Here is a 67,614-nt window from a genome sequence, read left to right on the forward strand (position 1 = left end):
AACACATGCAGCAGCTTGCTTGCTCGCAACACAGCGAAGTGACGCAGCGCTTTGCTTCTTTGCGAGGTAGCGAAGAGACGCAGCGGTCTGCGTGTTCGCCGGGCAGCGAAGAGTGGCCGTGCTTTGCTTTTTTGCCAGGCGGCAAACACATAGAGCGGTGTGCTTGTTGGCGAGGCAGTGAAGAGACGCAGGCGTTGGTTAGTTTGCAAGGCAGCGAAGAGATGCACTGGTTTGCTCGTTTGCGAGGCGGCCAACAGCTATGGCGCTTTGCTTCTTCGGCAGGCAGGGAACAGCTGCCGTGGTTTGCTTTCTGCGAGGCAGCGAAGAGACGCAGCGGTCTGCTTTTTTGCGAGGAAGTGAACAGACGCAGCGTCTAGTTTGCGAGGCACTGAAGAGCTATCGCGGTTTGCTTCATGGCGAGGCAGCAAAGGGACAAGGCGGTTGCTTAGTCTGCGAGGCATCCAAGAGATGCAGCGCTGTGCTTGTTTGCGAGGCGTCGAAGAAAAGCAGCGCGTAGTTAGTTGGCCGTGTGGCGAAGAGACGCGAAGGTGTGCTTGTTCGCCAGGCAGTGAAGAGGCGCAGCGGTGTGCTTGTTCGCCAGGCAGCGAAGAGACGCAGCGGTTTGCTTCATGGCGAGGGAGCAAAGAGACAAGGCGTGAGTTATTTTGAGAGGCATCCAAGAGATGCAGCGGTGTGCTTGTTTGCGAGGCGTCGAAGAAAAGCAGCGCGTAGTTAGTTGGCCGTGTGGCGAAGAGACGTGACGATGTACTTTTTTCGCCAGGCAGTGAAGAGGCGCAGCGGTGTGCTTGTTCGCCAGGCAGCGAACAGATACAGCGGTTTGCTTGTTGGCGAGGCAGCGAAGAGGTGCAGCGGTTTTCTTGTTGGCGAGGCAGCAAAGAGATTCAGCAGCCTGCTTGTTTGTGAGACAGCGAACATCCTCCCTGGTTGCTCATTCTGTGAGGCAGCGAAGAGATGCAGCACTTTGCTTGTGCACCAGGTGGCGTAGTGGCATGGCGGATGGCTTTTCGCCTGGAAGAGAACCGAGGAGGCACTTTGCTAGCTGGCGAGGCAGTGAACAGACGCAGCAGTCTGCTTGTCTGTGAGACAGGGAACCTGCACAGAGGTTAGTTCTTCTGCGAGGCAGCGAAGAGACGCACCGCTTAGTTAGTTGGCGAGGCAGCGAACACATGCAGCAGCTTGCTTGCTCGCAACAGAGCGAAGTGACGCAGCGCTTTGCTTCTTTGCGAGGGAGCGAACAGACGAAGCGGTCTTCTTGTTTGCGAGGTAGCGAAGAGACGCAGCGGTCTGCGTGTTCGCCGGGCAGCGAAGAGTGGCCGTGCTTTGCTTTTTTGCCAGGCGGCAAACACATAGAGCGGTGTGCTTGTTGGCGAGGCAGTGAAGAGACGCAGGCGTTGGTTAGTTTGCAAGGCAGCGAAGAGATGCACTGGTTTGCTCGTTTGCGAGGCGGCCAACAGCTATGGCGCTTTGCTTCTTCGGCAGGCAGGGAACAGCTGCCGTGGTTTGCTTTCTGCGAGGCAGCGAAGAGACGCAGCGGTCTGCTTTTTTGCGAGGAAGTGAACAGACGCAGCGTCTAGTTTGCGAGGCACTGAAGAGCTATCGCGGTTTGCTTCATGGCGAGGCAGCAAAGGGACAAGGCGGTTGCTTAGTCTGCGAGGCATCCAAGAGATGCAGCGCTGTGCTTGTTTGCGAGGCGTCGAAGAAAAGCAGCGCGTAGTTAGTTGGCCGTGTGGCGAAGAGACGCGAAGGTGTGCTTGTTCGCCAGGCAGTGAAGAGGCGCAGCGGTTTGTATGTTGGCGAGGCGGCGAACAGATGCAGCGGCTTGCTTGTTCGTGAGGCAGCAAACAGACGCAGCGGTGTTCTTGTTCGCCAGGCAGTGAAGAGACGCAGCGGCTTGTATGTTGGCGAGGGAGCGAAGAGACGCTTTGGTTTGCTTGTTCACAAGGCAGCGAAGAGACACAGCGGTTTGCTTGTTTGCCAGGCGGCGAACACATAGAGCGGTGTGCTTGTTGGCGAGGCAGTGAAGAGACGCAGCGGTTTGCTTCATGGCGAGGGAGCAAAGAGACAAGGCGTGAGTTATTTTGCGAGGCATCCAAGAGATGCAGCGGTGTGCTTGTTTGCGAGGCGTCGAAGAAAAGCAGCGCGTAGTTAGTTGGCCGTGTGGCGAAGAGACGCGACGGTGTGCTTGTTCGCCAGGCAGTGAAGAGGCGCAGCGGTGTGCTTGTTCGCCAGGCAGCGAAGAGACGCAGCGGTTTGCTTCATGGCGAGGGAGCAAAGAGACAAGGCGTGAGTTATTTTGAGAGGCATCCAAGAGATGCAGCGCTGTGCTTGTTTGCGAGGCGTCGAAGAAAAGCAGCGCGTAGTTAGTTGGCCGTGTGGCGAAGAGACGCGACGATGTACTTTTTTCGCGATGCAGTGAAGAGGCGCAGCGGTGTGCTTGTTCGCCAGGCAGCGAAGAGACGCAGCGGTTTGTATGTTGGCGAGGCGGCGAACAGATACAGCGGTTTGCTTGTTGGCGAGGCAGCAAAGAGATTCAGCAGCCTGCTTGTTTGTGAGACAGCGAACATCCTCCCTGGTTGCTCATTCTGTGAGGCAGCGAAGAGATGCAGCACTTTGCTTGTGCACCAGGTGGCGTAGTGGCATCGCGGATGGCTTTTCGCCTGGAAGAGAACCGAGGAGGCACTTTGCTAGCTGGCGAGGCAGTGAACAGACGCAGCAGTCTGCTTGTCTGTGAGACAGGGAACCTGCACAGAGGTTAGTTCTTCTGCGAGGCAGCGAAGAGACGCACCGCTTAGTTAGTTGGCGAGGCAGCGAACACATGCAGCAGCTTGCTTGCTCGCAACACAGCGAAGTGACGCAGCGCTTTGCTTCTTTGCGAGGGAGCGAACAGACGAAGCGGTCTTCTTGTTTGCGAGGTAGCGAAGAGACGCAGCGGTCTGCGTGTTCGCCGGGCAGCGAAGAGTGGCCGTGCTTTGCTTTTTTGCCAGGCGGCAAACACATAGAGCGGTGTGCTTGTTGGCGAGGCAGTGAAGAGACGCAGGCGTTGGTTAGTTTGCAAGGCAGCGAAGAGATGCACTGGTTTGCTCGTTTGCGAGGCGGCCAACAGCTATGGCGCTTTGCTTCTTCGGCAGGCAGGGAACAGCTGCCGTGGTTTGCTTTCTGCGAGGCAGCGAAGAGACGCAGCGGTCTGCTTTTTTGCGAGGAAGTGAACAGACGCAGCGTCTAGTTTGCGAGGCACTGAAGAGCTATCGCGGTTTGCTTCATGGCGAGGCAGCAAAGGGACAAGGCGGTTGCTTAGTCTGCGAGGCATCCAAGAGATGCAGCGCTGTGCTTGTTTGCGAGGCGTCGAAGAAAAGCAGCGCGTAGTTAGTTGGCCGTGTGGCGAAGAGACGCGAAGGTGTGCTTGTTCGCCAGGCAGTGAAGAGGCGCAGCGGTTTGTATGTTGGCGAGGCGGCGAACAGATGCAGCGGCTTGCTTGTTCGTGAGGCAGCAAACAGACGCAGCGGTGTTCTTGTTCGCCAGGCAGTGAAGAGACGCAGCGGCTTGTATGTTGGCGAGGGAGCGAAGAGACGCTTTGGTTTGCTTGTTCACAAGGCAGCGAAGAGACACAGCGGTTTGCTTGTTTGCCAGGCGGCGAACACATAGAGCGGTGTGCTTGTTGGCGAGGCAGTGAAGAGACGCAGCGGTTTGCTTCATGGCGAGGGAGCAAAGAGACAAGGCGTGAGTTATTTTGCGAGGCATCCAAGAGATGCAGCGGTGTGCTTGTTTGCGAGGCGTCGAAGAAAAGCAGCGCGTAGTTAGTTGGCCGTGTGGCGAAGAGACGCGACGGTGTGCTTGTTCGCCAGGCAGTGAAGAGGCGCAGCGGTGTGCTTGTTCGCCAGGCAGCGAAGAGACGCAGCGGTTTGCTTCATGGCGAGGGAGCAAAGAGACAAGGCGTGAGTTATTTTGAGAGGCATCCAAGAGATGCAGCGGTGTGCTTGTTTGCGAGGCGTCGAAGAAAAGCAGCGCGTAGTTAGTTGGCCGTGTGGCGAAGAGACGCGACGATGTACTTTTTTCGCGATGCAGTGAAGAGGCGCAGCGGTGTGCTTGTTCGCCAGGCAGCGAAGAGACGCAGCGGTTTGTATGTTGGCGAGGCGGCGAACAGATACAGCGGTTTGCTTGTTGGCGAGGCAGCAAAGAGATTCAGCAGCCTGCTTGTTTGTGAGACAGCGAACATCCTCCCTGGTTGCTCATTCTGTGAGGCAGCGAAGAGATGCAGCACTTTGCTTGTGCACCAGGTGGCGTAGTGGCATCGCGGATGGCTTTTCGCCTGGAAGAGAACCGAGGAGGCACTTTGCTAGCTGGCGAGGCAGTGAACAGACGCAGCAGTCTGCTTGTCTGTGAGACAGGGAACCTGCACAGAGGTTAGTTCTTCTGCGAGGCAGCGAAGAGACGCACCGCTTAGTTAGTTGGCGAGGCAGCGAACACATGCAGCAGCTTGCTTGCTCGCAACACAGCGAAGTGACGCAGCGCTTTGCTTCTTTGCGAGGGAGCGAACAGACGAAGCGGTCTTCTTGTTTGCGAGGTAGCGAAGAGACGCAGCGGTCTGCGTGTTCGCCGGGCAGCGAAGAGTGGCCGTGCTTTGCTTTTTTGCCAGGCGGCAAACACATAGAGCGGTGTGCTTGTTGGCGAGGCAGTGAAGAGACGCAGGCGTTGGTTAGTTTGCAAGGCAGCGAAGAGATGCACTGGTTTGCTCGTTTGCGAGGCGGCCAACAGCTATGGCGCTTTGCTTCTTCGGCAGGCAGGGAACAGCTGCCGTGGTTTGCTTTCTGCGAGGCAGCGAAGAGACGCAGCGGTCTGCTTTTTTGCGAGGAAGTGAACAGACGCAGCGTCTAGTTTGCGAGGCACTGAAGAGCTATCGCGGTTTGCTTCATGGCGAGGCAGCAAAGGGACAAGGCGGTTGCTTAGTCTGCGAGGCATCCAAGAGATGCAGCGCTGTGCTTGTTTGCGAGGCGTCGAAGAAAAGCAGCGCGTAGTTAGTTGGCCGTGTGGCGAAGAGACGCGAAGGTGTGCTTGTTCGCCAGGCAGTGAAGAGGCGCAGCGGTGTGCTTGTTCGCCAGGCAGCGAAGAGACGCAGCGGTTTGTATGTTGGCGAGGCGGCGAACAGATGCAGCGGCTTGCTTGTTCGTGAGGCAGCAAACAGACGCAGCGGTGTTCTTGTTCGCCAGGCAGTGAAGAGACGCAGCGGCTTGTATGTTGGCGAGGGAGCGAAGAGACGCTTTGGTTTGCTTGTTCACAAGGCAGCGAAGAGACGCAGCGGTTTGCTTGTTTGCCAGGCGGCGAACACATAGAGCGGTGTGCTTGTTGGCGAGGCAGTGAAGAGACGCAGCGGTTTGCTTCATGGCGAGGGAGCAAAGAGACAAGGCGTGAGTTAGTTTGCGAGGCATCCAAGAGATGCAGCGGTGTGCTTGTTTGCGAGGCGTCGAAGAAAAGCAGCGCGTAGTTAGTTGGCCGTGTGGCGAAGAGACGCGACGGTGTGCTTGTTCGCGATGCAGTGAAGAGGCGCAGCGGTGTGCTTGTTCGCCAGGCAGCGAAGAGACGCAGCGGTTTGCTTCATGGCGAGGGAGCAAAGAGACAAGGCGTGAGTTATTTTGAGAGGCATCCAAGAGATGCAGCGGTGTGCTTGTTTGCGAGGCGTCGAAGAAAAGCAGCGCGTAGTTAGTTGGCCGTGTGGCGAACAGACGCGACGGTGTGCTTGTTCGCGATGCAGTGAAGAGGCGCAGCGGTGTGCTTGTTCGCCAGGCAGCGAACAGATACAGCGGTTTGCTTGTTCGTGAGGCAGCGAAGAGGTCCACCGGTTTGCTTGTTGGCGAGGCAGCAAAGAGATTCAGCAGCCTGCTTGTTTGTGAGACAGCGAACATCCTCCCTGGTTGCTCATTCTGTGAGGCAGCGAAGAGATGCAGCACTTTGCTTGTGCACCAGGTGGCGTAGTGGCATCGCGGATGGCTTTTCGCCTGGAAGAGAACCGAGGAGGCACTTTGCTAGCTGGCGAGGCAGTGAACAGACGCAGCAGTCTGCTTGTCTGTGAGACAGGGAACCTGCACAGAGGTTAGTTCTTCTGCGAGGCAGCGAAGAGACGCACCGCTTAGTTAGTTGGCGAGGCAGCGAACACATGCAGCAGCTTGCTTGCTCGCAACACAGCGAAGTGACGCAGCGCTTTGCTTCTTTGCGAGGTAGCGAAGAGACGCAGCGGTCTGCGTGTTCGCCGGGCAGCGAAGAGTGGCCGTGCTTTGCTTTTTTGCCAGGCGGCAAACACATAGAGCGGTGTGCTTGTTGGCGAGGCAGTGAAGAGACGCAGGCGTTGGTTAGTTTGCAAGGCAGCGAAGAGATGCACTGGTTTGCTCGTTTGCGAGGCGGCCAACAGCTATGGCGCTTTGCTTCTTCGGCAGGCAGGGAACAGCTGCCGTGGTTTGCTTTCTGCGAGGCAGCGAAGAGACGCAGCGGTCTGCTTTTTTGCGAGGAAGTGAACAGACGCAGCGTCTAGTTTGCGAGGCACTGAAGAGCTATCGCGGTTTGCTTCATGGCGAGGCAGCAAAGGGACAAGGCGGTTGCTTAGTCTGCGAGGCATCCAAGAGATGCAGCGCTGTGCTTGTTTGCGAGGCGTCGAAGAAAAGCAGCGCGTAGTTAGTTGGCCGTGTGGCGAAGAGACGCGAAGGTGTGCTTGTTCGCCAGGCAGTGAAGAGGCGCAGCGGTGTGCTTGTTCGCCAGGCAGCGAAGAGACGCAGCGGTTTGCTTCATGGCGAGGGAGCAAAGAGACAAGGCGTGAGTTATTTTGAGAGGCATCCAAGAGATGCAGCGGTGTGCTTGTTTGCGAGGCGTCGAAGAAAAGCAGCGCGTAGTTAGTTGGCCGTGTGGCGAAGAGACGTGACGATGTACTTTTTTCGCCAGGCAGTGAAGAGGCGCAGCGGTGTGCTTGTTCGCCAGGCAGCGAACAGATACAGCGGTTTGCTTGTTGGCGAGGCAGCGAAGAGGTGCAGCGGTTTTCTTGTTGGCGAGGCAGCAAAGAGATTCAGCAGCCTGCTTGTTTGTGAGACAGCGAACATCCTCCCTGGTTGCTCATTCTGTGAGGCAGCGAAGAGATGCAGCACTTTGCTTGTGCACCAGGTGGCGTAGTGGCATGGCGGATGGCTTTTCGCCTGGAAGAGAACCGAGGAGGCACTTTGCTAGCTGGCGAGGCAGTGAACAGACGCAGCAGTCTGCTTGTCTGTGAGACAGGGAACCTGCACAGAGGTTAGTTCTTCTGCGAGGCAGCGAAGAGACGCACCGCTTAGTTAGTTGGCGAGGCAGCGAACACATGCAGCAGCTTGCTTGCTCGCAACAGAGCGAAGTGACGCAGCGCTTTGCTTCTTTGCGAGGGAGCGAACAGACGAAGCGGTCTTCTTGTTTGCGAGGTAGCGAAGAGACGCAGCGGTCTGCGTGTTCGCCGGGCAGCGAAGAGTGGCCGTGCTTTGCTTTTTTGCCAGGCGGCAAACACATAGAGCGGTGTGCTTGTTGGCGAGGCAGTGAAGAGACGCAGGCGTTGGTTAGTTTGCAAGGCAGCGAAGAGATGCACTGGTTTGCTCGTTTGCGAGGCGGCCAACAGCTATGGCGCTTTGCTTCTTCGGCAGGCAGGGAACAGCTGCCGTGGTTTGCTTTCTGCGAGGCAGCGAAGAGACGCAGCGGTCTGCTTTTTTGCGAGGAAGTGAACAGACGCAGCGTCTAGTTTGCGAGGCACTGAAGAGCTATCGCGGTTTGCTTCATGGCGAGGCAGCAAAGGGACAAGGCGGTTGCTTAGTCTGCGAGGCATCCAAGAGATGCAGCGCTGTGCTTGTTTGCGAGGCGTCGAAGAAAAGCAGCGCGTAGTTAGTTGGCCGTGTGGCGAAGAGACGCGAAGGTGTGCTTGTTCGCCAGGCAGTGAAGAGGCGCAGCGGTTTGTATGTTGGCGAGGCGGCGAACAGATGCAGCGGCTTGCTTGTTCGTGAGGCAGCAAACAGACGCAGCGGTGTTCTTGTTCGCCAGGCAGTGAAGAGACGCAGCGGCTTGTATGTTGGCGAGGGAGCGAAGAGACGCTTTGGTTTGCTTGTTCACAAGGCAGCGAAGAGACACAGCGGTTTGCTTGTTTGCCAGGCGGCGAACACATAGAGCGGTGTGCTTGTTGGCGAGGCAGTGAAGAGACGCAGCGGTTTGCTTCATGGCGAGGGAGCAAAGAGACAAGGCGTGAGTTATTTTGCGGGGCATCCAAGAGATGCAGCGGTGTGCTTGTTTGCGAGGCGTCGAAGAAAAGCAGCGCGTAGTTAGTTGGCCGTGTGGCGAAGAGACGCGACGGTGTGCTTGTTCGCCAGGCAGTGAAGAGGCGCAGCGGTGTGCTTGTTCGCCAGGCAGCGAAGAGACGCAGCGGTTTGCTTCATGGCGAGGGAGCAAAGAGACAAGGCGTGAGTTATTTTGAGAGGCATCCAAGAGATGCAGCGGTGTGCTTGTTTGCGAGGCGTCGAAGAAAAGCAGCGCGTAGTTAGTTGGCCGTGTGGCGAAGAGACGCGACGATGTACTTTTTTCGCGATGCAGTGAAGAGGCGCAGCGGTGTGCTTGTTCGCCAGGCAGCGAAGAGACGCAGCGGTTTGTATGTTGGCGAGGCGGCGAACAGATACAGCGGTTTGCTTGTTGGCGAGGCAGCAAAGAGATTCAGCAGCCTGCTTGTTTGTGAGACAGCGAACATCCTCCCTGGTTGCTCATTCTGTGAGGCAGCGAAGAGATGCAGCACTTTGCTTGTGCACCAGGTGGCGTAGTGGCATCGCGGATGGCTTTTCGCCTGGAAGAGAACCGAGGAGGCACTTTGCTAGCTGGCGAGGCAGTGAACAGACGCAGCAGTCTGCTTGTCTGTGAGACAGGGAACCTGCACAGAGGTTAGTTCTTCTGCGAGGCAGCGAAGAGACGCACCGCTTAGTTAGTTGGCGAGGCAGCGAACACATGCAGCAGCTTGCTTGCTCGCAACAGAGCGAAGTGACGCAGCGCTTTGCTTCTTTGCGAGGGAGCGAACAGACGAAGCGGTCTTCTTGTTTGCGAGGTAGCGAAGAGACGCAGCGGTCTGCGTGTTCGCCGGGCAGCGAAGAGTGGCCGTGCTTTGCTTTTTTGCCAGGCGGCAAACACATAGAGCGGTGTGCTTGTTGGCGAGGCAGTGAAGAGACGCAGGCGTTGGTTAGTTTGCAAGGCAGCGAAGAGATGCACTGGTTTGCTCGTTTGCGAGGCGGCCAACAGCTATGGCGCTTTGCTTCTTCGGCAGGCAGGGAACAGCTGCCGTGGTTTGCTTTCTGCGAGGCAGCGAAGAGACGCAGCGGTCTGCTTTTTTGCGAGGAAGTGAACAGACGCAGCGTCTAGTTTGCGAGGCACTGAAGAGCTATCGCGGTTTGCTTCATGGCGAGGCAGCAAAGGGACAAGGCGGTTGCTTAGTCTGCGAGGCATCCAAGAGATGCAGCGGTGTGCTTGTTTGCGAGGCGTCGAAGAAAAGCAGCGCGTAGTTAGTTGGCCGTGTGGCGAAGAGACGCGAAGGTGTGCTTGTTCGCCAGGCAGTGAAGAGGCGCAGCGGTGTGCTTGTTCGCCAGGCAGCGAAGAGACGCAGCGGTTTGTATGTTGGCGAGGCGGCGAACAGATGCAGCGGCTTGCTTGTTCGTGAGGCAGCAAACAGACGCAGCGGTGTTCTTGTTCGCCAGGCAGTGAAGAGACGCAGCGGCTTGTATGTTGGCGAGGGAGCGAAGAGACGCTTTGGTTTGCTTGTTCACAAGGCAGCGAAGAGACGCAGCGGTTTGCTTGTTTGCCAGGCGGCGAACACATAGAGCGGTGTGCTTGTTGGCGAGGCAGTGAAGAGACGCAGCGGTTTGCTTCATGGCGAGGGAGCAAAGAGACAAGGCGTGAGTTAGTTTGCGAGGCATCCAAGAGATGCAGCGGTGTGCTTGTTTGCGAGGCGTCGAAGAAAAGCAGCGCGTAGTTAGTTGGCCGTGTGGCGAAGAGACGCGACGGTGTGCTTGTTCGCGATGCAGTGAAGAGGCGCAGCGGTGTGCTTGTTCGCCAGGCAGCGAAGAGACGCAGCGGTTTGCTTCATGGCGAGGGAGCAAAGAGACAAGGCGTGAGTTATTTTGAGAGGCATCCAAGAGATGCAGCGGTGTGCTTGTTTGCGAGGCGTCGAAGAAAAGCAGCGCGTAGTTAGTTGGCCGTGTGGCGAAGAGACGCGACGATGTACTTTTTTCGCGATGCAGTGAAGAGGCGCAGCGGTGTGCTTGTTCGCCAGGCAGCGAAGAGACGCAGCGGTTTGTATGTTGGCGAGGCGGCGAACAGATACAGCGGTTTGCTTGTTGGCGAGGCAGCAAAGAGATTCAGCAGCCTGCTTGTTTGTGAGACAGCGAACATCCTCCCTGGTTGCTCATTCTGTGAGGCAGCGAAGAGATGCAGCACTTTGCTTGTGCACCAGGTGGCGTAGTGGCATCGCGGATGGCTTTTCGCCTGGAAGAGAACCGAGGAGGCACTTTGCTAGCTGGCGAGGCAGTGAACAGACGCAGCAGTCTGCTTGTCTGTGAGACAGGGAACCTGCACAGAGGTTAGTTCTTCTGCGAGGCAGCGAAGAGACGCACCGCTTAGTTAGTTGGCGAGGCAGCGAACACATGCAGCAGCTTGCTTGCTCGCAACAGAGCGAAGTGACGCAGCGCTTTGCTTCTTTGCGAGGGAGCGAACAGACGAAGCGGTCTTCTTGTTTGCGAGGTAGCGAAGAGACGCAGCGGTCTGCGTGTTCGCCGGGCAGCGAAGAGTGGCCGTGCTTTGCTTTTTTGCCAGGCTGCAAACACATAGAGCGGTGTGCTTGTTGGCGAGGCAGTGAAGAGACGCAGGCGTTGGTTAGTTTGCAAGGCAGCGAAGAGATGCACTGGTTTGCTCGTTTGCGAGGCGGCCAACAGCTATGGCGCTTTGCTTCTTCGGCAGGCAGGGAACAGCTGCCGTGGTTTGCTTTCTGCGAGGCAGCGAAGAGACGCAGCGGTCTGCTTTTTTGCGAGGAAGTGAACAGACGCAGCGTCTAGTTTGCGAGGCACTGAAGAGCTATCGCGGTTTGCTTCATGGCGAGGCAGCAAAGGGACAAGGCGGCTGCTTAGTCTGCGAGGCATCCAAGAGATGCAGCGGTGTGCTTGTTTGCGAGGCGTCGAAGAAAAGCAGCGCGTAGTTGGCCGTGTGGCGAAGAGACGCGACGGTGTGCTTGTTCGCGATGCAGTGAAGAGGCGCAGCGGTGTGCTTGTTCGCCAGGCAGCGAAGAGGCGCAGCGGTTTGTATGTTGGCGAGGCGGCGAACAGATGCAGCGGCTTGCTTGTTCGTGAGGCAGCAAACAGACGCAGCGGTGTTCTTGTTCGCCAGGCAGTGAAGAGACGCAGCGGCTTGTATGTTGGCGAGGGAGCGAAGAGACGCTTTGGTTTGCTTGTTCACAAGGCAGCGAAGAGACGCAGCGGTTTGCTTGTTTGCCAGGCGGCGAACACATAGAGCGGTGTGCTTGTTGGCGAGGCAGTGAAGAGACGCAGCGGTTTGCTTCATGGCGAGGGAGCAAAGAGACAAGGCGTGAGTTAGTTTGCGAGGCATCCAAGAGATGCAGCGGTGTGCTTGTTTGCGAGGCGTCGAAGAAAAGCAGCGCGTAGTTAGTTGGCCGTGTGGCGAAGAGACGCGACGGTGTGCTTGTTCGCGATGCAGTGAAGAGGCGCAGCGGTGTGCTTGTTCGCCAGGCAGCGAAGAGACGCAGCGGTTTGCTTCATGGCGAGGGAGCAAAGAGACAAGGCGTGAGTTATTTTGAGAGGCATCCAAGAGATGCAGCGGTGTGCTTGTTTGCGAGGCGTCGAAGAAAAGCAGCGCGTAGTTAGTTGGCCGTGTGGCGAACAGACGCGACGGTGTGCTTGTTCGCGATGCAGTGAAGAGGCGCAGCGGTGTGCTTGTTCGCCAGGCAGCGAACAGATACAGCGGTTTGCTTGTTCGTGAGGCAGCGAAGAGGTCCACCGGTTTGCTTGTTGGCGAGGCAGCAAAGAGATTCAGCAGCCTGCTTGTTTGTGAGACAGCGAACATCCTCCCTGGTTGCTCATTCTGTGAGGCAGCGAAGAGATGCAGCACTTTGCTTGTGCACCAGGTGGCGTAGTGGCATCGCGGATGGCTTTTCGCCTGGAAGAGAACCGAGGAGGCACTTTGCTAGCTGGCGAGGCAGTGAACAGACGCAGCAGTCTGCTTGTCTGTGAGACAGGGAACCTGCACAGAGGTTAGTTCTTCTGCGAGGCAGCGAAGAGACGCACCGCTTAGTTAGTTGGCGAGGCAGCGAACACATGCAGCAGCTTGCTTGCTCGCAACAGAGCGAAGTGACGCAGCGCTTTGCTTCTTTGCGAGGGAGCGAACAGACGAAGCGGTCTTCTTGTTTGCGAGGTAGCGAAGAGACGCAGCGGTCTGCGTGTTCGCCGGGCAGCGAAGAGTGGCCGTGCTTTGCTTTTTTGCCAGGCGGCAAACACATAGAGCGGTGTGCTTGTTGGCGAGGCAGTGAAGAGACGCAGGCGTTGGTTAGTTTGCAAGGCAGCGAAGAGATGCACTGGTTTGCTCGTTTGCGAGGCGGCCAACAGCTATGGCGCTTTGCTTCTTCGGCAGGCAGGGAACAGCTGCCGTGGTTTGCTTTCTGCGAGGCAGCGAAGAGACGCAGCGGTCTGCTTTTTTGCGAGGAAGTGAACAGACGCAGCGTCTAGTTTGCGAGGCACTGAAGAGCTATCGCGGTTTGCTTCATGGCGAGGCAGCAAAGGGACAAGGCGGTTGCTTAGTCTGCGAGGCATCCAAGAGATGCAGCGCTGTGCTTGTTTGCGAGGCGTCGAAGAAAAGAAGCGCGTAGTTAGTTGGCCGTGTGGCGAAGAGACGCGAAGGTGTGCTTGTTCGCCAGGCAGTGAAGAGGCGCAGCGGTTTGTATGTTGGCGAGGCGGCGAACAGATGCAGCGGCTTGCTTGTTCGTGAGGCAGCAAACAGACGCAGCGGTGTTCTTGTTCGCCAGGCAGTGAAGAGACGCAGCGGCTTGTATGTTGGCGAGGGAGCGAAGAGACGCTTTGGTTTGCTTGTTCACAAGGCAGCAAAGAGACGCAGCGGTTTGCTTGTTTGCCAGGCGGCGAACACATAGAGCGGTGTGCTTGTTGGCGAGGCAGTGAAGAGACGCAGCGGTTTGCTTCATGGCGAGGGAGCAAAGAGACAAGGCGTGAGTTAGTTTGCGAGGCATCCAAGAGATGCAGCGGTGTGCTTGTTTGCGAGGCGTCGAAGAAAAGCAGCGCGTAGTTAGTTGGCCGTGTGGCGAAGAGACGCGACGGTGTGCTTGTTCGCGATGCAGTGAAGAGGCGCAGCGGTGTGCTTGTTCGCCAGGCAGCGAAGAGACGCAGCGGTTTGCTTCATGGCGAGGGAGCAAAGAGACAAGGCGTGAGTTATTTTGAGAGGCATCCAAGAGATGCAGCGCTGTGCTTGTTTGCGAGGCGTCGAAGAAAAGAAGCGCGTAGTTAGTTGGCCGTGTGGCGAAGAGACGCGAAGGTGTGCTTGTTCGCCAGGCAGTGAAGAGGCGCAGCGGTTTGTATGTTGGCGAGGCGGCGAACAGATGCAGCGGCTTGCTTGTTCGTGAGGCAGCAAACAGACGCAGCGGTGTTCTTGTTCGCCAGGCAGTGAAGAGACGCAGCGGCTTGTATGTTGGCGAGGGAGCGAAGAGACGCTTTGGTTTGCTTGTTCACAAGGCAGCGAAGAGACGCAGCGGTTTGCTTGTTTGCCAGGCGGCGAACACATAGAGCGGTGTGCTTGTTGGCGAGGCAGTGAAGAGACGCAGCGGTTTGCTTCATGGCGAGGGAGCAAAGAGACAAGGCGTGAGTTAGTTTGCGAGGCATCCAAGAGATGCAGCGGTGTGCTTGTTTGCGAGGCGTCGAAGAAAAGCAGCGCGTAGTTAGTTGGCCGTGTGGCGAAGAGACGCGACGGTGTGCTTGTTCGCGATGCAGTGAAGAGGCGCAGCGGTGTGCTTGTTCGCCAGGCAGCGAAGAGACGCAGCGGTTTGCTTCATGGCGAGGGAGCAAAGAGACAAGGCGTGAGTTATTTTGAGAGGCATCCAAGAGATGCAGCGGTGTGCTTGTTTGCGAGGCGTCGAAGAAAAGCAGCGCGTAGTTAGTTGGCCGTGTGGCGAAGAGACGCGACGATGTACTTTTTTCGCGATGCAGTGAAGAGGCGCAGCGGTGTGCTTGTTCGCCAGGCAGCGAAGAGACGCAGCGGTTTGTATGTTGGCGAGGCGGCGAACAGATACAGCGGTTTGCTTGTTGGCGAGGCAGCAAAGAGATTCAGCAGCCTGCTTGTTTGTGAGACAGCGAACATCCTCCCTGGTTGCTCATTCTGTGAGGCAGCGAAGAGATGCAGCACTTTGCTTGTGCACCAGGTGGCGTAGTGGCATCGCGGATGGCTTTTCGCCTGGAAGAGAACCGAGGAGGCACTTTGCTAGCTGGCGAGGCAGTGAACAGACGCAGCAGTCTGCTTGTCTGTGAGACAGGGAACCTGCACAGAGGTTAGTTCTTCTGCGAGGCAGCGAAGAGACGCACCGCTTAGTTAGTTGGCGAGGCAGCGAACACATGCAGCAGCTTGCTTGCTCGCAACACAGCGAAGTGACGCAGCGCTTTGCTTCTTTGCGAGGGAGCGAACAGACGAAGCGGTCTTCTTGTTTGCGAGGTAGCGAAGAGACGCAGCGGTCTGCGTGTTCGCCGGGCAGCGAAGAGTGGCCGTGCTTTGCTTTTTTGCCAGGCTGCAAACACATAGAGCGGTGTGCTTGTTGGCGAGGCAGTGAAGAGACGCAGGCGTTGGTTAGTTTGCAAGGCAGCGAAGAGATGCACTGGTTTGCTCGTTTGCGAGGCGGCCAACAGCTATGGCGCTTTGCTTCTTCGGCAGGCAGGGAACAGCTGCCGTGGTTTGCTTTCTGCGAGGCAGCGAAGAGACGCAGCGGTCTGCTTTTTTGCGAGGAAGTGAACAGACGCAGCGTCTAGTTTGCGAGGCACTGAAGAGCTATCGCGGTTTGCTTCATGGCGAGGCAGCAAAGGGACAAGGCGGCTGCTTAGTCTGCGAGGCATCCAAGAGATGCAGCGGTGTGCTTGTTTGCGAGGCGTCGAAGAAAAGCAGCGCGTAGTTGGCCGTGTGGCGAAGAGACGCGACGGTGTGCTTGTTCGCGATGCAGTGAAGAGGCGCAGCGGTGTGCTTGTTCGCCAGGCAGCGAAGAGACGCAGCGGTTTGTATGTTGGCGAGGCGGCGAACAGATGCAGCGGCTTGCTTGTTCGTGAGGCAGCAAACAGACGCAGCGGTGTTCTTGTTCGCCAGGCAGTGAAGAGACGCAGCGGCTTGTATGTTGGCGAGGGAGCGAAGAGACGCTTTGGTTTGCTTGTTCACAAGGCAGCGAAGAGACGCAGCGGTTTGCTTGTTTGCCAGGCGGCGAACACATAGAGCGGTGTGCTTGTTGGCGAGGCAGTGAAGAGACGCAGCGGTTTGCTTCATGGCGAGGGAGCAAAGAGACAAGGCGTGAGTTAGTTTGCGAGGCATCCAAGAGATGCAGCGGTGTGCTTGTTTGCGAGGCGTCGAAGAAAAGCAGCGCGTAGTTAGTTGGCCGTGTGGCGAAGAGACGCGACGGTGTGCTTGTTCGCGATGCAGTGAAGAGGCGCAGCGGTGTGCTTGTTCGCCAGGCAGCGAAGAGACGCAGCGGTTTGCTTCATGGCGAGGGAGCAAAGAGACAAGGCGTGAGTTATTTTGAGAGGCATCCAAGAGATGCAGCGGTGTGCTTGTTTGCGAGGCGTCGAAGAAAAGCAGCGCGTAGTTAGTTGGCCGTGTGGCGAACAGACGCGACGGTGTGCTTGTTCGCGATGCAGTGAAGAGGCGCAGCGGTGTGCTTGTTCGCCAGGCAGCGAACAGATACAGCGGTTTGCTTGTTCGTGAGGCAGCGAAGAGGTCCACCGGTTTGCTTGTTGGCGAGGCAGCAAAGAGATTCAGCAGCCTGCTTGTTTGTGAGACAGCGAACATCCTCCCTGGTTGCTCATTCTGTGAGGCAGCGAAGAGATGCAGCACTTTGCTTGTGCACCAGGTGGCGTAGTGGCATCGCGGATGGCTTTTCGCCTGGAAGAGAACCGAGGAGGCACTTTGCTAGCTGGCGAGGCAGTGAACAGACGCAGCAGTCTGCTTGTCTGTGAGACAGGGAACCTGCACAGAGGTTAGTTCTTCTGCGAGGCAGCGAAGAGACGCACCGCTTAGTTAGTTGGCGAGGCAGCGAACACATGCAGCAGCTTGCTTGCTCGCAACAGAGTGAAGTGACGCAGCGCTTTGCTTCTTTGCGAGGTAGCGAAGAGACGCAGCGGTCTGCGTGTTCGCCGGGCAGCGAAGAGTGGCCGTGCTTTGCTTTTTTGCCAGGCTGCAAACACATAGAGCGGTGTGCTTGTTGGCGAGGCAGTGAAGAGACGCAGGCGTTGGTTAGTTTGCAAGGCAGCGAAGAGATGCACTGGTTTGCTCGTTTGCGAGGCGGCCAACAGCTATGGCGCTTTGCTTCTTCGGCAGGCAGGGAACAGCTGCCGTGGTTTGCTTTCTGCGAGGCAGCGAAGAGACGCAGCGGTCTGCTTTTTTGCGAGGAAGTGAACAGACGCAGCGTCTAGTTTGCGAGGCACTGAAGAGCTATCGCGGTTTGCTTCATGGCGAGGCAGCAAAGGGACAAGGCGGTTGCTTAGTCTGCGAGGCATCCAAGAGATGCAGCGCTGTGCTTGTTTGCGAGGCGTCGAAGAAAAGAAGCGCGTAGTTAGTTGGCCGTGTGGCGAAGAGACGCGAAGGTGTGCTTGTTCGCCAGGCAGTGAAGAGGCGCAGCGGTTTGTATGTTGGCGAGGCGGCGAACAGATGCAGCGGCTTGCTTGTTCGTGAGGCAGCAAACAGACGCAGCGGTGTTCTTGTTCGCCAGGCAGTGAAGAGACGCAGCGGCTTGTATGTTGGCGAGGGAGCGAAGAGACGCTTTGGTTTGCTTGTTCACAAGGCAGCAAAGAGACGCAGCGGTTTGCTTGTTTGCCAGGCGGCGAACACATAGAGCGGTGTGCTTGTTGGCGAGGCAGTGAAGAGACGCAGCGGTTTGCTTCATGGCGAGGGAGCAAAGAGACAAGGCGTGAGTTAGTTTGCGAGGCATCCAAGAGATGCAGCGGTGTGCTTGTTTGCGAGGCGTCGAAGAAAAGCAGCGCGTAGTTAGTTGGCCGTGTGGCGAAGAGACGCGAAGGTGTGCTTGTTCGCCAGGCAGTGAAGAGGCGCAGCGGTGTGCTTGTTCGCCAGGCAGCGAAGAGACGCAGCGGTTTGCTTCATGGCGAGGGAGCAAAGAGACAAGGCGTGAGTTATTTTGAGAGGCATCCAAGAGATGCAGCGGTGTGCTTGTTTGCGAGGCGTCGAAGAAAAGCAGCGCGTAGTTAGTTGGCCGTGTGGCGAAGAGACGCGACGATGTACTTTTTTCGCCAGGCAGTGAAGAGGCGCAGCGGTGTGCTTGTTCGCCAGGCAGCGAACAGATACAGCGGTTTGCTTGTTCGTGAGGCAGCGAAGAGGTGCAGCGGTTTTCTTGTTGGCGAGGCAGCAAAGAGATTCAGCAGCCTGCTTGTTTGTGAGACAGCGAACATCCTCCCTGGTTGCTCATTCTGTGAGGCAGCGAAGAGATGCAGCACTTTGCTTGTGCACCAGGTGGCGTAGTGGCATCGCGGATGGCTTTTCGCCTGGAAGAGAACCGAGGAGGCACTTTGCTAGCTGGCGAGGCAGTGAACAGACGCAGCAGTCTGCTTGTCTGTGAGACAGGGAACCTGCACAGAGGTTAGTTCTTCTGCGAGGCAGCGAAGAGACGCACCGCTTAGTTAGTTGGCGAGGCAGCGAACACATGCAGCAGCTTGCTTGCTCGCAACAGAGCGAAGTGACGCAGCGCTTTGCTTCTTTGCGAGGGAGCGAACAGACGAAGCGGTCTTCTTGTTTGCGAGGTAGCGAAGAGACGCAGCGGTCTGCGTGTTCGCCGGGCAGCGAAGAGTGGCCGTGCTTTGCTTTTTTGCCAGGCGGCAAACACATAGAGCGGTGTGCTTGTTGGCGAGGCAGTGAAGAGACGCAGGCGTTGGTTAGTTTGCAAGGCAGCGAAGAGATGCACTGGTTTGCTCGTTTGCGAGGCGGCCAACAGCTATGGCGCTTTGCTTCTTCGGCAGGCAGGGAACAGCTGCCGTGGTTTGCTTTCTGCGAGGCAGCGAAGAGACGCAGCGGTCTGCTTTTTTGCGAGGAAGTGAACAGACGCAGCGTCTAGTTTGCGAGGCACTGAAGAGCTATCGCGGTTTGCTTCATGGCGAGGCAGCAAAGGGACAAGGCGGTTGCTTAGTCTGCGAGGCATCCAAGAGATGCAGCGCTGTGCTTGTTTGCGAGGCGTCGAAGAAAAGAAGCGCGTAGTTAGTTGGCCGTGTGGCGAAGAGACGCGAAGGTGTGCTTGTTCGCCAGGCAGTGAAGAGGCGCAGCGGTTTGTATGTTGGCGAGGCGGCGAACAGATGCAGCGGCTTGCTTGTTCGTGAGGCAGCAAACAGACGCAGCGGTGTTCTTGTTCGCCAGGCAGTGAAGAGACGCAGCGGCTTGTATGTTGGCGAGGGAGCGAAGAGACGCTTTGGTTTGCTTGTTCACAAGGCAGCAAAGAGACGCAGCGGTTTGCTTGTTTGCCAGGCGGCGAACACATAGAGCGGTGTGCTTGTTGGCGAGGCAGTGAAGAGACGCAGCGGTTTGCTTCATGGCGAGGGAGCAAAGAGACAAGGCGTGAGTTAGTTTGCGAGGCATCCAAGAGATGCAGCGGTGTGCTTGTTTGCGAGGCGTCGAAGAAAAGCAGCGCGTAGTTAGTTGGCCGTGTGGCGAAGAGACGCGACGGTGTGCTTGTTCGCGATGCAGTGAAGAGGCGCAGCGGTGTGCTTGTTCGCCAGGCAGCGAACAGATACAGCGGTTTGCTTGTTCGTGAGGCAGCGAAGAGGTCCACCGGTTTGCTTGTTGGCGAGGCAGCAAAGAGATTCAGCAGCCTGCTTGTTTGTGAGACAGCGAACATCCTCCCTGGTTCCTCATTCTGTGAGGCAGCGAAGAGATGCAGCACTTTGCTTGTGCACCAGGTGGCGTAGTGGCATGGCGGATGGCTTTTCGCCTGGAAGAGAACCGAGGAGGCACTTTGCTAGCTGGCGAGGCAGTGAACAGACGCAGCAGTCTGCTTGTCTGTGAGACAGGGAACCTGCACAGAGGTTAGTTCTTCTGCGAGGCAGCGAAGAGACGCACCGCTTAGTTAGTTGGCGAGGCAGCGAACACATGCAGCAGCTTGCTTGCTCGCAACAGAGCGAAGTGACGCAGCGCTTTGCTTCTTTGCGAGGGAGCGAACAGACGAAGCGGTCTTCTTGTTTGCGAGGTAGCGAAGAGACGCAGCGGTCTGCGTGTTCGCCGGGCAGCGAAGAGTGGCCGTGCTTTGCTTTTTTGCCAGGCGGCAAACACATAGAGCGGTGTGCTTGTTGGCGAGGCAGTGAAGAGACGCAGGCGTTGGTTAGTTTGCAAGGCAGCGAAGAGATGCACTGGTTTGCTCGTTTGCGAGGCGGCCAACAGCTATGGCGCTTTGCTTCTTCGGCAGGCAGGGAACAGCTGCCGTGGTTTGCTTTCTGCGAGGCAGCGAAGAGACGCAGCGGTCTGCTTTTTTGCGAGGAAGTGAACAGACGCAGCGTCTAGTTTGCGAGGCACTGAAGAGCTATCGCGGTTTGCTTCATGGCGAGGCAGCAAAGGGACAAGGCGGTTGCTTAGTCTGCGAGGCATCCAAGAGATGCAGCGCTGTGCTTGTTTGCGAGGCGTCGAAGAAAAGCAGCGCGTAGTTAGTTGGCCGTGTGGCGAAGAGACGCGAAGGTGTGCTTGTTCGCCAGGCAGTGAAGAGGCGCAGCGGTTTGTATGTTGGCGAGGCGGCGAACAGATGCAGCGGCTTGCTTGTTCGTGAGGCAGCAAACAGACGCAGCGGTGTTCTTGTTCGCCAGGCAGTGAAGAGACGCAGCGGCTTGTATGTTGGCGAGGGAGCGAAGAGACGCTTTGGTTTGCTTGTTCACAAGGCAGCAAAGAGACGCAGCGGTTTGCTTGTTTGCCAGGCGGCGAACACATAGAGCGGTGTGCTTGTTGGCGAGGCAGTGAAGAGACGCAGCGGTTTGCTTCATGGCGAGGGAGCAAAGAGACAAGGCGTGAGTTAGTTTGCGAGGCATCCAAGAGATGCAGCGGTGTGCTTGTTTGCGAGGCGTCGAAGAAAAGCAGCGCGTAGTTAGTTGGCCGTGTGGCGAAGAGACGCGAAGGTGTGCTTGTTCGCCAGGCAGTGAAGAGGCGCAGCGGTGTGCTTGTTCGCCAGGCAGCGAAGAGACGCAGCGGTTTGCTTCATGGCGAGGGAGCAAAGAGACAAGGCGTGAGTTATTTTGAGAGGCATCCAAGAGATGCAGCGGTGTGCTTGTTTGCGAGGCGTCGAAGAAAAGCAGCGCGTAGTTAGTTGGCCGTGTGGCGAAGAGACGCGACGATGTACTTTTTTCGCCAGGCAGTGAAGAGGCGCAGCGGTGTGCTTGTTCGCCAGGCAGCGAACAGATACAGCGGTTTGCTTGTTCGTGAGGCAGCGAAGAGGTGCAGCGGTTTGCTTGTTGGCGAGGCAGCAAAGAGATTCAGCAGCCTGCTTGTTTGTGAGACAGCGAACATCCTCCCTGGTTGCTCATTCTGTGAGGCAGCGAAGAGATGCAGCACTTTGCTTGTGCACCAGGTGGCGTAGTGGCATCGCGGATGGCTTTTCGCCTGGAAGAGAACCGAGGAGGCACTTTGCTAGCTGGCGAGGCAGTGAACAGACGCAGCAGTCTGCTTGTCTGTGAGACAGGGAACCTGCACAGAGGTTAGTTCTTCTGCGAGGCAGCGAAGAGACGCACCGCTTAGTTAGTTGGCGAGGCAGCGAACACATGCAGCAGCTTGCTTGCTCGCAACAGAGCGAAGTGACGCAGCGCTTTGCTTCTTTGCGAGGGAGCGAACAGACGAAGCGGTCTTCTTGTTTGCGAGGTAGCGAAGAGACGCAGCGGTCTGCGTGTTCGCCGGGCAGCGAAGAGTGGCCGTGCTTTGCTTTTTTGCCAGGCGGCAAACACATAGAGCGGTGTGCTTGTTGGCGAGGCAGTGAAGAGACGCAGGCGTTGGTTAGTTTGCAAGGCAGCGAAGAGATGCACTGGTTTGCTCGTTTGCGAGGCGGCCAACAGCTATGGCGCTTTGCTTCTTCGGCAGGCAGGGAACAGCTGCCGTGGTTTGCTTTCTGCGAGGCAGCGAAGAGACGCAGCGGTCTGCTTTTTTGCGAGGAAGTGAACAGACGCAGCGTCTAGTTTGCGAGGCACTGAAGAGCTATCGCGGTTTGCTTCATGGCGAGGCAGCAAAGGGACAAGGCGGTTGCTTAGTCTGCGAGGCATCCAAGAGATGCAGCGCTGTGCTTGTTTGCGAGGAGTCGAAGAAAAGAAGCGCGTAGTTAGTTGGCCGTGTGGCGAAGAGACGCGAAGGTGTGCTTGTTCGCCAGGCAGTGAAGAGGCGCAGCGGTTTGTATGTTGGCGAGGCGGCGAACAGATGCAGCGGCTTGCTTGTTCGTGAGGCAGCAAACAGACGCAGCGGTGTTCTTGTTCGCCAGGCAGTGAAGAGGCGCAGCGGCTTGTATGTTGGCGAGGGAGCGAAGAGACGCTTTGGTTTGCTTGTTCACAAGGCAGCGAAGAGACGCAGCGGTTTGCTTGTTTGCCAGGCTGCGAACACATAGAGCGGTGTGCTTGTTGGCGAGGCAGTGAAGAGACGCAGCGGTTTGCTTCATGGCGAGGGAGCAAAGAGACAAGGCGTGAGTTAGTTTGCGAGGCATCCAAGAGATGCAGCGGTGTGCTTGTTTGCGAGGCGTCGAAGAAAAGCAGCGCGTAGTTAGTTGGCCGTGTGGCGAAGAGACGCGACGGTGTGCTTGTTCGCGATGCAGTGAAGAGGCGCAGCGGTGTGCTTGTTCGCCAGGCAGCGAACAGATACAGCGGTTTGCTTGTTCGTGAGGCAGCGAAGAGGTGCAGCGGTTTGCTTGTTGGCGAGGCAGCAAAGAGATTCAGCAGCCTGCTTGTTTGTGAGACAGCGAACATCCTCCCTGGTTGCTCATTCTGTGAGGCAGCGAAGAGATGCAGCACTTTGCTTGTGCACTAGGTGGCGTAGTGGCATCGCGGATGGCTTTTCGCCTGGAAGAGAACCGAGGAGGCACTTTGCTAGCTGGCGAGGCAGTGAACAGACGCAGCAGTCTGCTTGTCTGTGAGACAGGGAAGCTGCACAGAGGTTAGTTCTTCTGCGAGGCAGCGAAGAGACGCACCGCTTAGTTAGTTGGCGAGGCAGCGAACACATGCAGCAGCTTGCTTGCTCGCAACAGAGCAAAGTGATGCAGCGCTTTGCTTCTTTGCAAGGTAGCGAAGAGACGCAGCGGTCTGCGTGTTCGCCGGGCAGCGAAGAGTGGCCGTGCTTTGCTTTTTTGCCAGGCGGCAAACACATAGAGCGGTGTGCTTGTTGGCGAGGCAGTGAAGAGACGCAGGCGTTGGTTAGTTTGCAAGGCAGCGAAGAGATGCACTGGTTTGCTCGTTTGCGAGGCGGCCAACAGCTATGGCGCTTTGCTTCTTCGGCAGGCAGGGAACAGCTGCCGTGGTTTGCTTTCTGTGAGGCAGCGAAGAGACGCAGCGGTCTGCTTTTTTGCGAGGAAGTGAACAGACGCAGCGTCTAGTTTGCGAGGCACTGAAGAGCTATCGCGATTTGCTTCATGGCGAGGCAGCAAAGGGACAAGGCGGTTGCTTAGTCTGCGAGGCATCCAAGAGATGCAGCGCTGTGCTTGTTTGCGAGGCGTCGAAGAAAAGCAGCGCGTAGTTAGTTGGCCGTGTGGCGAAGAGACGCGACGGTGTGCTTGTTCGCGATGCAGTGAAGAGGCGCAGCGGTGTGCTTGTTCGCCAGGCAGCGAAGAGACGCAGCGGTTTGCTTGTTCGTGAGGCAGCGAAGAGGTGCAGCGGTTTGCTTGTTGGCGAGGCAGCAAAGAGATTCAGCAGCCTGCTTGTTTGTGAGACAGCGAACATCCTCCCTGGTTGCTCATTCTGTGAGGCAGCGAAGAGATGCAGCACTTTGCTTGTGCACCAGGTGGCGTAGTGGCATCGCGGATGGCTTTTCGCCTGGAAGAGAACCGAGGAGGCACTTTGCTAGCTGGCGAGGCAGTGAACAGACGCAGCAGTCTGCTTGTCTGTGAGACAGGGAAGCTGCACAGAGGTTAGTTCTTCTGCGAGGCAGCGAAGAGACGCACCGCCTAGTTAGTTGGCGAGGCAGCGAACACATGCAGCAGCTTGCTTGCTCGCAACACAGCGAAGTGACGCAACGCTTTGCTTCTTTGCGAGGGAGCGAACAGACGAAGCGGTCTTCTTGTTTGCGAGGTAGCGAAGAGACGCAGCGGTCTGCGTGTTCGCCGGGCAGCGAAGAGTGGCCGTGCTTTGCTTTTTTGCCAGGCGGCAAACACATAGAGCGGTGTGCTTGTTGGCGAGGCAGTGAAGAGACGCAGGCGTTGGTTAGTTTGCAAGGCAGCGAAGAGATGCACTGGTTTGCTCGTTTGCGAGGCGGCCAACAGCTATGGCGCTTTGCTTCTTCGGCAGGCAGGGAACAGCTGCCGTGGTTTGCTTTCTGCGAGGCAGCGAAGAGACGCAGCGGTCTGCTTTTTTGCGAGGAAGTGAACAGACGCAGCGTCTAGTTTGCGAGGCACTGAAGAGCTATCGCGATTTGCTTCATGGCGAGGCAGCAAAGGGACAAGGCGGTTGCTTAGTCTGCGAGGCATCCAAGAGATGCAGCGCTGTGCTTGTTTGCGAGGCGTCGAAGAAAAGCAGCGCGTAGTTAGTTGGCCGTGTGGCGAAGAGACGCGAAGGTGTGCTTGTTCGCCAGGCAGTGAAGAGACGCAGCGGTTTGTATGTTGGCGAGGGAGCGAAGAGACGCTTTGGTTTGCTTGTTCACAAGGCAGCGAAGAGACGCAGCGGTTTGCTTCATGGCGAGGGAGCAAAGAGACAAGGCGTGAGTTAGTTTGCGAGGCATCCAAGAGATGCAGCGCTGTGCTTGTTTGCGAGGCGTCGAAGAAAAGCAGCGCGTAGTTAGTTGGCCGTGTGGCGAAGAGACGCGACGGTGTGCTTGTTCGCGATGCAGTGAAGAGGCGCAGCGGTGTGCTTGTTCGCCAGGCAGCTAAGAGACGCAGCGGTTTGCTTCATGGCGAGGGAGCAAAGAGACAAGGCGTGAGTTATTTTGAGAGGCATCCAAGAGATGCAGCGGTGTGCTTGTTTGCGAGGCGTCGAAGAAAAGCAGCGCGTAGTTAGTTGGCCGTGTGGCGAAGAGACGCGACGATGTACTTTTTTCGCCAGGCAGTGAAGAGGCGCAGCGGTGTGCTTGTTCGCCAGGCAGCGAACAGATACAGCGGTTTGCTTGTTCGTGAGGCAGCGAAGAGGTCCACCGGTTTGCTTGTTGGCGAGGCAGCAAAGAGATTCAGCAGCCTGCTTGTTTGTGAGACAGCGAACATCCTCCCTGGTTGCTCATTCTGTGAGGCAGCGAAGAGATGCAGCACTTTGCTTGTGCACCAGGTGGCGTAGTGGCATCGCGGATGGCTTTTCGCCTGGAAGAGAACCGAGGAGGCACTTTGCTAGCTGGCGAGGCAGTGAACAGACGCAGCAGTCTGCTTGTCTGTGAGACAGGGAACCTGCACAGAGGTTAGTTCTTCTGCGAGGCAGCGAAGAGACGCACCGCTTAGTTAGTTGGCGAGGCAGCGAACACATGCAGCAGCTTGCTTGCTCGCAACACAGCGAAGTGACGCAGCGCTTTGCTTCTTTGCGAGGGAGCGAACAGACGAAGCGGTCTTCTTGTTTGCGAGGTAGCGAAGAGACGCAGCGGTCTGCGTGTTCGCCGGGCAGCGAAGAGTGGCCGTGCTTTGCTTTTTTGCCAGGCGGCAAACACATAGAGCGGTGTGCTTGTTGGCGAGGCAGTGAAGAGACGCAGGCGTTGGTTAGTTTGCAAGGCAGCGAAGAGATGCACTGGTTTGCTCGTTTGCGAGGCGGCCAACAGCTATGGCGCTTTGCTTCTTCGGCAGGCAGGGAACAGCTGCCGTGGTTTGCTTTCTGCGAGGCAGCGAAGAGACGCAGCGGTCTGCTTTTTTGCGAGGAAGTGAACAGACGCAGCGTCTAGTTTGCGAGGCACTGAAGAGCTATCGCGGTTTGCTTCATGGCGAGGCAGCAAAGGGACAAGGTGGTTGCTTAGTCTGCGAGGCATCCAAGAGATGCAGCGCTGTGCTTGTTTGCGAGGCGTCGAAGAAAAGCAGCGCGTAGTTAGTTGGCCGTGTGGCGAAGAGACGCGACGGTGTGCTTGTTCGCGATGCAGTGAAGAGGCGCAGCGGTGTGCTTGTTCGCCAGGCAGCGAAGAGACGCAGCGGTTTGCTTCATGGCGAGGGAGCAAAGAGACAAGGCGTGAGTTATTTTGAGAGGCATCCAAGAGATGCAGCGGTGTGCTTGTTTGCGAGGCGTCGAAGAAAAGCAGCGCGTAGTTAGTTGGCCGTGTGGCGAAGAGACGCGACGATGTACTTTTTTCGCCAGGCAGTGAAGAGGCGCAGCGGTGTGCTTGTTCGCCAGGCAGCGAACAGATACAGCGGTTTGCTTGTTCGTGAGGCAGCGAAGAGGTCCACCGGTTTGCTTGTTGGCGAGGCAGCAAAGAGATTCAGCAGCCTGCTTGTTTGTGAGACAGCGAACATCCTCCCTGGTTGCTCATTCTGTGAGGCAGCGAAGAGATGCAGCACTTTGCTTGTGCACCAGGTGGCGTAGTGGCATCGCGGATGGCTTTTCGCCTGGAAGAGAACCGAGGAGGCACTTTGCTAGCTGGCGAGGCAGTGAACAGACGCAGCAGTCTGCTTGTCTGTGAGACAGGGAACCTGCACAGAGGTTAGTTCTTCTGCGAGGCAGCGAAGAGACGCACCGCTTAGTTAGTTGGCGAGGCAGCAAACACATGCAGCAGCTTGCTTGCTCGCAACAGAGCGAAGTGACGCAGCGCTTTGCTTCTTTGCGAGGGAGCGAACAGACGAAGCGGTCTTCTTGTTTGCGAGGTAGCGAAGAGACGCAGCGGTCTGCGTGTTCGCCGGGCAGCGAAGAGTGGCCGTGCTTTGCTTTTTTGCCAGGCGGCAAACACATAGAGCGGTGTGCTTGTTGGCGAGGCAGTGAAGAGACGCAGGCGTTGGTTAGTTTGCAAGGCAGCGAAGAGATGCACTGGTTTGCTCGTTTGCGAGGCGGCCAACAGCTATGGCGCTTTGCTTCTTCGGCAGGCAGGGAACAGCTGCCGTGGTTTGCTTTCTGCGAGGCAGCGAAGAGACGCAGCGGTCTGCTTTTTTGCGAGGAAGTGAACAGACGCAGCGTCTAGTTTGCGAGGCACTGAAGAGCTATCGCGGTTTGCTTCATGGCGAGGCAGCAAAGGGACAAGGCGGTTGCTTAGTCTGCGAGGCATCCAAGAGATGCAGCGCTGTGCTTGTTTGCGAGGCGTCGAAGAAAAGCAGCGCGTAGTTAGTTGGCCGTGTGGCGAAGAGACGCGAAGGTGTGCTTGTTCGCCAGGCAGTGAAGAGGCGCAGCGGTGTGCTTGTTCGCCAGGCAGCGAAGAGACGCAGCGGTTTGTATGTTGGCGAGGCGGCGAACAGATGCAGCGGCTTGCTTGTTCGTGAGGCAGCAAGCAGACGCAGCGGTGTTCTTGTTCGCCAGGCAGTGAAGAGACGCAGCGGCTTGTATGTTGGCGAGGGAGCGAAGAGACGCTTTGGTTTGCTTGTTCACAAGGCAGCGAAGAGACGCAGCGGTTTGCTTGTTTGCCAGGCGGCGAACACATAGAGCGGTGTGCTTGTTGGCGAGGCAGTGAAGAGACGCAGCGGTTTGCTTCATGGCGAGGGAGCAAAGAGACAAGGCGTGAGTTAGTTTGCGAGGCATCCAAGAGATGCAGCGGTGTGCTTGTTTGCGAGGCGTCGAAGAAAAGCAGCGCGTAGTTAGTTGGCCGTGTGGCGAAGAGACGCGACGGTGTGCTTGTTCGCGATGCAGTGAAGAGGCGCAGCGGTGTGCTTGTTCGCCAGGCAGCGAAGAGACGCAGCGGTTTGCTTCATGGCGAGGGAGCAAAGAGACAAGGCGTGAGTTATTTTGAGAGGCATCCAAGAGATGCAGCGGTGTGCTTGTTTGCGAGGCGTCGAAGAAAAGCAGCGCGTAGTTAGTTGGCCGTGTGGCGAAGAGACGCGACGATGTACTTTTTTCGCCAGGCAGTGAAGAGGCGCAGCGGTGTGCTTGTTCGCCAGGCAGCGAACAGATACAGCGGTTTGCTTGTTCGTGAGGCAGCGAAGAGGTCCACCGGTTTGCTTGTTGGCGAGGCAGCAAAGAGATTCAGCAGCCTGCTTGTTTGTGAGACAGCGAACATCCTCCCTGGTTGCTCATTCTGTGAGGCAGCGAAGAGATGCAGCACTTTGCTTGTGCACCAAGTGGCGTAGTGGCATCGCGGATGGCTTTTCGCCTGGAAGAGAACCGAGGAGGCACTTTGCTAGCTGGCGAGGCAGTGAACAGACGCAGCAGTCTGCTTGTCTGTGAGACAGGGAACCTGCACAGAGGTTAGTTCTTCTGCGAGGCAGCGAAGAGACGCACCGCTTAGTTAGTTGGCGAGGCAGCGAACACATGCAGCAGCTTGCTTGCTCGCAACAGAGCGAAGTGACGCAGCGCTTTGCTTCTTTGCGAGGGAGCGAACAGACGAAGCGGTCTTCTTGTTTGCGAGGTAGCGAAGAGACGCAGCGGTCTGCGTGTTCGCCGGGCAGCGAAGAGTGGCCGTGCTTTGCTTTTTTGCCAGGCGGCAAACACATAGAGCGGTGTGCTTGTTGGCGAGGCAGTGAAGAGACGCAGGCGTTGGTTAGTTTGCAAGGCAGCGAAGAGATGCACTGGTTTGCTCGTTTGCGAGGCGGCCAACAGCTATGGCGCTTTGCTTCTTCGGCAGGCAGGGAACAGCTGCCGTGGTTTGCTTTCTGCGAGGCAGCGAAGAGACGCAGCGGTCTGCTTTTTTGCGAGGAAGTGAACAGACGCAGCGTCTAGTTTGCGAGGCACTGAAGAGCTATCGCGGTTTGCTTCATGGCGAGGCAGCAAAGGGACAAGGCGGTTGCTTAGTCTGCGAGGCATCCAAGAGATGCAGCGCTGTGCTTGTTTGCGAGGCGTCGAAGAAAAGCAGCGCGTAGTTAGTTGGCCGTGTGGCGAAGAGACGCGAAGGTGTGCTTGTTCGCCAGGCAGTGAAGAGGCGCAGCGGTGTGCTTGTTCGCCAGGCAGCGAAGAGACGCAGCGGTTTGTATGTTGGCGAGGCGGCGAACAGATGCAGCGGCTTGCTTGTTCGTGAGGCAGCAAGCAGACGCAGCGGTGTTCTTGTTCGCCAGGCAGTGAAGAGGCGCAGCGGCTTGTATGTTGGCGAGGGAGCGAAGAGACGCTTTGGTTTGCTTGTTCACAAGGCAGCGAAGAGACGCAGCGGTTTGCTTGTTTGCCAGGCGGCGAACACATAGAGCGGTGTGCTTGTTGGCGAGGCAGTGAAGAGACGCAGCGGTTTGCTTCATGGCGAGGGAGCAAAGAGACAAGGCGTGAGTTAGTTTGCGAGGCATCCAAGAGATGCAGCGGTGTGCTTGTTTGCGAGGCGTCGAAGAAAAGCAGCGCGTAGTTAGTTGGCCGTGTGGCGAAGAGACGCGACGGTGTGCTTGTTCGCGATGCAGTGAAGAGGCGCAGCGGTGTGCTTGTTCGCCAGGCAGCGAAGAGACGCAGCGGTTTGCTTCATGGCGAGGGAGCAAAGAGACAAGGCGTGAGTTATTTTGAGAGGCATCCAAGAGATGCAGCGGTGTGCTTGTTTGCGAGGCGTCGAAGAAAAGCAGCGCGTAGTTAGTTGGCCGTGTGGCGAAGAGACGCGACGATGTACTTTTTTCGCCAGGCAGTGAAGAGGCGCAGCGGTGTGCTTGTTCGCCAGGCAGCGAACAGATACAGCGGTTTGCTTGTTCGTGAGGCAGCGAAGAGGTCCACCGGTTTGCTTGTTGGCGAGGCAGCAAAGAGATTCAGCAGCCTGCTTGTTTGTGAGACAGCGAACATCCTCCCTGGTTGCTCATTCTGTGAGGCAGCGAAGAGATGCAGCACTTTGCTTGTGCACCAGGTGGCGTAGTGGCATCGCGGATGGCTTTTCGCCTGGAAGAGAACCGAGGAGGCACTTTGCTAGCTGGCGAGGCAGTGAACAGACGCAGCAGTCTGCTTGTCTGTGAGACAGGGAACCTGCACAGAGGTTAGTTCTTCTGCGAGGCAGCGAAGAGACGCACCGCTTAGTTAGTTGGCGAGGCAGCGAACACATGCAGCAGCTTGCTTGCTCGCAACAGAGCGAAGTGACGCAGCGCTTTGCTTCTTTGCGAGGGAGCGAACAGACGAAGCGGTCTTCTTGTTTGCGAGGTAGCGAAGAGACGCAGCGGTCTGCGTGTTCGCCGGGCAGCGAAGAGTGGCCGTGCTTTGCTTTTTTGCCAGGCGGCAAACACATAGAGCGGTGTGCTTGTTGGCGAGGCAGTGAAGAGACGCAGGCGTTGGTTAGTTTGCAAGGCAGCGAAGAGATGCACTGGTTTGCTCGTTTGCGAGGCGGCCAACAGCTATGGCGCTTTGCTTCTTCGGCAGGCAGGGAACAGCTGCCGTGGTTTGCTTTCTGCGAGGCAGCGAAGAGACGCAGCGGTCTGCTTTTTTGCGAGGAAGTGAACAGACGCAGCGTCTAGTTTGCGAGGCACTGAAGAGCTATCGCGGTTTGCTTCATGGCGAGGCAGCAAAGGGACAAGGCGGTTGCTTAGTCTGCGAGGCATCCAAGAGATGCAGCGCTGTGCTTGTTTGCGAGGCGTCGAAGAAAAGCAGCGCGTAGTTAGTTGGCCGTGTGGCGAAGAGACGCGAAGGTGTGCTTGTTCGCCAGGCAGTGAAGAGGCGCAGCGGTGTGCTTGTTCGCCAGGCAGCGAAGAGACGCAGCGGTTTGTATGTTGGCGAGGCGGCGAACAGATGCAGCGGCTTGCTTGTTCGTGAGGCAGCAAACAGACGCAGCGGTGTTCTTGTTCGCCAGGCAGTGAAGAGGCGCAGCGGCTTGTATGTTGGCGAGGGAGCGAAGAGACGCTTTGGTTTGCTTGTTCACAAGGCAGCGAAGAGACGCAGCGGTTTGCTTGTTTGCCAGGCTGCGAACACATAGAGCGGTGTGCTTGTTGGCGAGGCAGTGAAGAGACGCAGCGGTTTGCTTCATGGCGAGGGAGCAAAGAGACAAGGCGTGAGTTAGTTTGCGAGGCATCCAAGAGATGCAGCGGTGTGCTTGTTTGCGAGGCGTCGAAGAAAAGCAGCGCGTAGTTAGTTGGCCGTGTGGCGAAGAGACGCGACGGTGTGCTTGTTCGCGATGCAGTGAAGAGGCGCAGCGGTGTGCTTGTTCGCCAGGCAGCGAACAGATACAGCGGTTTGCTTGTTCGTGAGGCAGCGAAGAGGTGCAGCGGTTTGCTTGTTGGCGAGGCAGCAAAGAGATTCAGCAGCCTGCTTGTTTGTGAGACAGCGAACATCCTCCCTGGTTGCTCATTCTGTGAGGCAGCGAAGAGATGCAGCACTTTGCTTGTGCACCAGGTGGCGTAGTGGCATCGCGGATGGCTTTTCGCCTGGAAGAGAACCGAGGAGGCACTTTGCTAGCTGGCGAGGCAGTGAACAGACGCAGCAGTCTGCTTGTCTGTGAGACAGGGAACCTGCACAGAGGTTAGTTCTTCTGCGAGGCAGCGAAGAGACGCACCGCTTAGTTAGTTGGCGAGGCAGCGAACACATGCAGCAGCTTGCTTGCTCGCAACAGAGCAAAGTGATGCAGCGCTTTGCTTCTTTGCAAGGTAGCGAAGAGACGCAGCGGTCTGCGTGTTCGCCGGGCAGCGAAGAGTGGCCGTGCTTTGCTTTTTTGCCAGGCGGCAAACACATAGAGCGGTGTGCTTGTTGGCGAGGCAGTGAAGAGACGCAGGCGTTGGTTAGTTTGCAAGGCAGCGAAGAGATGCACTGGTTTGCTCGTTTGCGAGGCGGCCAACAGCTATGGCGCTTTGCTTCTTCGGCAGGCAGGGAACAGCTGCCGTGGTTTGCTTTCTGCGAGGCAGCGAAGAGACGCAGCGGTCTGCTTTTTTGCGAGGAAGTGAACAGACGCAGCGTCTAGTTTGCGAGGCACTGAAGAGCTATCGCGGTTTGCTTCATGGCGAGGCAGCAAAGGGACAAGGCGGTTGCTTAGTCTGCGAGGCATCCAAGAGATGCAGCGGTGTGCTTGTTTGCGAGGCGTCGAAGAAAAGCAGCGCGTAGTTAGTTGGCCGTGTGGCGAAGAGACGCGAAGGTGTGCTTGTTCGCCAGGCAGTGAAGAGGCGCAGCGGTGTGCTTGTTCGCCAGGCAGCGAAGAGACGCAGCGGTTTGTATGTTGGCGAGGCGGCGAACAGATGCAGCGTCTTGCTTGTTCGTGAGGCAGCAAACAGACGCAGCGGTGTTCTTGTTCGCCAGGCAGTGAAGAGACGCAGCGGCTTGTATGTTGGCGAGGGAGCGAAGAGACGCTTTGGTTTGCTTGTTCACAAGGCAGCGAAGAGACGCAGCGGTTTGCTTGTTTGCCAGGCGGCGAACACATAGAGCGGTGTGCTTGTTGGCGAGGCAGTGAAGAGACGCAGCGGTTTGCTTCATGGCGAGGGAGCAAAGAGACAAGGCGTGAGTTAGTTTGCGAGGCATCCAAGAGATGCAGCGGTGTGCTTGTTTGCGAGGCGTCGAAGAAAAGCAGCGCGTAGTTAGTTGGCCGTGTGGCGAAGAGACGCGACGGTGTGCTTGTTCGCGATGCAGTGAAGAGGCGCAGCGGTGTGCTTGTTCGCCAGGCAGCGAAGAGACGCAGCGGTTTGCTTCATGGCGAGGGAGCAAAGAGACAAGGCGTGAGTTATTTTGAGAGGCATCCAAGAGATGCAGCGGTGTGCTTGTTTGCGAGGCGTCGAAGAAAAGCAGCGCGTAGTTAGTTGGCCGTGTGGCGAAGAGACGCGACGATGTACTTTTTTCGCCAGGCAGTGAAGAGGCGCAGCGGTGTGCTTGTTCGCCAGGCAGCGAACAGATACAGCGGTTTGCTTGTTCGTGAGGCAGCGAAGAGGTCCACCGGTTTGCTTGTTGGCGAGGCAGCAAAGAGATTCAGCAGCCTGCTTGTTTGTGAGACAGCGAACATCCTCCCTGGTTGCTCATTCTGTGAGGCAGCGAAGAGATGCAGCACTTTGCTTGTGCACCAGGTGGCGTAGTGGCATGGCGGATGGCTTTTCGCCTGGAAGAGAACCGAGGAGGCACTTTGCTAGCTGGCGAGGCAGTGAACAGACGCAGCAGTCTGCTTGTCTGTGAGACAGGGAACCTGCACAGAGGTTAGTTCTTCTGCGAGGCAGCGAAGAGACGCACCGCTTAGTTAGTTGGCGAGGCAGCGAACACATGCAGCAGCTTGCTTGCTCGCAACAGAGCGAAGTGACGCAGCGCTTTGCTTCTTTGCGAGGGAGCGAACAGACGAAGCGGTCTTCTTGTTTGCGAGGTAGCGAAGAGACGCAGCGGTCTGCGTGTTCGCCGGGCAGCGAAGAGTGGCCGTGCTTTGCTTTTTTGCCAGGCGGCAAACACATAGAGCGGTGTGCTTGTTGGCGAGGCAGTGAAGAGACGCAGGCGTTGGTTAGTTTGCAAGGCAGCGAAGAGATGCACTGGTTTGCTCGTTTGCGAGGCGGCCAACAGCTATGGCGCTTTGCTTCTTCGGCAGGCAGGGAACAGCTGCCGTGGTTTGCTTTCTGCGAGGCAGCGAAGAGACGCAGCGGTCTGCTTTTTTGCGAGGAAGTGAACAGACGCAGCGTCTAGTTTGCGAGGCACTGAAGAGCTATCGCGGTTTGCTTCATGGCGAGGCAGCAAAGGGACAAGGCGGTTGCTTAGTCTGCGAGGCATCCAAGAGATGCAGCGCTGTGCTTGTTTGCGAGGCGTCGAAGAAAAGCAGCGCGTAGTTAGTTGGCCGTGTGGCGAAGAGACGCGAAGGTGTGCTTGTTCGCCAGGCAGTGAAGAGGCGCAGCGGTGTGCTTGTTCGCCAGGCAGCGAAGAGACGCAGCGGTTTGTATGTTGGCGAGGCGGCGAACAGATGCAGCGGCTTGCTTGTTCGTGAGGCAGCAAACAGACGCAGCGGTGTTCTTGTTCGCCAGGCAGTGAAGAGACGCAGCGGCTTGTATGTTGGCGAGGGAGCGAAGAGACGCTTTGGTTTGCTTGTTCACAAGGCAGCGAAGAGACGCAGCGGTTTGCTTGTTTGCCAGGCGGCGAACACATAGAGCGGTGTGCTTGTTGGCGAGGCAGTGAAGAGACGCAGCGGTTTGCTTCATGGCGAGGGAGCAAAGAGACAAGGCGTGAGTTAGTTTGCGAGGCATCCAAGAGATGCAGCGGTGTGCTTGTTTGCGAGGCGTCGAAGAAAAGCAGCGCGTAGTTAGTTGGCCGTGTGGCGAAGAGACGCGACGGTGTGCTTGTTCGCCAGGCAGTGAAGAGGCGCAGCGGTGTGCTTGTTCGCCAGGCAGCGAAGAGACGCAGCGGTTTGCTTCATGGCGAGGGAGCAAAGAGACAAGGCGTGAGTTATTTTGAGAGGCATCCAAGAGATGCAGCGCTGTGCTTGTTTGCGAGGCGTCGAAGAAAAGCAGCGCGTAGTTAGTTGGCCGTGTGGCGAAGAGACGCGACGATGTACTTTTTTCGCGATGCAGTGAAGAGGCGCAGCGGTGTGCTTGTTCGCCAGGCAGCGAACAGATACAGCGGTTTGCTTGTTCGTGAGGCAGCGAAGAGGTGCAGCGGTTTGCTTGTTGGCGAGGCAGCAAAGAGATTCAGCAGCCTGCTTGTTTGTGAGACAGCGAACATCCTCCCTGGTTGCTCATTCTGTGAGGCAGCGAAGAGATGCAGCACTTTGCTTGTGCACCAGGTGGCGTAGTGGCATCGCGGATGGCTTTTCGCCTGGAAGAGAACCGAGGAGGCACTTTGCTAGCTGGCGAGGCAGTGAACAGACGCAGCAGTCTGCTTGTCTGTGAGACAGGGAACCTGCACAGAGGTTAGTTCTTCTGCGAGGCAGCGAAGAGACGCACCGCTTAGTTAGTTGGCGAGGCAGCGAACACATGCAGCAGCTTGCTTGCTCGCAACAGAGCGAAGTGACGCAGCGCTTTGCTTCTTTGCGAGGGAGCGAACAGACGAAGCGGTCTTCTTGTTTGCGAGGTAGCGAAGAGACGCAGCGGTCTGCGTGTTCGCCGGGCAGCGAAGAGTGGCCGTGCTTTGCTTTTTTGCCAGGCGGCAAACACATAGAGCGGTGTGCTTGTTGGCGAGGCAGTGAAGAGACGCAGGCGTTGGTTAGTTTGCAAGGCAGCGAAGAGATGCACTGGTTTGCTCGTTTGCGAGGCGGCCAACAGCTATGGCGCTTTGCTTCTTCGGCAGGCAGGGAACAGCTGCCGTGGTTTGCTTTCTGCGAGGCAGCGAAGAGACGCAGCGGTCTGCTTTTTTGCGAGGAAGTGAACAGACGCAGCGTCTAGTTTGCGAGGCACTGAAGAGCTATCGCGGTTTGCTTCATGGCGAGGCAGCAAAGGGACAAGGCGGTTGCTTAGTCTGCGAGGCATCCAAGAGATGCAGCGCTGTGCTTGTTTGCGAGGCGTCGAAGAAAAGCAGCGCGTAGTTAGTTGGCCGTGTGGCGAAGAGACGCGAAGGTGTGCTTGTTCGCCAGGCAGTGAAGAGGCGCAGCGGTGTGCTTGTTCGCCAGGCAGCGAAGAGACGCAGCGGTTTGTATGTTGGCGAGGCGGCGAACAGATGCAGCGGCTTGCTTGTTCGTGAGGCAGCAAACAGACGCAGCGGTGTTCTTGTTCGCCAGGCAGTGAAGAGACGCAGCGGCTTGTATGTTGGCGAGGGAGCGAAGAGACGCTTTGGTTTGCTTGTTCACAAGGCAGCGAAGAGACGCAGCGGTTTGCTTGTTTGCCAGGCGGCGAACACATAGAGCGGTGTGCTTGTTGGCGAGGCAGTGAAGAGACGCAGCGGTTTGCTTCATGGCGAGGGAGCAAAGAGACAAGGCGTGAGTTAGTTTGCGAGGCATCCAAGAGATGCAGCGGTGTGCTTGTTTGCGAGGCGTCGAAGAAAAGCAGCGCGTAGTTAGTTGGCCGTGTGGCGAAGAGACGCGACGGTGTGCTTGTTCGCGATGCAGTGAAGAGGCGCAGCGGCTTGTATGTTGGCGAGGGAGCGAAGAGACGCTTTGGTTTGCTTGTTCACAAGGCAGCGAAGAGACGCAGCGGTTTGCTTGTTTGCCAGGCGGCGAACACATAGAGCGGTGTGCTTGTTGGCGAGGCAGTGAAGAGACGCAGCGGTTTGCTTCATGGCGAGGGAGCAAAGAGACAAGGCGTGAGTTAGTTTGCGAGGCATCCAAGAGATGCAGCGGTGTGCTTGTTTGCGAGGCGTCGAAGAAAAGCAGCGCGTAGTTAGTTGGCCGTGTGGCGAAGAGACGCGACGGTGTGCTTGTTCGCGATGCAGTGAAGAGGCGCAGCGGTGTGCTTGTTCGCCAGGCAGCGAAGAGACGCAGCGGTTTGCTTCATGGCGAGGGAGCAAAGAGACAAGGCGTGAGTTATTTTGAGAGGCATCCAAGAGATGCAGCGGTGTGCTTGTTTGCGAGGCGTCGAAGAAAAGCAGCGCGTAGTTAGTTGGCCGTGTGGCGAAGAGACGCGACGATGTACTTTTTTCGCCAGGCAGTGAAGAGGCGCAGCGGTGTGCTTGTTCGCCAGGCAGCGAACAGATACAGCGGTTTGCTTGTTCGTGAGGCAGCGAAGAGGTGCAGCGGTTTGCTTGTTGGCGAGGCAGCAAAGAGATTCAGCAGCCTGCTTGTTTGTGAGACAGCGAACATCCTCCCTGGTTGCTCATTCTGTGAGGCAGCGAAGAGATGCAGCACTTTGCTTGTGCACCAGGTGGCGTAGTGGCATCGCGGATGGCTTTTCGCCTGGAAGAGAACCGAGGAGGCACTTTGCTAGCTGGCGAGGCAGTGAACAGACGCAGCAGTCTGCTTGTCTGTGAGACAGGGAACCTGCACAGAGGTTAGTTCTTCTGCGAGGCAGCGAAGAGACGCACCGCTTAGTTAGTTGGCGAGGCAGCGAACACATGCAGCAGCTTGCTTGCTCGCAACAGAGCGAAGTGACGCAGCGCTTTGCTTCTTTGCGAGGGAGCGAACAGACGAAGCGGTCTTCTTGTTTGCGAGGTAGCGAAGAGACGCAGCGGTCTGCGTGTTCGCCGGGCAGCGAAGAGTGGCCGTGCTTTGCTTTTTTGCCAGGCGGCAAACACATAGAGCGGTGTGCTTGTTGGCGAGGCAGTGAAGAGACGCAGGCGTTGGTTAGTTTGCAAGGCAGCGAAGAGATGCACTGGTTTGCTCGTTTGCGAGGCGGCCAACAGCTATGGCGCTTTGCTTCTTCGGCAGGCAGGGAACAGCTGCCGTGGTTTGCTTTCTGCGAGGCAGCGAAGAGACGCAGCGGTCTGCTTTTTTGCGAGGAAGTGAACAGACGCAGCGTCTAGTTTGCGAGGCACTGAAGAGCTATCGCGGTTTGCTTCATGGCGAGGCAGCAAAGGGACAAGGCGGTTGCTTAGTCTGCGAGGCATCCAAGAGATGCAGCGCTGTGCTTGTTTGCGAGGCGTCGAAGAAAAGCAGCGCGTAGTTAGTTGGCCGTGTGGCGAAGAGACGCGAAGGTGTGCTTGTTCGCCAGGCAGTGAAGAGACGCAGCGGTTTGTATGTTGGCGAGGGAGCGAAGAGACGCTTTGGTTTGCTTGTTCACAAGGCAGCGAAGAGACGCAGCGGTTTGCTTCATGGCGAGGGAGCAAAGAGACAAGGCGTGAGTTATTTTGAGAGGCATCCAAGAGATGCAGCGCTGTGCTTGTTTGCGAGGCGTCGAAGAAAAGCAGCGCGTAGTTAGTTGGCCGTGTGGCGAAGAGACGCGACGGTGTGCTTGTTCGCGATGCAGTGAAGAGGCGCAGCGGTGTGCTTGTTCGCCAGGCAGCGAAGAGACGCAGCGGTTTGCTTCATGGCGAGGGAGCAAAGAGACAAGGCGTGAGTTATTTTGAGAGGCATCCAAGAGATGCAGCGGTGTGCTTGTTTGCGAGGCGTCGAAGAAAAGCAGCGCGTAGTTAGTTGGCCGTGTGGCGAAGAGACGCGACGATGTACTTTTTTCGCCAGGCAGTGAAGAGGCGCAGCGGTGTGCTTGTTCGCCAGGCAGCGAACAGATACAGCGGTTTGCTTGTTCGTGAGGCAGCGAAGAGGTGCAGCGGTTTGCTTGTTGGCGAGGCAGCAAAGAGATTCAGCAGCCTGCTTGTTTGTGAGACAGCGAACATCCTCCCTGGTTGCTCATTCTGTGAGGCAGCGAAGAGATGCAGCACTTTGCTTGTGCACCAGGTGGCGTAGTGGCATCGCGGATGGCTTTTCGCCTGGAAGAGAACCGAGGAGGCACTTTGCTAGCTGGCGAGGCAGTGAACAGACGCAGCAGTCTGCTTGTCTGTGAGACAGGGAACCTGCACAGAGGTTAGTTCTTCTGCGAGGCAGCGAAGAGACGCACCGCTTAGTTAGTTGGCGAGGCAGCGAACACATGCAGCAGCTTGCTTGCTCGCAACAGAGCGAAGTGACGCAGCGCTTTGCTTCTTTGCGAGGGAGCGAACAGACGAAGCGGTCTTCTTGTTTGCGAGGTAGCGAAGAGACGCAGCGGTCTGCGTGTTCGCCGGGCAGCGAAGAGTGGCCGTGCTTTGCTTTTTTGCCAGGCGGCAAACACATAGAGCGGTGTGCTTGTTGGCGAGGCAGTGAAGAGACGCAGGCGTTGGTTAGTTTGCAAGGCAGCGAAGAGATGCACTGGTTTGCTCGTTTGCGAGGCGGCCAACAGCTATGGCGCTTTGCTTCTTCGGCAGGCAGGGAACAGCTGCCGTGGTTTGCTTTCTGCGAGGCAGCGAAGAGACGCAGCGGTCTGCTTTTTTGCGAGGAAGTGAACAGACGCAGCGTCTAGTTTGCGAGGCACTGAAGAGCTATCGCGGTTTGCTTCATGGCGAGGCAGCAAAGGGACAAGGCGGTTGCTTAGTCTGCGAGGCATCCAAGAGATGCAGCGCTGTGCTTGTTTGCGAGGCGTCGAAGAAAAGCAGCGCGTAGTTAGTTGGCCGTGTGGCGAAGAGACGCGAAGGTGTGCTTGTTCGCCAGGCAGTGAAGAGGCGCAGCGGTGTGCTTGTTCGCCAGGCAGCGAAGAGACGCAGCGGTTTGTATGTTGGCGAGGCGGCGAACAGATGCAGCGGCTTGCTTGTTCGTGAGGCAGCAAACAGACGCAGCGGTGTTCTTGTTCGCCAGGCAGTGAAGAGACGCAGCGGCTTGTATGTTGGCGAGGGAGCGAAGAGACGCTTTGGTTTGCTTGTTCACAAGGCAGCGAAGAGACGCAGCGGTTTGCTTGTTTGCCAGGCGGCGAACACATAGAGCGGTGTGCTTGTTGGCGAGGCAGTGAAGAGACGCAGCGGTTTGCTTCATGGCGAGGGAGCAAAGAGACAAGGCGTGAGTTAGTTTGCGAGGCATCCAAGAGATGCAGCGGTGTGCTTGTTTGCGAGGCGTCGAAGAAAAGCAGCGCGTAGTTAGTTGGCCGTGTGGCGAAGAGACGCGACGGTGTGCTTGTTCGCGATGCAGTGAAGAGGCGCAGCGGTGTGCTTGTTCGCCAGGCAGCGAAGAGACGCAGCGGTTTGCTTCATGGCGAGGGAGCAAAGAGACAAGGCGTGAGTTATTTTGAGAGGCATCCAAGAGATGCAGCGGTGTGCTTGTTTGCGAGGCGTCGAAGAAAAGCAGCGCGTAGTTAGTTGGCCGTGTGGCGAAGAGACGCGACGATGTACTTTTTTCGCCAGGCAGTGAAGAGGCGCAGCGGTGTGCTTGTTCGCCAGGCAGCGAACAGATACAGCGGTTTGCTTGTTCGTGAGGCAGCGAAGAGGTCCACCGGTTTGCTTGTTGGCGAGGCAGCAAAGAGATTCAGCAGCCTGCTTGTTTGTGAGACAGCGAACATCCTCCCTGGTTGCTCATTCTGTGAGGCAGCGAAGAGATGCAGCACTTTGCTTGTGCACCAGGTGGCGTAGTGGCATCGCGGATGGCTTTTCGCCTGGAAGAGAACCGAGGAGGCACTTTGCTAGCTGGCGAGGCAGTGAACAGACGCAGCAGTCTGCTTGTCTGTGAGACAGGGAACCTGCACAGAGGTTAGTTCTTCTGCGAGGCAGCGAAGAGACGCACCGCTTAGTTAGTTGGCGAGGCAGCGAACACATGCAGCAGCTTGCTTGCTCGCAACACAGCGAAGTGACGCAGCGCTTTGCTTCTTTGCGAGGTAGCGAAGAGACGCAGCGGTCTGCGTGTTCGCCGGGCAGCGAAGAGTGGCCGTGCTTTGCTTTTTTGCCAGGCGGCAAACACATAGAGCGGTGTGCTTGTTGGCGAGGCAGTGAAGAGACGCAGGCGTTGGTTAGTTTGCAAGGCAGCGAAGAGATGCACTGGTTTGCTCGTTTGCGAGGCGGCCAACAGCTATGGCGCTTTGCTTCTTCGGCAGGCAGGGAACAGCTGCCGTGGTTTGCTTTCTGCGAGGCAGCGAAGAGACGCAGCGGTCTGCTTTTTTGCGAGGAAGTGAACAGACGCAGCGTCTAGTTTGCGAGGCACTGAAGAGCTATCGCGGTTTGCTTCATGGCGAGGCAGCAAAGGGACAAGGCGGTTGCTTAGTCTGCGAGGCATCCAAGAGATGCAGCGCTGTGCTTGTTTGCGAGGCGTCGAAGAAAAGCAGCGCGTAGTTAGTTGGCCGTGTGGCGAAGAGACGCGAAGGTGTGCTTGTTCGCGAGGCAGTGAAGAGGCGCAGCGGTGTGCTTGTTCGCCAGGCAGCGAAGAGACGCAGCGGTTTGTATGTTGGCGAGGCGGCGAACAGATGCAGCGGCTTGCTTGTTCGTGAGGCAGCAAACAGACGCAGCGGTGTTCTTGTTCGCCAGGCAGTGAAGAGACGCAGCGGCTTGTATGTTGGCGAGGGAGCGAAGAGACGCTTTGGTTTGCTTGTTCACAAGGCAGCGAAGAGACGCAGCGGTTTGCTTGTTTGCCAGGCGGCGAACACATAGAGCGGTGTGCTTGTTGGCGAGGCAGTGAAGAGACGCAGCGGTTTGCTTCATGGCGAGGGACCAAAGAGACAAGGCGTGAGTTAGTTTGCGAGGCATCCAAGAGATGCAGCGGTGTGCTTGTTTGCGAGGCGTCGAAGAAAAGCAGCGCGTAGTTAGTTGGCCGTGTGGCGAAGAGACGCGACGGTGTGCTTGTTCGCGATGCAGTGAAGAGGCGCAGCGGTGTGCTTGTTCGCCAGGCAGCGAAGAGACGCAGCGGTTTGCTTCATGGCGAGGGAGCAAAGAGACAAGGCGTGAGTTATTTTGAGAGGCATCCAAGAGATGCAGCGGTGTGCTTGTTTGCGAGGCGTCGAAGAAAAGCAGCGCGTAGTTAGTTGGCCGTGTGGCGAAGAGACGCGACGATGTACTTTTTTCGCCAGGCAGTGAAGAGGCGCAGCGGTGTGCTTGTTCGCCAGGCAGCGAACAGATACAGCGGTTTGCTTGTTCGTGAGGCAGCGAAGAGGTGCAGCGGTTTGCTTGTTGGCGAGGCAGCAAAGAGATTCAGCAGCCTGCTTGTTTGTGAGACAGCGAACATCCTCCCTGGTTGCTCATTCTGTGAGGCAGCGAAGAGATGCAGCACTTTGCTTGTGCACCAGGTGGCGTAGTGGCATCGCGGATGGCTTTTCGCCTGGAAGAGAACCGAGGAGGCACTTTGCTAGCTGGCGAGGCAGTGAACAGACGCAGCAGTCTGCTTGTCTGTGAGACAGGGAACCTGCACAGAGGTTAGTTCTTCTGCGAGGCAGCGAAGAGACGCACCGCTTAGTTAGTTGGCGAGGCAGCGAACACATGCAGCAGCTTGCTTGCTCGCAACAGAGCGAAGTGACGCAGCGCTTTGCTTCTTTGCGAGGGAGCGAACAGACGAAGCGGTCTTCTTGTTTGCGAGGTAGCGAAGAGACGCAGCGGTCTGCGTGTTCGCCGGGCAGCGAAGAGTGGCCGTGCTTTGCTTTTTTGCCAGGCGGCAAACACATAGAGCGGTGTGCTTGTTGGCGAGGCAGTGAAGAGACGCAGGCGTTGGTTAGTTTGCAAGGCAGCGAAGAGATGCACTGGTTTGCTCGTTTGCGAGGCGGCCAACAGCTATGGCGCTTTGCTTCTTCGGCAGGCAGGGAACAGCTGCCGTGGTTTGCTTTCTGCGAGGCAGCGAAGAGACGCAGCGGTCTGCTTTTTTGCGAGGAAGTGAACAGACGCAGCGTCTAGTTTGCGAGGCACTGAAGAGCTATCGCGGTTTGCTTCATGGCGAGGCAGCAAAGGGACAAGGCGGTTGCTTAGTCTGCGAGGCATCCAAGAGATGCAGCGCTGTGCTTGTTTGCGAGGCGTCGAAGAAAAGCAGCGCGTAGTTAGTTGGCCGTGTGGCGAAGAGACGCGAAGGTGTGCTTGTTCGCCAGGCAGTGAAGAGGCGCAGCGGTGTGCTTGTTTGCCAGGCAGCGAAGAGACGCAGCGGTTTGTATGTTGGCGAGGCGGCGAACAGATGCAGCGGCTTGCTTGTTCGTGAGGCAGCAAACAGACGCAGCGGTGTTCTTGTTCGCCAGGCAGTGAAGAGACGCAGCGGCTTGTATGTTGGCGAGGGAGCGAAGAGACGCTTTGGTTTGCTTGTTCACAAGGCAGCGAAGAGACGCAGCGGTTTGCTTGTTTGCCAGGCGGCGAACACATAGAGCGGTGTGCTTGTTGGCGAGGCAGTGAAGAGACGCAGCGGTTTGCTTCATGGCGAGGGAGCAAAGAGACAAGGCGTGAGTTAGTTTGCGAGGCATCCAAGAGATGCAGCGGTGTGCTTGTTTGCGAGGCGTCGAAGAAAAGCAGCGCGTAGTTAGTTGGCCGTGTGGCGAAGAGACGCGACGGTGTGCTTGTTCGCGATGCAGTGAAGAGGCGCAGCGGTGTGCTTGTTCGCCAGGCAGCGAAGAGACGCAGCGGTTTGCTTCATGGCGAGGGAGCAAAGAGACAAGGCGTGAGTTATTTTGAGAGGCATCCAAGAGATGCAGCGCTGTGCTTGTTTGCGAGGCGTCGAAGAAAAGCAGCGCGTAGTTAGTTGGCCGTGTGGCGAAGAGACGCGACGATGTACTTTTTTCGCCAGGCAGTGAAGAGGCGCAGCGGTGTGCTTGTTCGCCAGGCAGCGAACAGATACAGCGGTTTGCTTGTTCGTGAGGCAGCGAAGAGGTGCAGCGGTTTGCTTGTTGGCGAGGCAGCAAAGAGATTCAGCAGCCTGCTTGTTTGTGAGACAGCGAACATCCTCCCTGGTTGCTCATTCTGTGAGGCAGCGAAGAGATGCAGCACTTTGCTTGTGCACCAGGTGGCGTAGTGGCATCGCGGATGGCTTTTCGCCTGGAAGAGAACCGAGGAGGCACTTTGCTAGCTGGCGAGGCAGTGAACAGACGCAGCAGTCTGCTTGTCTGTGAGACAGGGAACCTGCACAGAGGTTAGTTCTTCTGCGAGGCAGCGAAGAGACGCACCGCTTAGTTAGTTGGCGAGGCAGCGAACACATGCAGCAGCTTGCTTGCTCGCAACAGAGCGAAGTGACGCAGCGCTTTGCTTCTTTGCGAGGGAGCGAACAGACGAAGCGGTCTTCTTGTTTGCGAGGTAGCGAAGAGACGCAGCGGTCTGCGTGTTCGCCGGGCAGCGAAGAGTGGCCGTGCTTTGCTTTTTTGCCAGGCGGCAAACACATAGAGCGGTGTGCTTGTTGGCGAGGCAGTGAAGAGACGCAGGCGTTGGTTAGTTTGCAAGGCAGCGAAGAGATGCACTGGTTTGCTCGTTTGCGAGGCGGCCAACAGCTATGGCGCTTTGCTTCTTCGGCAGGCAGGGAACAGCTGCCGTGGTTTGCTTTCTGCGAGGCAGCGAAGAGACGCAGCGGTCTGCTTTTTTGCGAGGAAGTGAACAGACGCAGCGTCTAGTTTGCGAGGCACTGAAGAGCTATCGCGGTTTGCTTCATGGCGAGGCAGCAAAGGGACAAGGCGGTTGCTTAGTCTGCGAGGCATCCAAGAGATGCAGCGCTGTGCTTGTTTGCGAGGCGTCGAAGAAAAGCAGCGCGTAGTTAGTTGGCCGTGTGGCGAAGAGACGCGAAGGTGTGCTTGTTCGCCAGGCAGTGAAGAGGCGCAGCGGTGTGCTTGTTCGCCAGGCAGCGAAGAGACGCAGCGGTTTGTATGTTGGCGAGGCGGCGAACAGATGCAGCGGCTTGCTTGTTCGTGAGGCAGCAAACAGACGCAGCGGTGTTCTTGTTCGCCAGGCAGTGAAGAGACGCAGCGGCTTGTATGTTGGCGAGGGAGCGAAGAGACGCTTTGGTTTGCTTGTTCACAAGGCAGCGAAGAGACGCAGCGGTTTGCTTGTTTGCCAGGCGGCGAACACATAGAGCGGTGTGCTTGTTGGCGAGGCAGTGAAGAGACGCAGCGGTTTGCTTCATGGCGAGGGAGCAAAGAGACAAGGCGTGAGTTAGTTTGCGAGGCATCCAAGAGATGCAGCGGTGTGCTTGTTTGCGAGGCGTCGAAGAAAAGCAGCGCGTAGTTAGTTGGCCGTGTGGCGAAGAGACGCGACGGTGTGCTTGTTCGCGATGCAGTGAAGAGGCGCAGCGGTGTGCTTGTTCGCCAGGCAGCGAAGAGACGCAGCGGTTTGCTTCATGGCGAGGGAGCAAAGAGACAAGGCGTGAGTTATTTTGAGAGGCATCCAAGAGATGCAGCGGTGTGCTTGTTTGCGAGGCGTCGAAGAAAAGCAGCGCGTAGTTAGTTGGCCGTGTGGCGAAGAGACGCGACGATGTACTTTTTTCGCCAGGCAGTGAAGAGGCGCAGCGGTGTGCTTGTTCGCCAGGCAGCGAACAGATACAGCGGTTTGCTTGTTCGTGAGGCAGCGAAGAGGTGCAGCGGTTTGCTTGTTGGCGAGGCAGCAAAGAGATTCAGCAGCCTGCTTGTTTGTGAGACAGCGAACATCCTCCCTGGTTGCTCATTCTGTGAGGCAGCGAAGAGATGCAGCACTTTGCTTGTGCACCAGGTGGCGTAGTGGCATCGCGGATGGCTTTTCGCCTGGAAGAGAACCGAGGAGGCACTTTGCTAGCTGGCGAGGCAGTGAACAGACGCAGCAGTCTGCTTGTCTGTGAGACAGGGAACCTGCACAGAGGTTAGTTCTTCTGCGAGGCAGCGAAGAGACGCACCGCTTAGTTAGTTGGCGAGGCAGCGAACACATGCAGCAGCTTGCTTGCTCGCAACAGAGCGAAGTGACGCAGCGCTTTGCTTCTTTGCGAGGGAGCGAACAGACGAAGCGGTCTTCTTGTTTGCGAGGTAGCGAAGAGACGCAGCGGTCTGCGTGTTCGCCGGGCAGCGAAGAGTGGCCGTGCTTTGCTTTTTTGCCAGGCGGCAAACACATAGAGCGGTGTGCTTGTTGGCGAGGCAGTGAAGAGACGCAGGCGTTGGTTAGTTTGCAAGGCAGCGAAGAGATGCACTGGTTTGCTCGTTTGCGAGGCGGCCAACAGCTATGGCGCTTTGCTTCTTCGGCAGGCAGGGAACAGCTGCCGTGGTTTGCTTTCTGCGAGGCAGCGAAGAGACGCAGCGGTCTGCTTTTTTGCGAGGAAGTGAACAGACGCAGCGTCTAGTTTGCGAGGCACTGAAGAGCTATCGCGGTTTGCTTCATGGCGAGGCAGCAAAGGGACAAGGCGGTTGCTTAGTCTGCGAGGCATCCAAGAGATGCAGCGCTGTGCTTGTTTGCGAGGCGTCGAAGAAAAGCAGCGCGTAGTTAGTTGGCCGTGTGGCGAAGAGACGCGAAGGTGTGCTTGTTCGCCAGGCAGTGAAGAGGCGCAGCGGTGTGCTTGTTCGCCAGGCAGCGAAGAGACGCAGCGGTTTGTATGTTGGCGAGGCGGCGAACAGATGCAGCGGCTTGCTTGTTCGTGAGGCAGCAAACAGACGCAGCGGTGTTCTTGTTCGCCAGGCAGTGAAGAGACGCAGCGGCTTGTATGTTGGCGAGGGAGCGAAGAGACGCTTTGGTTTGCTTGTTCACAAGGCAGCGAAGAGACGCAGCGGTTTGCTTGTTTGCCAGGCGGCGAACACATAGAGCGGTGTGCTTGTTGGCGAGGCAGTGAAGAGACGCAGCGGTTTGCTTCATGGCGAGGGAGCAAAGAGACAAGGCGTGAGTTAGTTTGCGAGGCATCCAAGAGATGCAGCGGTGTGCTTGTTTGCGAGGCGTCGAAGAAAAGCAGCGCGTAGTTAGTTGGCCGTGTGGCGAAGAGACGCGACGGTGTGCTTGTTCGCGATGCAGTGAAGAGGCGCAGCGGTGTGCTTGTTCGCCAGGCAGCGAAGAGACGCAGCGGTTTGCTTCATGGCGAGGGAGCAAAGAGACAAGGCGTGAGTTAGTTTGCGAGGCATCCAAGAGATGCAGCGGTGTGCTTGTTTGCGAGGCGTCGAAGAAAAGCAGCGCGTAGTTAGTTGGCCGTGTGGCGAAGAGACGCGACGGTGTGCTTGTTCGCGATGCAGTGAAGAGGCGCAGCGGTGTGCTTGTTCGCCAGGCAGCGAAGAGACGCAGCGGTTTGCTTCATGGCGAGGGAGCAAAGAGACAAGGCGTGAGTTATTTTGAGAGGCATCCAAGAGATGCAGCGGTGTGCTTGTTTGCGAGGCGTCGAAGAAAAGCAGCGCGTAGTTAGTTGGCCGTGTGGCGAAGAGACGCGACGATGTACTTTTTTCGCCAGGCAGTGAAGAGGCGCAGCGGTGTGCTTGTTCGCCAGGCAGCGAACAGATACAGCGGTTTGCTTGTTCGTGAGGCAGCGAAGAGGTGCAGCGGTTTGCTTGTTGGCGAGGCAGCAAAGAGATTCAGCAGCCTGCTTGTTTGTGAGACAGCGAACATCCTCCCTGGTTGCTCATTCTGTGAGGCAGCGAAGAGATGCAGCACTTTGCTTGTGCACCAGGTGGCGTAGTGGCATCGCGGATGGCTTTTCGCCTGGAAGAGAACCGAGGAGGCACTTTGCTAGCTGGCGAGGCAGTGAACAGACGCAGCAGTCTGCTTGTCTGTGAGACAGGGAACCTGCACAGAGGTTAGTTCTTCTGCGAGGCAGCGAAGAGACGCACCGCTTAGTTAGTTGGCGAGGCAGCGAACACATGCAGCAGCTTGCTTGCTCGCAACAGAGCGAAGTGACGCAGCGCTTTGCTTCTTTGCGAGGGAGCGAACAGACGAAGCGGTCTTCTTGTTTGCGAGGTAGCGAAGAGACGCAGCGGTCTGCGTGTTCGCCGGGCAGCGAAGAGTGGCCGTGCTTTGCTTTTTTGCCAGGCGGCAAACACATAGAGCGGTGTGCTTGTTGGCGAGGCAGTGAAGAGACGCAGGCGTTGGTTAGTTTGCAAGGCAGCGAAGAGATGCACTGGTTTGCTCGTTTGCGAGGCGGCCAACAGCTATGGCGCTTTGCTTCTTCGGCAGGCAGGGAACAGCTGCCGTGGTTTGCTTTCTGCGAGGCAGCGAAGAGACGCAGCGGTCTGCTTTTTTGCGAGGAAGTGAACAGACGCAGCGTCTAGTTTGCGAGGCACTGAAGAGCTATCGCGGTTTGCTTCATGGCGAGGCAGCAAAGGGACAAGGCGGTTGCTTAGTCTGCGAGGCATCCAAGAGATGCAGCGCTGTGCTTGTTTGCGAGGCGTCGAAGAAAAGCAGCGCGTAGTTAGTTGGCCGTGTGGCGAAGAGACGCGAAGGTGTGCTTGTTCGCCAGGCAGTGAAGAGGCGCAGCGGTGTGCTTGTTCGCCAGGCAGCGAAGAGACGCAGCGGTTTGTATGTTGGCGAGGCGGCGAACAGATGCAGCGGCTTGCTTGTTCGTGAGGCAGCAAACAGACGCAGCGGTGTTCTTGTTCGCCAGGCAGTGAAGAGACGCAGCGGCTTGTATGTTGGCGAGGGAGCGAAGAGACGCTTTGGTTTGCTTGTTCACAAGGCAGCGAAGAGACGCAGCGGTTTGCTTGTTTGCCAGGCGGCGAACACATAGAGCGGTGTGCTTGTTGGCGAGGCAGTGAAGAGACGCAGCGGTTTGCTTCATGGCGAGGGACCAAAGAGACAAGGCGTGAGTTAGTTTGCGAGGCATCCAAGAGATGCAGCGGTGTGCTTGTTTGCGAGGCGTCGAAGAAAAGCAGCGCGTAGTTAGTTGGCCGTGTGGCGAAGAGACGCGACGGTGTGCTTGTTCGCGATGCAGTGAAGAGGCGCAGCGGTGTGCTTGTTCGCCAGGCAGCGAAGAGACGCAGCGGTTTGCTTCATGGCGAGGGAGCAAAGAGACAAGGCGTGAGTTATTTTGAGAGGCATCCAAGAGATGCAGCGGTGTGCTTGTTTGCGAGGCGTCGAAGAAAAGCAGCGCGTAGTTAGTTGGCCGTGTGGCGAAGAGACGCGACGATGTACTTTTTTCGCCAGGCAGTGAAGAGGCGCAGCGGTGTGCTTGTTCGCCAGGCAGCGAACAGATACAGCGGTTTGCTTGTTCGTGAGGCAGCGAAGAGGTGCAGCGGTTTGCTTGTTGGCGAGGCAGCAAAGAGATTCAGCAGCCTGCTTGTTTGTGAGACAGCGAACATCCTCCCTGGTTGCTCATTCTGTGAGGCAGCGAAGAGATGCAGCACTTTGCTTGTGCACCAGGTGGCGTAGTGGCATCGCGGATGGCTTTTCGCCTGGAAGAGAACCGAGGAGGCACTTTGCTAGCTGGCGAGGCAGTGAACAGACGCAGCAGTCTGCTTGTCTGTGAGACAGGGAACCTGCACAGAGGTTAGTTCTTCTGCGAGGCAGCGAAGAGACGCACCGCTTAGTTAGTTGGCGAGGCAGCGAACACATGCAGCAGCTTGCTTGCTCGCAACAGAGCGAAGTGACGCAGCGCTTTGCTTCTTTGCGAGGGAGCGAACAGACGAAGCGGTCTTCTTGTTTGCGAGGTAGCGAAGAGACGCAGCGGTCTGCGTGTTCGCCGGGCAGCGAAGAGTGGCCGTGCTTTGCTTTTTTGCCAGGCGGCAAACACATAGAGCGGTGTGCTTGTTGGCGAGGCAGTGAAGAGACGCAGGCGTTGGTTAGTTTGCAAGGCAGCGAAGAGATGCACTGGTTTGCTCGTTTGCGAGGCGGCCAACAGCTATGGCGCTTTGCTTCTTCGGCAGGCAGGGAACAGCTGCCGTGGTTTGCTTTCTGCGAGGCAGCGAAGAGACGCAGCGGTCTGCTTTTTTGCGAGGAAGTGAACAGACGCAGCGTCTAGTTTGCGAGGCACTGAAGAGCTATCGCGGTTTGCTTCATGGCGAGGCAGCAAAGGGACAAGGCGGTTGCTTAGTCTGCGAGGCATCCAAGAGATGCAGCGCTGTGCTTGTTTGCGAGGCGTCGAAGAAAAGCAGCGCGTAGTTAGTTGGCCGTGTGGCGAAGAGACGCGAAGGTGTGCTTGTTCGCGAGGCAGTGAAGAGGCGCAGCGGTGTGCTTGTTCGCCAGGCAGCGAAGAGACGCAGCGGTTTGTATGTTGGCGAGGCGGCGAACAGATGCAGCGGCTTGCTTGTTCGTGAGGCAGCAAACAGACGCAGCGGTGTTCTTGTTCGCCAGGCAGTGAAGAGACGCAGCGGCTTGTATGTTGGCGAGGGAGCGAAGAGACGCTTTGGTTTGCTTGTTCACAAGGCAGCGAAGAGACGCAGCGGTTTGCTTGTTTGCCAGGCGGCGAACACATAGAGCGGTGTGCTTGTTGGCGAGGCAGTGAAGAGACGCAGCGGTTTGCTTCATGGCGAGGGACCAAAGAGACAAGGCGTGAGTTAGTTTGCGAGGCATCCAAGAGATGCAGCGGTGTGCTTGTTTGCGAGGCGTCGAAGAAAAGCAGCGCGTAGTTAGTTGGCCGTGTGGCGAAGAGACGCGACGGTGTGCTTGTTCGCGATGCAGTGAAGAGGCGCAGCGGTGTGCTTGTTCGCCAGGCAGCGAAGAGACGCAGCGGTTTGCTTCATGGCGAGGGAGCAAAGAGACAAGGCGTGAGTTATTTTGAGAGGCATCCAAGAGATGCAGCGGTGTGCTTGTTTGCGAGGCGTCGAAGAAAAGCAGCGCGTAGTTAGTTGGCCGTGTGGCGAAGAGACGCGACGATGTACTTTTTTCGCCAGGCAGTGAAGAGGCGCAGCGGTGTGCTTGTTCGCCAGGCAGCGAACAGATACAGCGGTTTGCTTGTTCGTGAGGCAGCGAAGAGGTCCACCGGTTTGCTTGTTGGCGAGGCAGCAAAGAGATTCAGCAGCCTGCTTGTTTGTGAGACAGCGAACATCCTCCCTGGTTGCTCATTCTGTGAGGCAGCGAAGAGATGCAGCACTTTGCTTGTGCACCAGGTGGCGTAGTGGCATCGCGGATGGCTTTTCGCCTGGAAGAGAACCGAGGAGGCACTTTGCTAGCTGGCGAGGCAGTGAACAGACGCAGCAGTCTGCTTGTCTGTGAGACAGGGAACCTGCACAGAGGTTAGTTCTTCTGCGAGGCAGCGAAGAGACGCACCGCTTAGTTAGTTGGCGAGGCAGCGAACACATGCAGCAGCTTGCTTGCTCGCAACAGAGCGAAGTGACGCAGCGCTTTGCTTCTTTGCGAGGGAGCGAACAGACGAAGCGGTCTTCTTGTTTGCGAGGTAGCGAAGAGACGCAGCGGTCTGCGTGTTCGCCGGGCAGCGAAGAGTGGCCGTGCTTTGCTTTTTTGCCAGGCGGCAAACACATAGAGCGGTGTGCTTGTTGGCGAGGCAGTGAAGAGACGCAGGCGTTGGTTAGTTTGCAAGGCAGCGAAGAGATGCACTGGTTTGCTCGTTTGCGAGGCGGCCAACAGCTATGGCGCTTTGCTTCTTCGGCAGGCAGGGAACAGCTGCCGTGGTTTGCTTTCTGCGAGGCAGCGAAGAGACGCAGCGGTCTGCTTTTTTGCGAGGAAGTGAACAGACGCAGCGTCTAGTTTGCGAGGCACTGAAGAGCTATCGCGGTTTGCTTCATGGCGAGGCAGCAAAGGGACAAGGCGGTTGCTTAGTCTGCGAGGCATCCAAGAGATGCAGCGCTGTGCTTGTTTGCGAGGCGTCGAAGAAAAGCAGCGCGTAGTTAGTTGGCCATGTGGCGAAGAGACGCGAAGGTGTGTTTGTTCGCCAGGCAGTGAAGAGGCGCAGCGGTGTGCTTGTTCGCCAGGCAGCGAAGAGACGCAGCGGTTTGTATGTTGGCGAGGCGGCGAACAGATGCAGCGGCTTGCTTGTTCGTGAGGCAGCAAACAGACGCAGCGGTGTTCTTGTTCGCCAGGCAGTGAAGAGACGCAGCGGCTTGTATGTTGGCGAGGGAGCGAAGAGACGCTTTGGTTTGCTTGTTCACAAGGCAGCAAAGAGACGCAGCGGTTTGCTTGTTTGCCAGGCGGCGAACACATAGAGCGGTGTGCTTGTTGGCGAGGCAGTGAAGAGACGCAGCGGTTTGCTTCATGGCGAGGGAGCAAAGAGACAAGGCGTGAGTTAGTTTGCGAGGCATCCAAGAGATGCAGCGGTGTGCTTGTTTGCGAGGCGTCGAAGAAAAGCAGCGCGTAGTTAGTTGGCCGTGTGGCGAAGAGACGCGACGGTGTGCTTGTTCGCGATGCAGTGAAGAGGCGCAGCGGTGTGCTTGTTCGCCAGGCAGCGAAGAGACGCAGCGGTTTGCTTCATGGCGAGGGAGCAAAGAGACAAGGCGTGAGTTATTTTGAGAGGCATCCAAGAGATGCAGCGGTGTGCTTGTTTGCGAGGCGTCGAAGAAAAGCAGCGCGTAGTTAGTTGGCCGTGTGGCGAAGAGACGCGACGATGTACTTTTTTCGCCAGGCAGTGAAGAGGCGCAGCGGTGTGCTTGTTCGCCAGGCAGCGAACAGATACAGCGGTTTGCTTGTTCGTGAGGCAGCGAAGAGGTCCACCGGTTTGCTTGTTGGCGAGGCAGCAAAGAGATTCAGCAGCCTGCTTGTTTGTGAGACAGCGAACATCCTCCCTGGTTGCTCATTCTGTGAGGCAGCGAAGAGATGCAGCACTTTGCTTGTGCACCAGGTGGCGTAGTGGCATCGCGGATGGCTTTTCGCCTGGAAGAGAACCGAGGAGGCACTTTGCTAGCTGGCGAGGCAGTGAACAGACGCAGCAGTCTGCTTGTCTGTGAGACAGGGAACCTGCACAGAGGTTAGTTCTTCTGCGAGGCAGCGAAGAGACGCACCGCTTAGTTAGTTGGCGAGGCAGCGAACACATGCAGCAGCTTGCTTGCTCGCAACAGAGCGAAGTGACGCAGCGCTTTGCTTCTTTGCGAGGGAGCGAACAGACGAAGCGGTCTTCTTGTTTGCGAGGTAGCGAAGAGACGCAGCGGTCTGCGTGTTCGCCGGGCAGCGAAGAGTGGCCGTGCTTTGCTTTTTTGCCAGGCGGCAAACACATAGAGCGGTGTGCTTGTTGGCGAGGCAGTGAAGAGACGCAGGCGTTGGTTAGTTTGCAAGGCAGCGAAGAGATGCACTGGTTTGCTCGTTTGCGAGGCGGCCAACAGCTATGGCGCTTTGCTTCTTCGGCAGGCAGGGAACAGCTGCCGTGGTTTGCTTTCTGCGAGGCAGCGAAGAGACGCAGCGGTCTGCTTTTTTGCGAGGAAGTGAACAGACGCAGCGTCTAGTTTGCGAGGCACTGAAGAGCTATCGCGGTTTGCTTCATGGCGAGGCAGCAAAGGGACAAGGCGGTTGCTTAGTCTGCGAGGCATCCAAGAGATGCAGCGCTGTGCTTGTTTGCGAGGCGTCGAAGAAAAGCAGCGCGTAGTTAGTTGGCCGTGTGGCGAAGAGACGCGAAGGTGTGCTTGTTCGCCAGGCAGTGAAGAGGCGCAGCGGTGTGCTTGTTCGCCAGGCAGCGAAGAGACGCAGCGGTTTGTATGTTGGCGAGGCGGCGAACAGATGCAGCGGCTTGCTTGTTCGTGAGGCAGCAAACAGACGCAGCGGTGTTCTTGTTCGCCAGGCAGTGAAGAGACGCAGCGGCTTGTATGTTGGCGAGGGAGCGAAGAGACGCTTTGGTTTGCTTGTTCACAAGGCAGCGAAGAGACGCAGCGGTTTGCTTGTTTGCCAGGCGGCGAACACATAGAGCGGTGTGCTTGTTGGCGAGGCAGTGAAGAGACGCAGCGGTTTGCTTCATGGCGAGGGACCAAAGAGACAAGGCGTGAGTTAGTTTGCGAGGCATCCAAGAGATGCAGCGGTGTGCTTGTTTGCGAGGCGTCGAAGAAAAGCAGCGCGTAGTTAGTTGGCCGTGTGGCGAAGAGACGCGACGGTGTGCTTGTTCGCGATGCAGTGAAGAGGCGCAGCGGTGTGCTTGTTCGCCAGGCAGCGAAGAGACGCAGCGGTTTGCTTCATGGCGAGGGAGCAAAGAGACAAGGCGTGAGTTATTTTGAGAGGCATCCAAGAGATGCAGCGGTGTGCTTGTTTGCGAGGCGTCGAAGAAAAGCAGCGCGTAGTTAGTTGGCCGTGTGGCGAACAGACGCGACGATGTACTTTTTTCGCCAGGCAGTGAAGAGGCGCAGCGGTGTGCTTGTTCGCCAGGCAGCGAACAGATACAGCGGTTTGCTTGTTCGTGAGGCAGCGAAGAGGTCCACCGGTTTGCTTGTTGGCGAGGCAGCAAAGAGATTCAGCAGCCTGCTTGTTTGTGAGACAGCGAACATCCTCCCTGGTTGCTCATTCTGTGAGGCAGCGAAGAGATGCAGCACTTTGCTTGTGCACCAGGTGGCGTAGTGGCATCGCGGATGGCTTTTCGCCTGGAAGAGAACCGAGGAGGCACTTTGCTAGCTGGCGAGGCAGTGAACAGACGCAGCAGTCTGCTTGTCTGTGAGACAGGGAACCTGCACAGAGGTTAGTTCTTCTGCGAGGCAGCGAAGAGACGCACCGCTTAGTTAGTTGGCGAGGCAGCGAACACATGCAGCAGCTTGCTTGCTCGCAACAGAGCGAAGTGACGCAGCGCTTTGCTTCTTTGCGAGGGAGCGAACAGACGAAGCGGTCTTCTTGTTTGCGAGGTAGCGAAGAGACGCAGCGGTCTGCGTGTTCGCCGGGCAGCGAAGAGTGGCCGTGCTTTGCTTTTTTGCCAGGCGGCAAACACATAGAGCGGTGTGCTTGTTGGCGAGGCAGTGAAGAGACGCAGGCGTTGGTTAGTTTGCAAGGCAGCGAAGAGATGCACTGGTTTGCTCGTTTGCGAGGCGGCCAACAGCTATGGCGCTTTGCTTCTTCGGCAGGCAGGGAACAGCTGCCGTGGTTTGCTTTCTGCGAGGCAGCGAAGAGACGCAGCGGTCTGCTTTTTTGCGAGGAAGTGAACAGACGCAGCGTCTAGTTTGCGAGGCACTGAAGAGCTATCGCGGTTTGCTTCATGGCGAGGCAGCAAAGGGACAAGGCGGTTGCTTAGTCTGCGAGGCATCCAAGAGATGCAGCGCTGTGCTTGTTTGCGAGGCGTCGAAGAAAAGCAGCGCGTAGTTAGTTGGCCGTGTGGCGAAGAGACGCGAAGGTGTGCTTGTTCGCCAGGCAGTGAAGAGGCGCAGCGGTGTGCTTGTTCGCCAGGCAGCGAAGAGACGCAGCGGTTTGTATGTTGGCGAGGCGGCGAACAGATGCAGCGGCTTGCTTGTTCGTGAGGCAGCAAACAGACGCAGCGGTGTTCTTGTTCGCCAGGCAGTGAAGAGACGCAGCGGCTTGTATGTTGGCGAGGGAGCGAAGAGACGCTTTGGTTTGCTTGTTCACAAGGCAGCGAAGAGACGCAGCGGTTTGCTTGTTTGCCAGGCGGCGAACACATAGAGCGGTGTGCTTGTTGGCGAGGCAGTGAAGAGACGCAGCGGTTTGCTTCATGGCGAGGGAGCAAAGAGACAAGGCGTGAGTTAGTTTGCGAGGCATCCAAGAGATGCAGCGGTGTGCTTGTTTGCGAGGCGTCGAAGAAAAGCAGCGCGTAGTTAGTTGGCCGTGTGGCGAAGAGACGCGACGGTGTGCTTGTTCGCGATGCAGTGAAGAGGCGCAGCGGTGTGCTTGTTCGCCAGGCAGCGAAGAGACGCAGCGGTTTGCTTCATGGCGAGGGAGCAAAGAGACAAGGCGTGAGTTATTTTGAGAGGCATCCAAGAGATGCAGCGGTGTGCTTGTTTGCGAGGCGTCGAAGAAAAGCAGCGCGTAGTTAGTTGGCCGTGTGGCGAACAGACGCGACGATGTACTTTTTTCGCCAGGCAGTGAAGAGGCGCAGCGGTGTGCTTGTTCGCCAGGCAGCGAACAGATACAGCGGTTTGCTTGTTCGTGAGGCAGCGAAGAGGTGCAGCGGTTTGCTTGTTGGCGAGGCAGCAAAGAGATTCAGCAGCCTGCTTGTTTGTGAGACAGCGAACATCCTCCCTGGTTGCTCATTCTGTGAGGCAGCGAAGAGATGCAGCACTTTGCTTGTGCACCAGGTGGCGTAGTGGCATCGCGGATGGCTTTTCGCCTGGAAGAGAACCGAGGAGGCACTTTGCTAGCTGGCGAGGCAGTGAACAGACGCAGCAGTCTGCTTGTCTGTGAGACAGGGAACCTGCACAGAGGTTAGTTCTTCTGCGAGGCAGCGAAGAGACGCACCGCTTAGTTAGTTGGCGAGGCAGCGAACACATGCAGCAGCTTGCTTGCTCGCAACAGAGCGAAGTGACGCAGCGCTTTGCTTCTTTGCGAGGGAGCGAACAGACGAAGCGGTCTTCTTGTTTGCGAGGTAGCGAAGAGACGCAGCGGTCTGCGTGTTCGCCGGGCAGCGAAGAGTGGCCGTGCTTTGCTTTTTTGCCAGGCGGCAAACACATAGAGCGGTGTGCTTGTTGGCGAGGCAGTGAAGAGACGCAGGCGTTGGTTAGTTTGCAAGGCAGCGAAGAGATGCACTGGTTTGCTCGTTTGCGAGGCGGCCAACAGCTATGGCGCTTTGCTTCTTCGGCAGGCAGGGAACAGCTGCCGTGGTTTGCTTTCTGCGAGGCAGCGAAGAGACGCAGCGGTCTGCTTTTTTGCGAGGAAGTGAACAGACGCAGCGTCTAGTTTGCGAGGCACTGAAGAGCTATCGCGGTTTGCTTCATGGCGAGGCAGCAAAGGGACAAGGCGGTTGCTTAGTCTGCGAGGCATCCAAGAGATGCAGCGCTGTGCTTGTTTGCGAGGCGTCGAAGAAAAGCAGCGCGTAGTTAGTTGGCCGTGTGGCGAAGAGACGCGAAGGTGTGCTTGTTCGCGAGGCAGTGAAGAGGCGCAGCGGTGTGCTTGTTCGCCAGGCAGCGAAGAGACGCAGCGGTTTGTATGTTGGCGAGGCGGCGAACAGATGCAGCGGCTTGCTTGTTCGTGAGGCAGCAAACAGACGCAGCGGTGTTCTTGTTCGCCAGGCAGTGAAGAGACGCAGCGGCTTGTATGTTGGCGAGGGAGCGAAGAGACGCTTTGGTTTGCTTGTTCACAAGGCAGCGAAGAGACGCAGCGGTTTGCTTGTTTGCCAGGCGGCGAACACATAGAGCGGTGTGCTTGTTGGCGAGGCAGTGAAGAGACGCAGCGGTTTGCTTCATGGCGAGGGAGCAAAGAGACAAGGCGTGAGTTAGTTTGCGAGGCATCCAAGAGATGCAGCGGTGTGCTTGTTTGCGAGGCGTCGAAGAAAAGCAGCGCGTAGTTAGTTGGCCGTGTGGCGAAGAGACGCGACGGTGTGCTTGTTCGCGATGCAGTGAAGAGGCGCAGCGGTGTGCTTGTTCGCCAGGCAGCGAAGAGACGCAGCGGTTTGCTTCATGGCGAGGGAGCAAAGAGACAAGGCGTGAGTTATTTTGAGAGGCATCCAAGAGATGCAGCGGTGTGCTTGTTTGCGAGGCGTCGAAGAAAAGCAGCGCGTAGTTAGTTGGCCGTGTGGCGAAGAGACGCGACGATGTACTTTTTTCGCCAGGCAGTGAAGAGGCGCAGCGGTGTGCTTGTTCGCCAGGCAGCGAACAGATACAGCGGTTTGCTTGTTCGTGAGGCAGCGAAGAGGTCCACCGGTTTGCTTGTTGGCGAGGCAGCAAAGAGATTCAGCAGCCTGCTTGTTTGTGAGACAGCGAACATCCTCCCTGGTTGCTCATTCTGTGAGGCAGCGAAGAGATGCAGCACTTTGCTTGTGCACCAGGTGGCGTAGTGGCATCGCGGATGGCTTTTCGCCTGGAAGAGAACCGAGGAGGCACTTTGCTAGCTGGCGAGGCAGTGAACAGACGCAGCAGTCTGCTTGTCTGTGAGACAGGGAACCTGCACAGAGGTTAGTTCTTCTGCGAGGCAGCGAAGAGACGCACCGCTTAGTTAGTTGGCGAGGCAGCGAACACATGCAGCAGCTTGCTTGCTCGCAACAGAGCGAAGTGACGCAGCGCTTTGCTTCTTTGCGAGGGAGCGAACAGACGAAGCGGTCTTCTTGTTTGCGAGGTAGCGAAGAGACGCAGCGGTCTGCGTGTTCGCCGGGCAGCGAAGAGTGGCCGTGCTTTGCTTTTTTGCCAGGCGGCAAACACATAGAGCGGTGTGCTTGTTGGCGAGGCAGTGAAGAGACGCAGGCGTTGGTTAGTTTGCAAGGCAGCGAAGAGATGCACTGGTTTGCTCGTTTGCGAGGCGGCCAACAGCTATGGCGCTTTGCTTCTTCGGCAGGCAGGGAACAGCTGCCGTGGTTTGCTTTCTGCGAGGCAGCGAAGAGACGCAGCGGTCTGCTTTTTTGCGAGGAAGTGAACAGACGCAGCGTCTAGTTTGCGAGGCACTGAAGAGCTATCGCGGTTTGCTTCATGGCGAGGCAGCAAAGGGACAAGGCGGTTGCTTAGTCTGCGAGGCATCCAAGAGATGCAGCGGTGTGCTTGTTTGCGAGGCGTCGAAGAAAAGCAGCGCGTAGTTAGTTGGCCGTGTGGCGAAGAGACGCGAAGGTGTGCTTGTTCGCCAGGCAGTGAAGAGGCGCAGCGGTGTGCTTGTTCGCCAGGCAGCGAAGAGACGCAGCGGTTTGCTTCATGGCGAGGGAGCAAAGAGACAAGGCGTGAGTTATTTTGAGAGGCATCCAAGAGATGCAGCGGTGTGCTTGTTTGCGAGGCGTCGAAGAAAAGCAGCGCGTAGTTAGTTGGCCGTGTGGCGAAGAGACGCGACGATGTACTTTTTTCGCCAGGCAGTGAAGAGGCGCAGCGGTGTGCTTGTTCGCCAGGCAGCGAACAGATACAGCGGTTTGCTTGTTCGTGAGGCAGCGAAGAGGTGCAGCGGTTTGCTTGTTGGCGAGGCAGCAAAGAGATTCAGCAGCCTGCTTGTTTGTGAGACAGCGAACATCCTCCCTGGTTGCTCATTCTGTGAGGCAGCGAAGAGATGCAGCACTTTGCTTGTGCACCAGGTGGCGTAGTGGCATCGCGGATGGCTTTTCGCCTGGAAGAGAACCGAGGAGGCACTTTGCTAGCTGGCGAGGCAGTGAACAGACGCAGCAGTCTGCTTGTCTGTGAGACAGGGAACCTGCACAGAGGTTAGTTCTTCTGCGAGGCAGCGAAGAGACGCACCGCTTAGTTAGTTGGCGAGGCAGCGAACACATGCAGCAGCTTGCTTGCTCGCAACAGAGCGAAGTGACGCAGCGCTTTGCTTCTTTGCGAGGGAGCGAACAGACGAAGCGGTCTTCTTGTTTGCGAGGTAGCGAAGAGACGCAGCGGTCTGCGTGTTCGCCGGGCAGCGAAGAGTGGCCGTGCTTTGCTTTTTTGCCAGGCGGCAAACACATAGAGCGGTGTGCTTGTTGGCGAGGCAGTGAAGAGACGCAGGCGTTGGTTAGTTTGCAAGGCAGCGAAGAGATGCACTGGTTTGCTCGTTTGCGAGGCGGCCAACAGCTATGGCGCTTTGCTTCTTCGGCAGGCAGGGAACAGCTGCCGTGGTTTGCTTTCTGCGAGGCAGCGAAGAGACGCAGCGGTCTGCTTTTTTGCGAGGAAGTGAACAGACGCAGCGTCTAGTTTGCGAGGCACTGAAGAGCTATCGCGGTTTGCTTCATGGCGAGGCAGCAAAGGGACAAGGCGGTTGCTTAGTCTGCGAGCCATCCAAGAGATGCAGCGCTGTGCTTGTTTGCGAGGCGTCGAAGAAAAGCAGCGCGTAGTTAGTTGGCCATGTGGCGAAGAGACGCGAAGGTGTGCTTGTTCGCCAGGCAGTGAAGAGGCGCAGCGGTGTGCTTGTTCGCCAGGCAGCGAACAGATACAGCGGTTTGCTTGTTCGTGAGGCAGCGAAGAGGTGCAGCGGTTTGCTTGTTGGCGAGGCAGCAAAGAGATTCAGCAGCCTGCTTGTTTGTGAGACAGCGAACATCCTCCCTGGTTGCTCATTCTGTGAGGCAGCGAAGAGATGCAGCACTTTGCTTGTGCACCAGGTGGCGTAGTGGCATCGCGGATGGCTTTTCGCCTGGAAGAGAACCGAGGAGGCACTTTGCTAGCTGGCGAGGCAGTGAACAGACGCAGCAGTCTGCTTGTCTGTGAGACAGGGAACCTGCACAGAGGTTAGTTCTTCTGCGAGGCAGCGAAGAGACGCACCGCTTAGTTAGTTGGCGAGGCAGCGAACACATGCAGCAGCTTGCTTGCTCGCAACAGAGCGAAGTGACGCAGCGCTTTGCTTCTTTGCGAGGGAGCGAACAGACGAAGCGGTCTTCTTGTTTGCGAGGTAGCGAAGAGACGCAGCGGTCTGCGTGTTCGCCGGGCAGCGAAGAGTGGCCGTGCTTTGCTTTTTTGCCAGGCGGCAAACACATAGAGCGGTGTGCTTGTTGGCGAGGCAGTGAAGAGACGCAGGCGTTGGTTAGTTTGCAAGGCAGCGAAGAGATGCACTGGTTTGCTCGTTTGCGAGGCGGCCAACAGCTATGGCGCTTTGCTTCTTCGGCAGGCAGGGAACAGCTGCCGTGGTTTGCTTTCTGCGAGGCAGCGAAGAGACGCAGCGGTCTGCTTTTTTGCGAGGAAGTGAACAGACGCAGCGTCTAGTTTGCGAGGCACTGAAGAGCTATCGCGGTTTGCTTCATGGCGAGGCAGCAAAGGGACAAGGCGGTTGCTTAGTCTGCGAGGCATCCAAGAGATGCAGCGCTGTGCTTGTTTGCGAGGCGTCGAAGAAAAGCAGCGCGTAGTTAGTTGGCCATGTGGCGAAGAGACGCGAAGGTGTGCTTGTTCGCCAGGCAGTGAAGAGGCGCAGCGGTGTGCTTGTTCGCCAGGCAGCGAAGAGACGCAGCGGTTTGTATGTTGGCGAGGCGGCGAACAGATGCAGCGGCTTGCTTGTTCGTGAGGCAGCAAACAGACGCAGCGGTGTTCTTGTTCGCCAGGCAGTGAAGAGACGCAGCGGCTTGTATGTTGGCGAGGGAGCGAAGAGACGCTTTGGTTTGCTTGTTCACAAGGCAGCGAAGAGACGCAGCGGTTTGCTTGTTTGCCAGGCGGCGAACACATAGAGCGGTGTGCTTGTTGGCGAGGCAGTGAAGAGACGCAGCGGTTTGCTTCATGGCGAGGGAGCAAAGAGACAAGGCGTGAGTTAGTTTGCGAGGCATCCAAGAGATGCAGCGGTGTGCTTGTTTGCGAGGCGTCGAAGAAAAGCAGCGCGTAGTTAGTTGGCCGTGTGGCGAAGAGACGCGACGGTGTGCTTGTTCGCGATGCAGTGAAGAGGCGCAGCGGTGTGCTTGTTCGCCAGGCAGCGAAGAGACGCAGCGGTTTGCTTCATGGCGAGGGAGCAAAGAGACAAGGCGTGAGTTATTTTGAGAGGCATCCAAGAGATGCAGCGGTGTGCTTGTTTGCGAGGCGTCGAAGAAAAGCAGCGCGTAGTTAGTTGGCCGTGTGGCGAAGAGACGCGACGATGTACTTTTTTCGCCAGGCAGTGAAGAGGCGCAGCGGTGTGCTTGTTCGCCAGGCAGCGAACAGATACAGCGGTTTGCTTGTTCGTGAGGCAGCGAAGAGGTGCAGCGGTTTGCTTGTTGGCGAGGCAGCAAAGAGATTCAGCAGCCTGCTTGTTTGTGAGACAGCGAACATCCTCCCTGGTTGCTCATTCTGTGAGGCAGCGAAGAGATGCAGCACTTTGCTTGTGCACCAGGTGGCGTAGTGGCATCGCGGATGGCTTTTCGCCTGGAAGAGAACCGAGGAGGCACTTTGCTAGCTGGCGAGGCAGTGAACAGACGCAGCAGTCTGCTTGTCTGTGAGACAGGGAACCTGCACAGAGGTTAGTTCTTCTGCGAGGCAGCGAAGAGACGCACCGCTTAGTTAGTTGGCGAGGCAGCGAACACATGCAGCAGCTTGCTTGCTCGCAACAGAGCGAAGTGACGCAGCGCTTTGCTTCTTTGCGAGGGAGCGAACAGACGAAGCGGTCTTCTTGTTTGCGAGGTAGCGAAGAGACGCAGCGGTCTGCGTTTTCGCCGGGCAGCGAAGAGTGGCCGTGCTTTGCTTTTTTGCCAGGCGGCAAACACATAGAGCGGTGTGCTTGTTGGCGAGGCAGTGAAGAGACGCAGGCGTTGGTTAGTTTGCAAGGCAGCGAAGAGATGCACTGGTTTGCTCGTTTGCGAGGCGGCCAACAGCTATGGCGCTTTGCTTCTTCGGCAGGCAGGGAACAGCTGCCGTGGTTTGCTTTCTGCGAGGCAGCGAAGAGACGCAGCGGTCTGCTTTTTTGCGAGGAAGTGAACAGACGCAGCGTCTAGTTTGCGAGGCACTGAAGAGCTATCGCGGTTTGCTTCATGGCGAGGCAGCAAAGGGACAAGGCGGTTGCTTAGTCTGCGAGGCATCCAAGAGATGCAGCGCTGTGCTTGTTTGCGAGGCGTCGAAGAAAAGCAGCGCGTAGTTAGTTGGCCGTGTGGCGAAGAGACGCGAAGGTGTGCTTGTTCGCCAGGCAGTGAAGAGGCACAGCGGTGTGCTTGTTCGCCAGGCAGCGAAGAGACGCAGCGGTTTGTATGTTGGCGAGGCGGCGAACAGATGCAGCGGCTTGCTTGTTCGTGAGGCAGCAAACAGACGCAGCGGTGTTCTTGTTCGCCAGGCAGTGAAGAGACGCAGCGGCTTGTATGTTGGCGAGGGAGCGAAGAGACGCTTTGGTTTGCTTGTTCACAAGGCAGCGAAGAGACGCAGCGGTTTGCTTGTTTGCCAGGCGGCGAACACATAGAGCGGTGTGCTTGTTGGCGAGGCGGTGAAGAGACGCAGCGGTTTGCTTCATGGCGAGGGAGCAAAGAGACAAGGCGTGAGTTAGTTTGCGAGGCATCCAAGAGATGCAGCGGTGTGCTTGTTTGCGAGGCGTCGAAGAAAAGCAGCGCGTAGTTAGTTGGCCGTGTGGCGAAGAGACGCGACGGTGTGCTTGTTCGCGATGCAGTGAAGAGGCGCAGCGGTGTGCTTGTTCGCCAGGCAGCGAAGAGACGCAGCGGTTTGCTTCATGGCGAGGGAGCAAAGAGACAAGGCGTGAGTTATTTTGAGAGGCATCCAAGAGATGCAGCGGTGTGCTTGTTTGCGAGGCGTCGAAGAAAAGCAGCGCGTAGTTAGTTGGCCGTGTGGCGAAGAGACGCGACGATGTACTTTTTTCGCCAGGCAGTGAAGAGGCGCAGCGGTGTGCTTGTTCGCCAGGCAGCGAACAGATACAGCGGTTTGCTTGTTCGCCAGGCAGCGAAGAGGTGCAGCGGTTTGCTTGTTGGCGAGGCAGCAAAGAGATTCAGCAGCCTGCTTGTTTGTGAGACAGCGAACATCCTCCCTGGTTGCTCATTCTGTGAGGCAGCGAAGAGATGCAGCACTTTGCTTGTGCACCAGGTGGCGTAGTGGCATCGCTGATGGCTTTTCGCCTGGAAGAGAACCGAGGAGGCACTTTGCTAGCTGGCGAGGCAGTGAACAGACGCAGCAGTCTGCTTGTCTGTGAGACAGGGAACCTGCACAGAGGTTAGTTCTTCTGCGAGGCAGCGAAGAGACGCACCGCTTAGTTAGTTGGCGAGGCAGCGAACACATGCAGCAGCTTGCTTGCTCGCAACAGAGCGAAGTGACGCAGCGCTTTGCTTCTTTGCGAGGGAGCGAACAGACGAAGCGGTCTTCTTGTTTGCGAGGTAGCGAAGAGACGCAGCGGTCTGCGTGTTCGCCGGGCAGCGAAGAGTGGCCGTGCTTTGCTTTTTTGCCAGGCGGCAAACACATAGAGCGGTGTGCTTGTTGGCGAGGCAGTGAAGAGACGCAGGCGTTGGTTAGTTTGCAAGGCAGCGAAGAGATGCACTGGTTTGCTCGTTTGCGAGGCGGCCAACAGCTATGGCGCTTTGCTTCTTCGGCAGGCAGGGAACAGCTGCCGTGGTTTGCTTTCTGCGAGGCAGCGAAGAGACGCAGCGGTCTGCTTTTTTGCGAGGAAGTGAACAGACGCAGCGTCTAGTTTGCGAGGCACTGAAGAGCTATCGCGGTTTGCTTCATGGCGAGGCAGCAAAGGGACAAGGCGGTTGCTTAGTCTGCGAGGCATCCAAGAGATGCAGCGCTGTGCTTGTTTGCGAGGCGTCGAAGAAAAGCAGCGCGTAGTTAGTTGGCCATGTGGCGAAGAGACGCGAAGGTGTGCTTGTTCGCGAGGCAGTGAAGAGGCGCAGCGGTGTGCTTGTTCGCCAGGCAGCGAAGAGACGCAGCGGTTTGTATGTTGGCGAGGCGGCGAACAGATGCAGCGGCTTGCTTGTTCGTGAGGCAGCAAACAGACGCAGCGGTGTTCTTGTTCGCCAGGCAGTGAAGAGACGCAGCGGCTTGTATGTTGGCGAGGGAGCGAAGAGACGCTTTGGTTTGCTTGTTCACAAGGCAGCGAAGAGACGCAGCGGTTTGCTTGTTTGCCAGGCGGCGAACACATAGAGCGGTGTGCTTGTTGGCGAGGCAGTGAAGAGACGCAGCGGTTTGCTTCATGGCGAGGGAGCAAAGAGACAAGGCGTGAGTTAGTTTGCGAGGCATCCAAGAGATGCAGCGGTGTGCTTGTTTGCGAGGCGTCGAAGAAAAGCAGCGCGTAGTTAGTTGGCCGTGTGGCGAAGAGACGCGACGGTGTGCTTGTTCGCGATGCAGTGAAGAGGCGCAGCGGTGTGCTTGTTCGCCAGGCAGCGAAGAGACGCAGCGGTTTGCTTCATGGCGAGGGAGCAAAGAGACAAGGCGTGAGTTATTTTGAGAGGCATCCAAGAGATGCAGCGGTGTGCTTGTTTGCGAGGCGTCGAAGAAAAGCAGCGCGTAGTTAATTGGCCGTGTGGCGAAGAGACGCGACGATGTACTTTTTTCGCCAGGCAGTGAAGAGGCGCAGCGGTGTGCTTGTTCGCCAGGCAGCGAACAGATACAGCGGTTTGCTTGTTCGTGAGGCAGCGAAGAGGTGCAGCGGTTTGCTTGTTGGCGAGGCAGCAAAGAGATTCAGCAGCCTGCTTGTTTGTGAGACAGCGAACATCCTCCCTGGTTGCTCATTCTGTGAGGCAGCGAAGAGATGCAGCACTTTGCTTGTGCACCAGGTGGCGTAGTGGCATCGCGGATGGCTTTTCGCCTGGAAGAGAACCGAGGAGGCACTTTGCTAGCTGGCGAGGCAGTGAACAGACGCAGCAGTCTGCTTGTCTGTGAGACAGGGAACCTGCACAGAGGTTAGTTCTTCTGCGAGGCAGCGAAGAGACGCACCGCTTAGTTAGTTGGCGAGGCAGCGAACACATGCAGCAGCTTGCTTGCTCGCAACAGAGCGAAGTGACGCAGCGCTTTGCTTCTTTGCGAGGGAGCGAACAGACGAAGCGGTCTTCTTGTTTGCGAGGTAGCGAAGAGACGCAGCGGTCTGCGTGTTCGCCGGGCAGCGAAGAGTGGCCGTGCTTTGCTTTTTTGCCAGGCGGCAAACACATAGAGCGGTGTGCTTGTTGGCGAGGCAGTGAAGAGACGCAGGCGTTGGTTAGTTTGCAAGGCAGCGAAGAGATGCACTGGTTTGCTCGTTTGCGAGGCGGCCAACAGCTATGGCGCTTTGCTTCTTCGGCAGGCAGGGAACAGCTGCCGTGGTTTGCTTTCTGCGAGGCAGCGAAGAGACGCAGCGGTCTGCTTTTTTGCGAGGAAGTGAACAGACGCAGCGTCTAGTTTGCGAGGCACTGAAGAGCTATCGCGGTTTGCTTCATGGCGAGGCAGCAAAGGGACAAGGCGGTTGCTTAGTCTGCGAGGCATCCAAGAGATGCAGCGCTGTGCTTGTTTGCGAGGCGTCGAAGAAAAGCAGCGCGTAGTTAGTTGGCCGTGTGGCGAAGAGACGCGAAGGTGTGCTTGTTCGCCAGGCAGTGAAGAGGCGCAGCGGTGTGCTTGTTCGCCAGGCAGCGAAGAGACGCAGCGGTTTGCTTCATGGCGAGGGAGCAAAGAGACAAGGCGTGAGTTATTTTGAGAGGCATCCAAGAGATGCAGCGGTGTGCTTGTTTGCGAGGCGTCGAAGAAAAGCAGCGCGTAGTTAGTTGGCCGTGTGGCGAAGAGACGCGACGATGTACTTTTTTCGCCAGGCAGTGAAGAGGCGCAGCGGTGTGCTTGTTCGCCAGGCAGTGAAGAGGCGCAGCGGTGTGCTTGTTCGCCAGGCAGCGAACAGATACAGCGGTTTGCTTGTTCGTGAGGCAGCGAAGAGGTGCAGCGGTTTGCTTGTTGGCGAGGCAGCAAAGAGATTCAGCAGCCTGCTTGTTTGTGAGACAGCGAACATCCTCCCTGGTTGCTCATTCTGTGAGGCAGCGAAGAGATGCAGCACTTTGCTTGTGCACCAGGTGGCGTAGTGGCATCGCGGATGGCTTTTCGCCTGGAAGAGAACCGAGGAGGCACTTTGCTAGCTGGCGAGGCAGTGAACAGACGCAGCAGTCTGCTTGTCTGTGAGACAGGGAACCTGCACAGAGGTTAGTTCTTCTGCGAGGCAGCGAAGAGACGCACCGCTTAGTTAGTTGGCGAGGCAGCGAACACATGCAGCAGCTTGCTTGCTCGCAACAGAGCGAAGTGACGCAGCGCTTTGCTTCTTTGCGAGGGAGCGAACAGACGAAGCGGTCTTCTTGTTTGCGAGGTAGCGAAGAGACGCAGCGGTCTGCGTGTTCGCCGGGCAGCGAAGAGTGGCCGTGCTTTGCTTTTTTGCCAGGCGGCAAACACATAGAGCGGTGTGCTTGTTGGCGAGGCAGTGAAGAGACGCAGGCGTTGGTTAGTTTGCAAGGCAGCGAAGAGATGCACTGGTTTGCTCGTTTGCGAGGCGGCCAACAGCTATGGCGCTTTGCTTCTTCGGCAGGCAGGGAACAGCTGCCGTGGTTTGCTTTCTGCGAGGCAGCGAAGAGACGCAGCGGTCTGCTTTTTTGTGAGGAAGTGAACAGACGCAGCGTCTAGTTTGCGAGGCACTGAAGAGCTATCGCGGTTTGCTTCATGGCGAGGCAGCAAAGGGACAAGGCGGTTGCTTAGTCTGCGAGGCATCCAAGAGATGCAGCGCTGTGCTTGTTTGCGAGGCGTCGAAGAAAAGCAGCGCGTAGTTAGTTGGCCGTGTGGCGAAGAGACGCGAAGGTGTGCTTGTTCGCCAGGCAGCGAAGAGACGCAGCGGCTTGTATGTTGGCGAGGGAGCGAAGAGACGCTTTGGTTTGCTTGTTCACAAGGCAGCAAAGAGACGCAGCGGTTTGCTTGTTTGCCAGGCGGCGAACACATAGAGCGGTGTGCTTGTTGGCGAGGCGGTGAAGAGACGCAGCGGTTTGCTTCATGGCGAGGGAGCAAAGAGACAAGGCGTGAGTTAGTTTGCGAGGCATCCAAGAGATGCAGCGGTGTGCTTGTTTGCGAGGCGTCGAAGAAAAGCAGCGCGTAGTTAGTTGGCCGTGTGGCGAAGAGACGCGACGGTGTGCTTGTTCGCGATGCAGTGAAGAGGCGCAGCGGTGTGCTTGTTCGCCAGGCAGCGAAGAGACGCAGCGGTTTGCTTCATGGCGAGGGAGCAAAGAGACAAGGCGTGAGTTATTTTGAGAGGCATCCAAGAGATGCAGCGGTGTGCTTGTTTGCGAGGCGTCGAAGAAAAGCAGCGCGTAGTTAGTTGGCCGTGTGGCGAAGAGACGCGACGATGTACTTTTTTCGCCAGGCAGTGAAGAGGCGCAGCGGTGTGCTTGTTCGCCAGGCAGCGAACAGATACAGCGGTTTGCTTGTTCGCCAGGCAGCGAAGAGGTGCAGCGGTTTGCTTGTTGGCGAGGCAGCAAAGAGATTCAGCAGCCTGCTTGTTTGTGAGACAGCGAACATCCTCCCTGGTTGCTCATTCTGTGAGGCAGCGAAGAGATGCAGCACTTTGCTTGTGCACCAGGTGGCGTAGTGGCATCGCTGATGGCTTTTCGCCTGGAAGAGAACCGAGGAGGCACTTTGCTAGCTGGCGAGGCAGTGAACAGACGCAGCAGTCTGCTTGTCTGTGAGACAGGGAACCTGCACAGAGGTTAGTTCTTCTGCGAGGCAGCGAAGAGACGCACCGCTTAGTTAGTTGGCGAGGCAGCGAACACATGCAGCAGCTTGCTTGCTCGCAACAGAGCGAAGTGACGCAGCGCTTTGCTTCTTTGCGAGGGAGCGAACAGACGAAGCGGTCTTCTTGTTTGCGAGGTAGCGAAGAGACGCAGCGGTCTGCGTGTTCGCCGGGCAGCGAAGAGTGGCCGTGCTTTGCTTTTTTGCCAGGCGGCAAACACATAGAGCGGTGTGCTTGTTGGCGAGGCAGTGAAGAGACGCAGGCGTTGGTTAGTTTGCAAGGCAGCGAAGAGATGCACTGGTTTGCTCGTTTGCGAGGCGGCCAACAGCTATGGCGCTTTGCTTCTTCGGCAGGCAGGGAACAGCTGCCGTGGTTTGCTTTCTGCGAGGCAGCGAAGAGACGCAGCGGTCTGCTTTTTTGCGAGGAAGTGAACAGACGCAGCGTCTAGTTTGCGAGGCACTGAAGAGCTATCGCGGTTTGCTTCATGGCGAGGCAGCAAAGGGACAAGGCGGTTGCTTAGTCTGCGAGGCATCCAAGAGATGCAGCGCTGTGCTTGTTTGCGAGGCGTCGAAGAAAAGCAGCGCGTAGTTAGTTGGCCGTGTGGCGAAGAGACGCGAAGGTGTGCTTGTTCGCCAGGCAGTGAAGAGGCGCAGCGGTGTGCTTGTTCGCCAGGCAGCGAAGAGACGCAGCGGTTTGTATGTTGGCGAGGCGGCGAACAGATGCAGCGGCTTGCTTGTTCGTGAGGCAGCAAACAGACGCAGCGGTGTTCTTGTTCGCCAGGCAGTGAAGAGACGCAGCGGCTTGTATGTTGGCGAGGGAGCGAAGAGACGCTTTGGTTTGCTTGTTCACAAGGCAGCGAAGAGACGCAGCGGTTTGCTTGTTTGCCAGGCGGCGAACACATAGAGCGGTGTGCTTGTTGGCGAGGCAGTGAAGAGACGCAGCGGTTTGCTTCATGGCGAGGGAGCAAAGAGACAAGGCGTGAGTTAGTTTGCGAGGCATCCAAGAGATGCAGCGGTGTGCTTGTTTGCGAGGCGTCGAAGAAAAGCAGCGCGTAGTTAGTTGGCCGTGTGGCGAAGAGACGCGACGGTGTGCTTGTTCG

This window comes from Apteryx mantelli, unplaced genomic scaffold, assembly GCF_036417845.1.
Source record: "Apteryx mantelli isolate bAptMan1 unplaced genomic scaffold, bAptMan1.hap1 HAP1_SCAFFOLD_50, whole genome shotgun sequence".
Classification (NCBI taxonomy): domain Eukaryota; kingdom Metazoa; phylum Chordata; class Aves; order Apterygiformes; family Apterygidae; genus Apteryx; species Apteryx mantelli.